Source organism: Peromyscus leucopus, chromosome 12 (assembly GCF_004664715.2).
Source record: "Peromyscus leucopus breed LL Stock chromosome 12, UCI_PerLeu_2.1, whole genome shotgun sequence".
Classification (NCBI taxonomy): Eukaryota; Metazoa; Chordata; class Mammalia; order Rodentia; family Cricetidae; genus Peromyscus; species Peromyscus leucopus.
In genome coordinates this window covers 41,376,510-41,448,598 of record NC_051073.1, presented here as the reverse complement: position 1 = coordinate 41,448,598, position 72,089 = coordinate 41,376,510, and the positions used below count along the sequence as shown (strand labels likewise).

General features: G+C 43.7%; 1 protein-coding gene across 2 annotated transcripts; it reads right to left on the bottom strand.

Annotated features, from left to right (window-relative positions):
• Nucleotides 1–41,522: 41,522 nt before the first annotated feature.
• On the bottom strand, nucleotides 41,523–71,063 carry Nfkbiz (NFKB inhibitor zeta). 2 transcript variants are annotated; one of them, XM_037209711.1, is made up of 13 exons: nucleotides 70,078–71,063; nucleotides 68,157–68,231; nucleotides 49,569–49,708; nucleotides 49,013–49,043; nucleotides 48,793–48,896; nucleotides 47,774–48,597; nucleotides 47,022–47,127; nucleotides 46,500–46,646; nucleotides 46,248–46,311; nucleotides 45,803–45,972; nucleotides 44,631–44,741; nucleotides 44,339–44,506; nucleotides 41,523–42,911 (listed from the first exon to the last, which is right to left on the bottom strand). In XM_037209711.1, the coding sequence occupies exons 3-13, from the start codon at nucleotides 49,695–49,697 to the stop codon at nucleotides 42,858–42,860; spliced, it is 1,908 nt and encodes a 635-aa protein (XP_037065606.1). In that variant the 5' UTR covers nucleotides 49,698–49,708; nucleotides 68,157–68,231; nucleotides 70,078–71,063; the 3' UTR covers nucleotides 41,523–42,857. The 2 variants fall into 2 exon arrangements, with proteins under 2 accessions (XP_037065606.1, XP_028723323.1); XM_028867490.2 differs by lacking the exons at nucleotides 68,157–68,231; nucleotides 70,078–71,063 and adding an exon at nucleotides 51,819–52,208.
• Between the last annotated feature and the right edge of the window lie 1,026 nt (nucleotides 71,064–72,089).

Sequence of the window (72,089 nt, the reverse complement as noted above, 5' to 3'; positions counted from 1 at the left end):
CTAAAAGCAGGGGTGCTGGGACGATAGTATATTCGGGACTTTCCTGGGTAAGCTTAGAAGCAGCATTCCTGGGAGAAGGCAGAAATGATTCATAAGGAATTTTCCATCAATCCAGCATCCCCAAATTGTACAAATATTAAAAGTGCCCCAAGTATGTAACAGGTGGAGATGAAAACCAAAGGTGGCATGGCAGCCATCACGTGGCTCAGCTTTGCTGGATCTGTGCTGGCTTTATAACTTCTGCCATTCCTTTCAGATATGGCTGGACCAGCCACCAAACCCCTTTTTGAATCAGAAGATACTGTCACACGGGCTATTGTTATTAGACATGATCTCCACGAAATTGCTGCAGCCCTGCTTTGTAGCTACATTCCAACTCCAATAAGTGCACAGGGCTGAGAAAGCAAAGCCTTTATTCCCAGCACTTGGGAGAAAGAAGTAGGTAGATGTGTGTGAGTCTGAGGCCAACCTAGTCTACATAGTGAGTTCTGGGATAGACAGGGATACATTAGAGAGACTCTGTCTTTAAAAAAAAAAAAAAAAAAAAAAAAAAGATAACTGTTGCTTTGATGCATTCTCTTTCTGTTGCTTGTTTTTTAAGCTGGTCTCAGTTTTCCAAGTCAATAGACCACTGCAAACAATGCCTAAGTAGGAGAACACAATTGGTGAGCTTTATTATTGAGTGTGTTTTCAGTTCGGTAAACACCATTTCCTGGTAAGTCAACAGTGATGGCCGAAGAATATGCCATAGTATAATAAAATGCTGAAATGGAGCTGAGGAAACGGCTCTGTCTGTAGACCACTTACCACATGAGCATGAATATCTGACTTTGATCCCCAGAACCCATGTAAGAAGCCAGGCATGCTGGCACTCACTTGCTATCCTGGTGATAGGGAAACTGAGATGGGAGAATCCTAGAGGTCTGGCCAGCCAGTCTAACCCAATTGGCAAGTTCCAAGCCAGTGAGAGCCCTCCACAAAGAAAAAGACCAAACACAGCTACTCAAGGTGGTCCCAGACCTCCACCTGTGCACACACACACACATACACACACACACACACACACACACACACACACACACACACACACACTCATGCTTAAGTGTAGACTTCAGATTGACAAAGTTTTATGGACACATTAGTGTGCCCAAGATTCATCTGTCTTCTGTCTCCTGACTTGGCAGCTGTCACCTTCTCTGGCAGGCTGTCTGGGGGATCTCCATTCAGCTCTGTTTCAACAAAGCGCTGTGGCAGTGAGAGTCCAGGAAGCCACTGATTGTCTGGTAGGAGAGGATGTTATTCTAGGCGTGGAGACTAATCAGACCTTCAGCAGCTCTCTCATTAGAGAAAAGACGCTCTGTCAATTTTTCCAAAGATGGTGTTTATTTAAAACTTAATGTGCCTATAAATGACCCAGAAATCATTTTACAATGCAGTTTAGAATTCCCTAGGTCCGGGAAGGGGATAAAATCCCTTATCTCTAAGATGTTCTCAATGGATGCTGATAATACTGATTCCCAGATGGCACAGTGAGTAACAAGTTCCCATCTTACCAGAATTCAGGCAAACCAGACTGTAGGATTGAACCTTGGATTCCTCCAACATAACTCACCAACTCAGCAAATCAAAGCTGATTTAGTGATTCTTTAAGAATTGGGGGTTGCCCAAATCGTCTAGTTGCAAGTTAAACCGAGGCAAAAAGCTAGTGTTTTATATTATTGCCAAGGTGCTAATGATTTTTAGTGATATGAAGCCATTTCCGAGGATCTCATTTAAAACACTTGATTTACTAGCTGAGGTGAGTCTGGACATTGAGACTTCTGAGATAATCGTGACATCTCTCACATGCCTATGAACCTCATTCCAGTACAGCATGTTTTCCTTCATTGAGCTTGTCAATAAGAATGGACAGCAGGGATAACAGAGACGCTAACCAGGAATGAGCACAATGGAGGACTGCTCCACTCAGAATGAAGTCTAAAACTAGAAATGTCACTATATTTGGACCCTGGCCTCTCTCATAAGTTAATTTTTTAAACATTTCATGAAAATTTTTGTATTAAATTCTCTATGTATATGCCTTTTATTCTTCTTTGAAATGATCTGGAAAAGAGGGTAACAAGAGTGCATTCTCGTTACCATGTGAAACGTATGCAGGAATCTCACAAATAAAATACTGAGTGAAACAAGAAAAAAAAAGAATTGGGGATTGAAATACCCATACAAAAACTATGAATGTAGCTGGGGATGCAGGCCTGTAATCTTAGCTACTCAAGAGGCAGAGGCAGGAGGATGGCAAGTGAGGTATACCAAGGATGTTCAAGGCCAGGCTAGGCAAATTAGTGAGACCTTGCCTCAAAACAGAAAGTACAAAGAGGGATGGAGATACAACTCGTAGACAGAGCCCTTGTTTAGTTTGTACATCTTAGTTCAATCCCCAACAGTGGGAAAAAATGAAAGAAACTCTACTAGTATGTGCTTAGAAATGTTATACAAAAACTGAGAGGAAATACATCAAATGTTGATTTTTTTTCTCTATTACTTTTCTTATTTCTGCTCTCTATTTTTTCTAAAATAAACATCATTTAATATTGTGATATAAAATTAGAGTAGCTCCTAAAATATGTTCTTTAACAAATTATTCTAGGCTGGGCATGGCGGCACAAACCTTTAATCCCAGCACTCAGGAGGCAGAGGCAGGTGAATCTCTGAGTTCAAGGCCAGCCTGGCCTGTGTAGTGAGTTCCAGGACAGCCAGAGCTATACAGAGAGACCCTGTCTCAAAAAATAAACAAACAAAAATTGTAATCTTGTGCAATATACACTGAATACTGGATAAAAACATTCTGAGTTTTCCATAAATACATAGACAGGGTTTCCTGGCCTGTTTTCTATGCCTTCCCACTGGGAGGTGTCACAGAGTCGGCTCTGGGGGCTGCAGAAAGTCAAGTTTTAATGACATCAGTTGTTTTCTAAAGTAAAAAACTGCTTGTTAGTTTCTAATTTTGCCATCTCAATGATGAAAACGTAGTAGCATTCTTCATTAATAGTACGTGCCTGCCACTCTGAAAGAGTCCATTACAAACTTCCTCATCAAGAAGACCAGAGTATCCCAGAAGCATTTGGTAAACACTTCCTTTGACTGATAAATTCATGGCTATCTTAAAGCAACTCATAGAGAAAGATGATTCATTTTTAAACTAGGAGAATTATTAATGATTGGGTCCTACAATCAAGTAGAAAAAAAAAAAAGCCATGAGATATCCAGGGCAATTTCAATACTCTGGCTGCTTGGTCTCTTGACTACCTTATGCTACAACTAACAATTTTAACATTTCTTAAGGACTTGTGCAACATGGTCTGTAGTAAATATGATGTGAGATGGATTATACTATTTACATAACAACCTGTGTTCCCTGTGTCATCAATGAGAATATAACATAGAGAAGTTAACTTGATGTGCAGTAAGAGCCAAGGCAGGGTGACAGTCCTGTCCATATGTGTCCCAGTGGTGATTCTGGAAATGAGGGACCTAGAGAAATTGCAATACTCATCAATTCAACTCCAGATCATTTTCTTAGTACCTGAACTCAACTAGTCATTGGCTGGTATCAGTCTGCCGATCCACGTATTGTTGTACAGTCACTAAATAACCATAGCTGTCCCCCTTAAAGGCCTGTGAGCAAGACTCACCTGCTTTCTGAAGGTGACTCTCTATATAAATGCTCATCATTTTAAAATAAAATAGGATAATCAGAATTCTATTATCGTCATCATTCCATATGTTGTCTATTTTTTTTTTCAATATTCTTTTGTCTTCGTTTTCACATTTGTGTTGACCTTAATGTTGTAAATTCCTTTTTGGCAAGGTCTATGGTTGGGTTTTCTTCTTGAAAACAATATCGTTTTAGAATAAAAGAGTGAAAAACAGAGGAGGGTAGGGAATGGGGCGGGGAGCAAGCTTATTCTAGGTTGGTGGGGTGGTGGGTTTTTGTCTTCTAAATTTTTCACAGAATACTCATTGAAAAAAATTATTTTTTTAATTACTTTTTCTCCCTTGTCTTTGACAGCATCTGCTGATTTATATAAAACATCTCATCAACTGGTAAGTGTCTAGGGGTGACAGTAATCATACATATAAGGAACAAGTTACACTTGGAAGCTAAAAAGACAGGCATTTTAACAGAGGGTGGTTTTTTTTTTTTTTTTTTTTTTTGCTGGTGATGTTTTGAGGTAGAAGCCATTGCTGTCTGCTTCCTGGTATTCTTGTTATTGTGCCTTGTGACATCATCATCTCACAACAGATGACACAATAGTGTATTATTTGAGTGGTATTCATAGCTCAATACTGCAGAGAACAGGTGGTTGAGAAAATGCTGGAATTTCCTCTGACACATGAGTCAAACAGGAAACCACTCTGTCTTCAAGCTCTACTGAGGAAGTGCTAGAAGCACCATGGGAGAGCCCCAGAAGTCCCTGACTGAGCAGCCCTGAGCCAGGATCAGCCTGGCTACTTGGCTCCAGGAATATGTAGCTTGCCACAAAGCAGAATGACTGGTAGCAGACACAGAGGAAATAGGCAGCAGCTGGCTTTGAGCTGAAACCCTGAACACGGCAATGAAATGTCCTACGGTGCCTCTGGAAGGTAGAATGCAGACAAAATATGGAATGCAGACAAGCTTTTTCTTGACTCCTTTGGAAATAGAGACTTGGGGCAGAATCCTAGCAAGATAGCTCAGTGCATCCTTAAAGGATAACTGTGGCATGTTCTGAGACTGACTGACTGGGTTGTATCACACTTCTGACCTGTACGAGTTGTGTGGTTTATAGTGCTTACTCAACCTCTCTGAGCCTCAGCTTCCTCATTTATGAAATAAATAATTGTGCCTAACACCAAGATGCTATAAAGATTAGCTGAGGCAATGTTTTATAAAGTGCATTATGTGCAAAGCATACAGTGCGTGGCATGGATCAGGTCCGAAAAAATATATAGCTATTATTAATTATGTGTCTGTGTATATGCATTTTCTGTGTATTAAATTAGGTGGTTAAGTTTGGGGTACCTAGGACATCCCTTGACAAGGAAAGATGGGAAGCAGTGGTTTTAGACTTGTTAAATGTAATTAAAGTATGTGAAATATTTTATATGACAGGAGCCCCGTAATGACTCCAAATAACAGTGTACCATGACAAAGTCATCCTGTGTTCTGGGTTATTGGTTTTTTTCAGACTCACTGGGGAATCAGTTAAGTAAAATAATATTCAAGTTACCATATGTCAAAGAAGGACACCCCCAGGTAGAGTTAAACAAACAAGAAACGCCCCCGCCCCTAGCTGAGGAGTGATTGACAGGTGATGGCTTCTGGAGGAGGGGCAGTCAGTTCTTTTAAGGGCTTGAGCCTGAAAGGACAAGGGTAGGTCAACCGTGCAATGACCTCACACCCATGAGGATATGGGCAGCTCAAATATGACTTCATGAGTCATAAAAAAAAAGAAAGGAAAAGAAAAGGAAGGAAGAAAAAAGGAAGGAAGGGAAGAAAGAACTATAAAATAAGAGGACACGAAGTTGAAATGGGAAAAGGCACAGAGTCCGAAGGGAGTGGATTTGGAAGGAGTTAGGAAGAGGAGTGGAGTGACTATGATGGAAATACTTTGAATGCATTGATGAAATTCTTTAAAAAATTAATAAGATGATTAATTATATTGGGGGGAGACTACTACACTAGGAGTCAAGACTAGTGTGATAAAGGAGACCAAATTCAATTTCCTCTAAACAAAAGGCAAAAGTGTGTGTGTTTAAAATATTTTTTATTATTATTATTTTATTTTATTTTATTTTACAATACTATTCAGTTCTACATAACAGCCACAGATTCCCTTGTTCTCCCCCTTCCTGCCCCCTCCCCTTCCCCCCAGCCCACCCATATTTCTTTTATTTTTAAGATCACAATATAATTCCATAATTGCCTCTTCCCTTTCCTCCTTCTAAACTCTCCCATCTATTTTTCCATGCTTTTCCTTCAATTCCTTCAAATTCCTTCCAATCCATGACCTCCTTTTTCATTATTGTTATATGTATATATACAAGCATACTCCTAAATACAGCCTGCTCCATCCATATGTTACTTGCACGCATGTCTTCAGGGCTGACCATTTGGTACTGGATAACCACGTGGTGTGCTCTTCCCTGGGTAAGACTGTTTCTCCCACTCTTGGCATTCCTGGTTACTTACAGTTCTTTGTGTAGGTTGGAGGCCTCGTGGGCTTTCCCCCATCCATGTCAGCATGTCTACTGTTGCCCTTGTTCAGCTCATATTCAGGCAAGAATGGTGAAGGTTTGTGGGTGTAGCTTCTGAGGTTGCTAGGAGACACAATCTCACAGCAAACTCCCTGGTCCTCTCACAAACCATCTGCCCCTCTCCTGCCATGTTCCCTGAGCCTTATGTATGGGAATTGTTTTGTAGCTGCATCCACTGGGACTGGGCTCCTCAACTTTGCATTTTAATTGGTGTTAGTTTTCAGTAATGGCCTCCCTCTGTTGCAAAGAAAAGTGTTGCTGGAGGGCTTCTCTCCAGGTTCCCCAAGCCCCGCAGTCCCACAATCCACATATAAAATAATCACTCAGACACTTATATTACTTATAAACTGTATGGCCGTGGCAGGCTTCTTGTTAACTGTTCTTATATCTTAAATTAACCCATTTCTATAAATCTATACCTTGCCACGTGGCTAGTGGCTTACCGGCATCTTTACATGATGCTTGTCCTGGCAGTGGCTGCAGTGTCTCTCCCCCTTCTTCCTGTTTCCCCAATTCTCCTCTCTCCTTGTCCCGCCTACACTTCCTGTCTGGTCACTGGCCATCAGTGTTTTATTTATATAGAACGATATCCACAGCAGAAAAGTTTCCTCAATGAGGGGTGAGGGCTATAGTTGACTGTGAGTAGAAGGACAAATACTTAGAAAGTAGTTAGGGACTATGCTGATTTAGTGAAAACAACAAGGGACATTTCGTGAATTTTCATGTCATCCATGCTAAATCTTCTCTGGGTTGTCCCAATTTTAGTATACATGCTGTCGAAGCCAACACTGTAAGGGAGTTTTTTTTAACACAAAGGGTGAACTCCTGAGCTTCTATGAAGGACACTGGAGAGAGAGGTTTGTCAAAGTAAAATGTTTGCCAGTTGGCACTCTCTGAAATTGGTCCTCACACAGATACCAAGAGACAGAGGCCCCATCTTTTTTCTTGATGATCACATTTCTAATGGAAGTCCCTCTGACCCTGAAGAAAGACATTCCTGGCTTATAATTGGTGTAAGGCCAGGAGAAGATTTATGTGTAAGGAGAAATTTTCTGAAATACGTGCTCTAAAAAGGGAGGTCAGGAGCCAGCAGTCAAAAAAGAAACCAAAATTTTAGATAAGCTAACGGACTCCAATATCACTGTAGAGCCGTGTCCGGACTGTCAAATACACCAGCCAGCTTTTCACTGGGTAACAAAATACCCAAGATAATCAAGGAGAAAGGTTTATTTGACTCAGGGTTTCAATCTGCAATAGTTTAACCCTGTTGCTTTGGGTCTGTAGTGACATAGTATGTGAGGGAGAATCACATGACGCAGGAAGCCTGTGGACCTAACGGTGGTCAGGAAAAGGCGGGAAGGGCCTTGGTCCCAGCAGCTCTCAAAGGGCACGCGCTAGTTGGTGTTAATTATCATCTGGACAGAGTCTCGATTCACCCGGGAGTCAAGTCCCTGGGTGTGCCTGTGAGGGACTGTCTGAATTTTTGATGACAATTCTTACTTGATTTAGACCCTTCATAACTGCAGCTGGCACTATTCCCTGGGCAGGTGGTCCTAAACTGTATAAAAATGGAGAGGTGCGCAGCAGCAAGCATGCATTCGGTGCTCTCCGCTTTCTGTGGATACAAGCGAGCAGCCCTTTCAATCCCCAGCCGCCAGACCTCCCTGCCATGATGCTTTGGATTGTAAGCTCAAACAGACCCTTTCTCCCTTCAGGTGCTTTGTCAGGAGAAAAGAAGCCGAGACAGCACACAACCCAGGTGACCTCACTTCCTCCTCTTAAAGGCCAGAGCACCTCCCAGTCACCCCACCGGCTGGAGACCAACCACACCTTTAACACACCCGTGGGCCCATGGGGGAGGACATTTAGGCTTTGAACTACAGGTCTGTGCTAACGCATCAGTGAAGAGTCACTCACCTATGAAAAAAAGTCTCCTGCTCCACCGGGCATCACCTGTCCAAAACAAGCTTCTCACTCCTATTTCCTGTGGGACCATTATTTTGGGTGTTCACTTTAAAATCTCATTTTCAAATAAAAAAAAAAAACATGCTAAACCAAAGCAAGAAGATAGAGAGAAGTGTTTGCTTCCACTTACTTCTTTGCCTCAGCTGAATCCTAAAAGTTTAAAGAAAATGCAGGGCTGAGAAAGGGACTTAGCTACTGTGTCCCTCAAGGATCTTCCTAGGTGATTTTTCTGGCTCAAAGCTCTTACAGGAGGAGGAGTCTCTCTGTCTCCAGATACCACCTCAGTTGCTTCTGCATTTCATTTCCTCCCCAAATAACGCAGTTATGCACCTAAGGCACAGTTAAATAAATTAAAATGGGGAACACAGCACAGTGGTGTGTAGGTAAAGGATAGATACATGTGAGCTGTTACTTCGCAGGGTGGTGGCCGGGGCGGTAGGATGGCACAACCCTAATCATAGGGGAACTTTGGCACCGGCGGAGTACAAGAGCACCCTAGTTATAGCCACTCCATCGGCTGCTACGAAAGAGCCCAGCAGATTCCTGGGCAGGAAGACGTAATCACTATGTTCTTTATAAAGAATAATATTTTTCTAGTGACAGACTTCCCCAAGAATATGGGTCTCTCCCTCTACTCTATCAAGCCCACCATAGACACATGTAAGATCTGAATATGGAAAGTTCCTGGCTCCACAGATCCTCTTCAGATGTTTCTTTTAGGAAACATATCAATTTAAAAAGGGGGGGGGGGGGAGAAAGGAAGGAAGGAAGATGGAAAGAAAGAAAGAAAGAAAGAAAGAAAGAAAGAAAGAAAGAAAGAAAGAAAGAAAGAAAGAAAGAAAGAAAGAAAGAAAGAAAGAAGAGAGAGAAAGGAGGGAGGGAGGGAGGGAGGGAGGGAGGGAGGGAGGGAGGAGGAGGGAGGGAGGGAGGGAGAAAAGGACAGTCCTCTGGCCCTTGAAGGATGATCTCTCTCAGCTCTTGTCATCATCCTTGAAAGGGGCAAGCTTTTTAATTTCACAGCACTCAGACACAGCAGCCTCAACTGTTCTTCCTGGGAAAAGCCAACTTGTAAAACTCACTTTAGAACTGCTCATAACAGTATATACTTCGGTGCTTAGTTGACCCAGCAGGGTCAGGGGTAGGGGCTTTTAAAAGGGAAGAATGCCTTAAAGATGGTTTGTTTTTATGCCTGACCTAAATCTTTCACTTCCTCTCACAAGAGAAAAGCAGATGTTCAGTGCAGGGGAGGGGAGAGAACGGGGGAGATGAAGGAAACAAAATATGTGTGGTCCAAGTTGGTCTTTAAAACATCAGCCGAATGCTCAGTCTCCTTCATGTTAGTGTTCAGAATTTCAGCACAGAACATTTTCTACCTCACCTGTGTATGAACTCCTCACACCCTCCCTACTCTGCTTGTACTCTAGAGGGCCAAATAAAATAAAAAATTTAAAGCATGGTCAGTAATACAGAAGCCATTCTCTCAACAAATGATCTTGACTCCACTGGACACATACAAGGAATAAAGATTCAGCTAAATCCTTACCTTACACCATACACAAAAGTGAACTCAAAATGAATCAGTGCTTTCACTTACATATAAGAAGGGGGAAAAAAACTATAAAATTTTTTGGAGAAAATCTTTATGCTCTTTGGTTGAGCTAGAATTTTCAGTTAAAACACAATTCATAAACAAAAAATGATGAGTTAGACTATCAAAATGTTAGTTTTACATTTTAAACAATACTGTTAAAAGAGAAAAAGAAAGAAAGAAAGAAAGAAAGAAAGAAAGAAAGAAAGAAAGAAAGAAAGAAAGAAAGAGAGGAAGGAAGGGAGGGAGGGAGGGAGGGAGGGAGGGAGGGAGAGAGAGAGAGAGAGAGAGAGAGAGAGAGAGAGAGAGAGAAAGAAAGAAAGAAAGAAAGAAAGAAAGAAAGAAAGAAAGAAAGAAAGAAAGAAAGTCACAGACCTGGAGAAAGTACTCGCAAACCTGCTAATTCTCATCGGCTAAGAGAATTACATTTGGATTACACAAGGAACTCTTACGACAAAAGTAAAGAAGAGCCCGATTTTTATGATGTGCAAAGAATTTGGAAAAAAAAAAAAAAACAACACTAAGGGAGCTAAGTGAAGGGCCAGTAAATGCATGGAAAGATGCTTAGTAACACTTGTAACTACAGAAATTCAAACTTAAGCAAAAAAAAGAGACCCACTGAAGGACTATAATCCCCAGGACAGACGATGGCAAGTTTTAGCAAGGACATAAACAACCAGGACTTTCACACAGTATTGATGGGAATGTGAAACAGCACAGTTCTTTGGGGAAAATGGGTGGGTTTGTTTCTAATTATATAGAAATTAACAGTAAGATTCGGCAGTTCTAGTCCTATCTACTGAATAGAAATAGGGAGCTGGGGATATAGCCTGGTTAGTAGAGTGCTCGCCCAGCATCCTCAAGGCCCTGGATTCAATCCCAATCACCAGGTAAATCAGGTGTAGCGGCACATTCTTAAAATCTGAGAACTCCAGAGATGGAGGCAAGACCATCAGACTCTCAAGATCATTCTCAGGAGTTAGGGATTTAGCTTGGTGGTAGAATGCTTGCACTAGGTTTGGTCCTCAGCTCCAAGGAGGAAGCAAATTTATTTAAAAAAAAAAAAAAAAAAAAAAAAGGCACAAGGCAACATGGTCATCCTCATAGCAAATTCAAAGCCAGCCTGGGTTGCATGACCCTGTATCAAAAAGACAAAAAACAGTGTTGAGGAAATGGCCCAGTGGTTAAAAACCAGAACCACATAAATATGTCAGGTGTGTGTGTGGTGGCCTGCCTGCATTTCAGCCTCAGAAAGCGAGACAAGGGGTTCTCAGAGCAAGCTGGCAAGCTGGCTACAGCCAGTCAGTGGTGGTGCCTTTAATCCCAGCACTTGGGAAGAAGAGACAGAAATCTCTGAGTTCAAGGCCAGCCTGGTCTACAGAGCAAGTTCCAGGGCAGCTGGGGACTATACAGGGAAACCCTGTCTTGAGAAACCAAAATTAATTCATTAATTAATTTTAAAAATTAATTTTTTAAATTAATTAAATTAAAATTAATTTTTTAAAAAAGTAAAATAGGCCGGGCGGTGGTGGCGCACGCTTTTAATCCCAGCACTTGGGAGGCAGAGGCAGGCGGATCTCTGTGAGTTCGAGGCCAGCCTGGTCTCCAAAGCGAGTTCCAGGAAAGGCGCAAAGCTACACAGAGAAACCCTGTCTTGAAAAACCAAAAAAAAAAAAAAAGTAAAATAAAAATAAACAAGCAAGCTGGCTATAAAACTAGCTACACTAACTAGCTCTGGGAGACCATGCCTCAATGAATAATGTCAAAGAATGGTGGAGGATGATTACTAACATCAATATCAGGCCTGCACACAGGTGTATGTACACCCACGTACAAACATGCACGAACACACAAGCAAATATAGTTGTACACACATGAGTGTACACCACAGCCACTCAAAACTGGAAGAAGGATAAAGGGAGAGGTAAGATATATATCAACAGGAAGACTTGCATTCATAGAAACAATTGCTGATCATGTCTGAAACCTGAAACTCTCCAGCTGCCTGTCAAAGATGAACTGTAACCTAGTTATCCATGTGACAGAGTACTAAATGGTTCTTGTCAGACATTGGGCTCAAAGAAATACACCAATCAAAAAAGGCTCCATACTAGATAAAATATCCCAAACTGGCAGATCTAGAGACAGAGCAGCCTGAGAATGACTGAGACCAAGAGAAGGGTTCTTTGGGGCACGGTGAAAATAAGTTGAGAGGGAATTGTAATGATGGCAACCAAACTCTGTGAATTTACTAAAAATCATAGAATTGGACAGCATGTGTGGCTGCGTGTGTGGTACATAAATCATCCTTCAATAGCCTGAGATCCTAAAACGTGAATATGCTTCTGTGTCCAGTAGAGGTGTGTAGCTCTCAATGAATGCCACACTGGACACTCAGCTATTACTCCTGATGGAAACCAGTCTTCCATGCAGGACCACATCTCTACCAAGAAGAACAGCAGGTACCTTCCTGTAGGTCGAGATTCACAGCAGCTAACCCGGCCTGAAAAGACAGGCCTGTTATCTCAGCCCCTCGGGAAGATGAGGCAGGAGAATGGCAAAGTCAAAGCCTGCCTAGACATCTTAGCAAGACCCTGGCTCCGAACACAAAGTTAAAGTTGGGGAGGGGCTAGGATACAGTTCAGTCTAGAGTGCTTGCCCTGGCTGCAATCCCTAGTACTGAAAGGGAAAACAGAGAGTGGGGGAGAAGGAAGGGAGTAGGGAGAGAGGAAGGAAGAAAGAAAAGAGGGGGAACGGAAGAAGGGAGAGAGGGAGAGAGGGAGGTACCTAAAACTGCTAGAGCACATATCATACGTTAAAATTAAGGAAGTACCTGGACAATACTCGCTGGCATTTAAAGTTGGGATCAACCCCTAAGGAGCCCACTGTTTCACACACACCCAAAAAAAAGCCTTTATAAGACCTGGCAATGCTTGTCAAAATCTATATTGCAAAAATTGTATTCTTTCTCTTTCTCTTGACAATAACAAAACCTGATTCAAAATGGGTAAAAAAAAAAAAAAACTTGTATAAACATTCTAATGGCCTATAAGCATGTGAAAAAAATGCTCAGTGTCACTAAATATTAAATAAATGCAAATCATAGCCACAGTGAGATTCTGCTTTATGCCTACAAGGATGACTATAATAATTAAAAAAAAAAAACAGAGAAAGTAACAAGTAATGGTGTGGAGGAAGAGAAATTGGAATTTCTTGTGCATTGCCAAGAGGGATAAGAAGTGACGCAGCTGGAGAAGAACAGAATTCTGCAGTTCCTTAAAATTTTTCTACAGCAGATATTCTGCATCCATATTTGTAGACACATAATTCATAACAGACAGAAGATGGGAAGTACCCACACCTGCCCAACAGCAGGATACAGGGTAAGCAAAGCATGGCATGCGTGTACACGCAGGTTAGTATTATTCAGCACTTTACAAGAAGGGAACTCCAGCATGTGCTACAACATAAAAGACTTTCAGGACATTATGCCAAGGGAAATAAGCTAATCATAAGAAGGCAAATACCGGATAATTCCACTTCCAAGTGGTGCCGAGAGTCATCAAATTAATACACACAAAAACGTAGAATGGTAGTTTCCAGAATCTAGGAGTGAGGCAAGGAGAGCTAGTTAACCTTGGAGCTTAAGTTTTACAGGATGAGAAGAGATCTGGAGATAATTACACACAAAAAAAGTGAATCTTCTTAACACTAATAAATTGTGCATTTGAAAATGGGTAGGTAACAAATTTTGTATCTATCTTACCATACATATTTTTTTAATTTTTAAAATTTTCGTATCATGCCATAATTCTGCATTTTACATTACTCTTAATTTCTCCGTAAGAAAATCATCCTGGGGCTAGAGAGATGGTTCAGGGATTGAGAGTACTCACTGGCTGCTCTTCTGGTGAACCCCAGGTTCAATTCCCAGCACCTACATGGTGGCCCACAACCATCTGTAATTCCAGTTACAGGGGATAGGATGTTCTCTTCTGGCCTCCGTGACTGTAAGACATATACACGGCATACAGACTCAAGTGCAGGTGAAACACCCGTACACATAAAATTAAATAAATAACTTTAGAAGGAAAAAGAAATCAACTAGTCAGATTATTGTAATCCAAGCTCCTCTGGAAACCGAGACAGGAGAATGGCAAATTCAAGGCCTAACCTGAGCTAAAAAGAAAGTTCAAAACCATCCTGGACAAACGAACCAGACCCTACCTCAAAATGAAAAGCTAAAAGGGTGCAGGGGAAAGGGTGGACTGGGGATGGGGCTCCTGGGTGGAATGTGAGTTCGGGACTGCCTGATTCTAACAGGATGTTGAACCAAGTGACCCAGGCCTGTGGCTAACTTTAGAGGCCCATACATTATTGAACTCTTCTCTCAGGGCCTTCACCAAAATTTCTCAGGCTTGAGCTTTGAGAAATAAATATAGGAACAGTAATATGAAGATCTAAGGTCACTTGCCCAGAAACCTGGCCCTTCATAATCCCAGTGGGACCTCATTGTTGGGAAGACAGTAAATGCTTCAGCATTAATATTTTCCAACACCCACAGTGAAGCAGCCAGCGTCACAGAGGTAAAGGACCCTCTGGTTAAGTAGCAGTGCTGGCTGGCTATCAGACTTCAGTGTTTGCAATATAAAATTTAAAAAAACAAAAAAACATACTTACGGTCAGTAACGGCCATGCTCTGACATGAGAGGAAGAAAAGAGTTCGAGTCCTCATCCACGCCTGCTTCCTTCTTGCCTCAGCTAACCCAAGTCCAGCTGCAAATGATCTCACCACTGCCCCCAGTAACCATTTCATCGTCAGTAGAGACCCGTTTTAGAATCTGATTGTTTTGCACTGCTCTGCAATACAGACCCCGTTTTCCAGGGCCCTTGACACAGTAGTCACACACACACACACACACACACACACACACACACACACACACACACACACACACACACCGTCTGTTTTCGATTGGTTTTTCCCTTCCCTCACACTGAGTCCTCCTCAGACTTGGATGACCACTCTCAATCCCTCTCCCTGGGGGCCGTGGGGGTGCACATCACCTCTTTTTCTCTGGACTCCAGATGCAACAACACCATGGTGATGCTTATTAAATGCCTAGATATGCTGGTTGGCAGACTCAGGCACTCCAACCTAGCCTCTCATTAAACTCACTGGGGAGTTTTAAACTCATCAGAAACAGTTCTGATTTCACTGGTCTTGGGTGGAACTCAGAGGTCAGTATTTCCTAAAAGTGCCCCTCTTCAGTTGAAGGGCTCACAGATAACCTTGTTACTTCATGCCAGGACTCTAGAGACAGGAAGTTGAAAAAAGTGTGATTATCGTTCTCAACTTTAATGCTTTAGATAGATTTTTAAGTAGAGCTTTGGGGTTCTGAGACAGCCACTTTCAAAGTCCCCTTGGAAGTTTGCATGAGGGGAAAAATAATTGTTTAAAATGGACTCGTTCACATTCAGAGATGCAGTGCCAAGAGACTCTTCCAGCTCTCTTTCAGCCAGGAGCCCAAACATGAACCAAGTCATAAATTGTGTTGAATGAATAAATGGCCCCGATGGCTGTGGAGGTGAGACTGTTCTTCCTCTCCCTTCTAAGTTTGCCAGAGTTCTTGGGAGTGCCTCCGCCCCACCCTCCTCCAGCTTCCAAGAACCTACAGGCCCCTGCCCGGACTCGCGGGCTTTCCTTTCCCAGTCCCTCACAACCCTGCCTCACTAGAGAATTCTGCCTCTTGCTGTTGGCGGGGGTGGCGTCTCTCATGGGGATAGCGTGACCAGAGAGACAGATTCACACCCCGGCAGTTTTATTTGTTTCGTGCGCTCAATTATTTAACTGTGGTTGTGGTTTGGGGGGGTGGGGGGATGAGGGTAAAGAGGTGGGAAGGGGTTAGTTAGAAGAAGACTTCAGGAGTAGAAACAAAACAGAAGAGGCTGTGAGGCTCAACCACACGAAAACGACTCCAGGCCCCAGCCCACCTCTTCTTCCTCCTGCAAGGCTAGACAACCACCCAACGCTCAAGCTGGGTGAGGAAGAGGAAGAAGGGAGGTCAGAGAGAGGGGCCATGCTTCCAAACTGCATCTCGGGTCATGACTCATCTGAGTTGTTTCGAGATAGAATTTGAATAGTCACCTTAATAGAAAGGAAAATAAGTCCTAAAGATCCAACAGAGGTTATGGGGAAGTCTAGGAATCTCTTTGCTGGGAGACGGGAAGTCTGGATATTCTCTCTCTACTACATCCTCTCAGCAAAGCCGCCGTGTTTCCCTGAGGATCTGGAAGGAGTACATCTTCAAAAGTGAATTAGTAGAAACTCAGCCGTTCATGTGAAGCTCCGAGTGTCAGTAGCACATGCTGATACGTACTGGGAACGGCTTCAGAACCAAACACACTGGATAAATCTCTTGTCGTGCAAACAAGAGGACTCGAGTTCGGATCCCCAGAACCCACAGAAAGCTGGACATAATGATGCTCCTAGACAAGAGGGGAGTTGGAGACAGGAGAATCCCCAGGAGCTCATGGCCCAGCTGGCCTGGTGTACAAAGTACCGAACAAGAGACTCGGTCTCAGACAAGGTGGAAGACAAGGGCTGACGCCCAAGGTTGTCCTGTGACCCTCATGTGTGCACCATGGGCGACGTGTAACCACACTCACACACATGAACGCACACATGCACAGACGTAACGATTTGAAAAGCCATCAAATGAAATAAGTACGTAGCCAAATTCACGTTAATGTTGGTAAAGATGGGTTCTGTATATTTTATGTTCTGGACAAACGGACTCAAAGGAAGGACGGGTCAGGAGAGAGCGGGCACAGAGGAAGAGCAGCCCACCTGCCAAGGGAAGAAAGTCAGAGTGACCGTACAAAACATGGTGGTAGCCCCCATTGAGCACCAGATGATGATGGCTGTAATTGTGGTTTCTGCCCCGGTGTTTGCCTCCCCTCTCTACTAAAAGTCAAGGTCGTTTTGTATAAGAAAATGGAATTATGGGTAGGGAGCGAGCACCAGGGGAAGCAGCTCTGACTGCCGGTGGGTCACATTCACAAGCAGGCTAAGGTTACAGGGGAGGATGAAGGCAGAGACGTTGGGTCCAGGGACTCGGTGATTGCAACGACTCAGATTTTTTAAGGTTGTCGTTCGATCCCCAGTGATCAATACAGCTGCAGCTAACTCCCGCTTCCTCGTTTCTACACAGCCTTTAAATAAGTTTATTGGCAAGTGTTTCAGAGGTATAGGTTTTTCTGAAGAAGAAGAAAATGTGAGGATAATTTTATTAGAGAGAAAAGTAAAGAACAGGAGAGAACATAGAAAGCTCAGAAGTCCCAGGACCCCTGGAAATCTTTCTTTCTCCCTAATAATGGCTATGGGGTCCTCCTCCTCTGTAGAGAGCCCAGCCGCTCCAGAGTTCTGCCTGGATGCTCCCGGGATTGACTCATTTTCGCCGAAGGGCTGGGTGGCAAAATCAGAGTTATTTGCTGGGTCTCAGCCACACTTATAAATCTAGCCTAGCCCAGGCTCCATGTAGGTTTTATTGCCAATTGCCTCTCCTTGATGATTAATGCTGTTCCACAGGAACTTTCTGTTCTCCCTCCTCCTCCTACCCGGGGCAAGGAGCAAGGATTCCCAGGCTAGCTTAGAGAAATGGTAAAATATGGCAAAATAATTAAGTCTGGTGCCTTCATTACAGTGAGAACCCTGAGTTAAGGACTCTCACACCCAGACAGTATTATGTGGAAATGCCCATAGCAGATCTGTGTGTTCTTGCTAAAGTAACAGTGGCTTGAAATCATGCCTTTCCCATGCTTGCTGTGGACCACAGACTACCTTTCTACACAGCTTCGGGACATCATAAATTGCAACCAAACCCTGAGTCTTATATGACTGAGTTATTTCTGGAGACCCTCTTCTGTATTCTAACTCAAACAACAATAAACCTTTTCAGTAGGTAGTCCTGAAGCCAGGAGTGGTCACGGACACCTGCAGTCCTATTGCAAGGAAGAGGCAGGAGGATTGGAAATGCCCAAGTCATCTTCAGCTACACACGTTGAAGGTCAGCTTGGGCTATATGAGACTACATATTTAAAAAAAATAAAAATAAAATAATTCTCCAGCCCTGGCATCTCCCTCCAGACTCATGTCCTAACATTCCAGCTCTCAAATTCTTGCAAAAGAGTTAAAGCAAAATTCTGTTTTCTATGCACACTCTTGTACATGTCTTTCCCTCTTTCTGCTGTTGGACTGACTGCTCCATGAACTCAAAATTATCTGAAGATGTAGTCAATCCTCTGACTTCCCTGAGTTAGAGCAAAGAAAGGCCATTTCCTGGGGCATAATGTAACTGAAGCCATGAGAAACCAACAAGGTTTCTTGTTCAATATGACTTGCCATATGTCAGTCAACTTAACTAGACTCCTCCAGATCTCACTATTTGTGAAAAATGAACAAGTGGCAACCTCTTTTGGGTCAGCCTTCCATACCAAAAAGGAAGATGATAGAGGAAGACAAGATGGTGTTTTTCCCTAATGTTTGTCTTCTGAGAAGGTCCCATGAAGCAAAGGTCCATACCCTAAAGGCAGAACTAAGGACTTGGATCTGAGTGTCCTACCTAGTGTTGCCCCTTTCCTATTGTATGATACTCTGTTTGTGTCTGACAAATAAAGTTTGCCTGGAGATCAGAGGACAGAGCTAGTCACTAGTTAACCATACAGGCCAGGCAGCAGTGGCTCACACCTTTAATCCCAGCACTTGGGAGGCTCATGCCTTTGACCCTAGCACTTGGGAGACTCACACCTTCGATCCTAGTACTTAGGAGGTTCATGCCTTTGATCCCAGCACAATGGGGAGGTGGAGACAGGAATATAAGGTGGGTGGAGACAGTATCTCGGCACCTCCTTTGGGTCTGAGTGTTTGGAGAGGTAAGAAGTGACTGTGGCTGCTCCTTTGCTTCTCTGACCTTTCAGTTTTTTACCCTAATATCTGATTGCTGGTTTTATTGATAAGACTAATTAGGATCATGCTTTACCTTCATCTCAGCCTTTCTCCACACTTCTTTCCAATTCCACTAAGTTTAGTGTATTCTGGTCACTGGACATGCATTCATGATTTAGCAGCTATTATGGGAAAGTGATTTCCTCTGGGCATTACATGGCCATCAGCCATCATGAACAGAAGTTGTTGGAGTGACCTATAGACTGCTTGGTCCCAGAGTCCAGGCAATAAATCAGAACACAACAGCAATATCTAAGTCTATGATAGTAGTGATGAAGCTGTGAAGACTCCCTAGTAAGAGAAGGGGAGGGAGGATCACAGGGTCCTCAGGACAAGTCCAGCCATTACTCCCTCCTAACCACCAGATGCACACAGTCTTAGGGGAGTTCTGGAGTACAGGAGGCAGAAAGTTGAATGAAGCTGGGATATGAGTAGTGCAGCTTTGGAAAGAATGTCATCCATGTTAGGGGGGACCCATGATTCTACAAGTACTGGCTAACCCATACTTCTGTAAGCATGTCTACTAAACCCATACTTCTGTAAGCATGTCCACCAAACCCATACTTCTATAAGCATGTCCACCAAACTCATACTTCTGTAAGCATGTCCACCAAACCCATACTTCTGTAAGCATGTCCACTAAACCCACACTTCTGTAAGCATGTCCACTAAACTCATTCATTCACCAAGTTACTCTTGGATAGAATCATTACTTTGGTCTTCCACTGAAGCCTTACCCAGGGTGACCAGACATTAGTTTACATCTCTTCAGGAAAAATAATTCAGCAAGCAGTAAGTAATCAATTAAAATGATTATTTCTTCAAATAGTTCCCTTAAAAAAAAAAAGTCATGTTAGAATTTGGATATGTAATGTTTCCCAAAGGCCTTTATAATGATGGCTTTGTCTCTAAGTAGCAATGATGAGAGGCGGGGCCTTTGGAAGGGAGATGAGTCATAGGGATTCCTAATGATGAGCTATTGAGGGGTGATAGAAACCTGGGAGGTAAGGTGTAGCTGACAAGAGTGGGTCTTTGTTCCATGGCTATTGTGAGGCAAGCACTTTGCTCCCTCCCACCCCCCACCATGACTTTCTGCCTTGCCTGTGGTATTCCACCTTGCCACAGGCCTACAGTGATGAGGCCAAGCAACTATGGACTGAACCTCTGAAAGCCTGAGCCAAAATAAATGTTTTCGCCTTCTAAGTGGATTTTCTTGGGCATTTTGTCCTAAGTGACAGAAACCTGACTAACATAAGTCCCACACAGATTTTTGAAAGTGCATTTTATATGCTTTCTTTGGGGGTTGTATATAAGATACTTTGTGATACAAATCTCAGAGTTAAATATTTGCAGAGTGGGTGTTTTATCATTGAGCATAGAGGATTGCACTAGATCTTTGCACCTGTTCAAAGGCCTGGTTTGAAATTCTATCTTTTCTGTCCCTTAAATATGTCTGACACAAACAGCTCTCCCTTTACCCCTTGCTCCTACCCTGGCTCAGACCTCCATCAACCCTCTAGTGAGCTTTTGAAGGTGCCTGCGGCACAGATTGCAAGCATCCTGCTTTGCATTCCCCTTCTGCTCTCCCTGTTCTCTGTTGTTCAGGTGCTTTCTAAATTTCAACTCAAGCCTGTTCCTGGCACAATCTAATTCCATTGGTGGTTCCCTTTACCAGTACGTACAACATCCAACCTCCTCTACATAGTGCACGAAGCTCTCCAAAGATGCCCTTGGGCTGACTTTAAGCTTGTTTGTCACTCTCTAGATTCCAAGTTCTTACAGTTAGCTACAGACACTTGCTTTCTTGTGTGCTTATAACTCTGTGTAGCTCTCCAGTCTGAAACACCTTGTTGACCTTTTTCCACCTGCTGATGTCTACTCACCTTTTGAGACACAGATCTGATGTTTCTCACTCTGTGAGCTATCCCCATTACCCAAAGGCAGAGCTGACAGATGTCTCCTCTTGTCACAATGCAACCCTGTACTAATTCATAAGATGATATTTATTGAACTGTTTTGCAATGTATTCATTATACATTAATTCCATTAATTTCAAAGTAAACTATGAAAACTCCATGAAGAGAAGAAAACAGGTATCATATCTTTATTTTCTGACTGCTTACACAGTTTGATACAGTTTATCTACAAATCATTGGTAAATAAGTGAAAACTTGATGCAAGAATGAATGAATGAATGAATGAATGAGGAGAAAAGAAAGGTTAACATAGGCTTATTAATTCTAGTCAGACTTAAAAGGGAAATGAGCCAGATTTAGGGAAGCTAAGCCTTTTGCTAAGATTCACCTACTAGTAAGTTACAGAAATAGACTTCCAACCAGTGTATTCTCATGTCAGACCCAGAGATCTCTCTTCCAGCTCTCCTTTTCTAGCCAAATGCACACAGTAGCTGTACATCTGAGATCAACCTAAACTCTATATTCTCATCTCTGAAGCAAAGATGATAACATAGTATGTATGACTTGTAAATTAAAACTTTGTTATCTGAACTTCATGTGCAACACAGGCTGCTTATTTATGACCATCTAAACTAAAATGAGCAACTGAAAAGAAGCATCATGTAGTGTGCTCGAATGTGTGTCGTTTAGGAGAAACAGTCATCACTGCCCCGTGGTACATCAAGGTGACTCATCTGAAGATCCACTTTCACAATGGTACACTCAAGGTCCTAGATGGCAATTAGGAATTCAGCCAGGACTGCGGATTAGGTGCCTGGACTCCTCTTCATATGCTTCTTTGAGTCAGTTGAGCTTCTGAACAGAAGCAGTCAATGTTCCCAGGTATCTCAAGAAAACTGGAAAGGATCATCACATAGAGTCACTTCTGCATCTAGATTCCAAAGGAGAAATAGAGATCCAAGCTCTTAATAGAAGTTTTTCCAAAATCATATTGTAAGAAGGGCTAGTGAACAATTGATATGCCAGTAGACAGTGTCTAAAAGTATGGCACATTTTTGAATTTTATTTATTTTTATATGTATGGTTGTTTTGCCTGCATGTATGTCTGCATACCACATGTGTGCCTGGTACCTGCCAATGCCAGAAGAGAGTGTTCAAAGACCTGAGACTGGAGTTACCTAAGTTTGTGAACCACTGTGCGATTACTGGGAGTGGAACCCAGACCCAGGTCCTCTAGAAGAACAGCCAGTTCTCTTACCACTGAGCCAATTCTCCAGGACCCTTAAAATTTTATTAAAGAAAAAAATTGAATATATAATGTATACATGCAGTGAATACTGTCTTTGAAGTACATTGAAAACTCTTTCCGTGTCACAAAATTATCTTTGTAAGTCCCTTAAAATCATCTTCTCGGTCAACAAAACAATACTAAAACCAATCTATGAAACCAAACAATCTATGAAACCAAAGGCACTTATAATAAAAACGTAGAATCCAGTATCAATACAACAAGCCAAAGGGAATCACAGAATGCTATGGAAGTTAATAGCTATTAACTCACCACCAGGAAGACATTGGAACTCTCTGTGTGAGTGCTTAAAAGTTAGTAGGCATTCATCAGGGATGAATAAAACTTTTCTAGAAAAAAAAAGAGGAATAATAAACACAGATCGTTGAGAATACGGCAAATCTGCACCATAAAGAATGGCATGGGCAACGGCACACAGCCGGGAAACGGTAACAGTAAAGTTGTTTGGGAGAGGTAACCGAAGATCATGGTAGCGTCACAACGTCTGTGATGTGAGCCTGAGCTTTGCAAAGAGGAAGCTCGAGAATCAGAAAGCGTCCCAGACTCAGTTTTTGAATGTCTGCTCTGGAAGTTCCTTATAAAAGAGACAAGAGAGAAAAAAAAAAAAAGAAAACCAGAGCCTCCCCTGTCAGTATTATGCAGGTTTTACCACAACTTCAGTTACTCAATCACCTACTCATTTGGCATCAAGTGGTGTTCAGTCCAAAAGTCAAATCCACTCAAAGAAACAAACATGAAAAAAAAATTCCCAAAAACTGAAATCCCAGAAGCTTCCAAATCAGAGACTAGAAATTCGGCATTTTACAGGACACACAAGCTGTATTTGGAGATATGGAAGTTCAGATGTGTTTGTCAAAAGGAAAATCACATTACTGAAAGTTGGCAACAGGGAGGTTTAAAATGTGTGTGAAAAGGCATACACGTCTAATACAGATAAAAGAATGGACTGTGTTGTAGCAGGAATCTTAAAAAGTTCTTATTAATAAAATCAAACCTGAGGCCAGTTATTGGGGTGAAATGCTGGAAGGTCAGAGAGACAGAACAAGCCACAGCTAACCTCACCTGGCCAACTTCTCAGCTGGTCTTGTTTCCTCAGACTGGAAGCTTCTGTGTCCTCATCCCAATGGCTCTCAGTTGAACTGTGCTGCTCGAAAGCCTGAAGCTTAACCAGCTAAAAGCTTCTAGTTTCTGGTTCTCACGCCTTATATACCTTTCTGCTTTCTACCACCACTCCCTGGGATTAAAGGCTCGCTTTCTGGGATTAAAGGCGTGAGTCACCATGCTTGGCTGTATCCTTGAACACATGGATTTCTGCCTCTGGAATGCTAGGATTAAAGGTGTGTGCTACCACTTCCTAACTTATATGTTTAATATTGTGGCTGTTCTGTCTCTGACCCCAGATAAATTTATTAGGGTACACAATATTTTGGGGAACACAATACCACCACATTGTGTTGAGTGCTAAGGTTTTCATAGTTATCCTTTGGCTACCTTAGCTTCTCGTATTTCAGATAAGAGTGTCTGCCACTCAAGGCTTCCAGCGGTGGGACTAAGACACCAATCCAGCCACAAAACCTTCATCCTACAACCTTCCTGCCTCCAAGATGTGCTGGGGCAATGGAGGCACAGAATGTGGGAGCGGCCAACCAATGACTGGTCTACACCATTTGAGGCCCACACCATTGAGGGAGCCTATGCTGGACACTGCCTGAATGACCAGGAACCAGAGACTGGACAGTCCAGAGACCCAGAATAGAGCTAAACAAGACTGGGGAAAATAATTCAAGGAGATGATTACTAACAATACACAGCTACACTCATAGATCGGTGCCTAGCCCAACCAGCACGAGAGATGTCCCAACAGGCCGCAGATGCAGAGACCCACAGCCAAACATTGGTGGAGAGAGAACCCAAATTGGAAATCTCCATCTGGTCCCTCCCATTCGAGCTTGGGGAAACCCACAGAAGAGAGGAAGGAAGCATAATGAAAGCCAGAGGGATGGAGAACACTAGGAGAATACCGCCCACAGAATCAACTAAGCAGGGCTCATAGGAGCTCACAGAGACTGAAGCAGTAATCATGGAGCCTGCATGAGTCTGTGCTAGGCCCTCTGCATACGTATGTTATAGTTGTTAACACAGTGTTTTTGTGGGACTCCTAACAGTGGAAACGGGGGTGTCTCTGGCTCTTTTGCCTGCTCAAGGGGAGACCCTTTTCTCCCCTTAGGGTTGCCTCAGCCCTGATATGAGGGTTTGTGCCTGCTCCTGTTATATGTAACTTGATACGTGATGTTTGGCTGATATCCCCAGGAGGCCTGATCTTTTCTGAAAGGAAACAAAGGAGTGGAGGTGGGGAGGGAGCTGAGAGGAGGGGAGGAGAGGGATGGAATGTAATGAAAAAAATAAGGAAATAAAATTAAAAAAAAAAAAGGAGTGTCTGCCATTAAGACACCAACCAATACCAAGGCAAACTAATCCTGAAGCCCTTTTAGAGTTTCCCATGTCCCTCCCTGCTTCTTTAGCTCAATTCGTTTAATATAAAGCATGAATTTCTGGGATAGATAGCTCAGCGACTCAGATTGTATACTGTACCTCGGTTAAGAAGCTCAAAACTGTCTATAATTCCAACTCCAGGGGATCCAATGCCCTCTTCTGGCCACCATGGGCTCCTGCACCCATGTGCACATACCTACACACACACACACACACACACACACACACACATAAATAAAAATAAAATGAAGTGGTTTTATTTTATCTATTTATTATTCTCTCATACGATACATCCCAACCACAGCCTCCCCTCCCTCCCCTTCCTCCAATCCCTGCAACCTCCCCTCTCCCCAGATCCACTATAGCTCTGTTTCCCTTCTGAAAAGAACAGACATCCCACTGATCGCAATGGAACATAACTTGGCATAAAAAGATGAATAAGACTAGGCAATGGTTTAAACTGTAAAAACTGCTACAAAGGAGATGCAAGGATTTTACAGAGTACAATTAACATTGTTAGTATCATTATTTATATCTTGGCTTCAGTGACATAAAAGAAGAATATTTACCAACTTCTAGAGGACATTGTAAAATTTAAATAAATTCAAAGCTAAAGCTACAGCCCCATAGATGTGTCCTGAGTGTCTGTGTTCTTCCTTTAGAATTGTGTACAGTCAGCTGTATAAAACTGCCCCTCGGACTTTAAATAGCACTTTCTTGCATAAAACTCAACTCACAACCACAGCAGGGAACTGGCAGAAGAGTCTGGTTTTTTTCCAGCCATTTTTATCCCACTGATTGCTGAATAAGGTTCTAAAATAGCATTCAGGAAATCTCTCTCTGAGTAGCAAGAAGGCAGATGCATGGAGGTTACCGACTCACGACTATTCACATTATGTTTTATGTTAACAATGCAAATGTTCTCTCCTTTCATGTTAAACAGTAGGTTTCCTGCTTCTTTTATTATTAATATTTTGGGAATTGTTTTATTTTTGGTGTATTAGAGGATCAAATACACTCCAAAAATCCATATTCTTTTTTTTTAACTTTTATTGATTCCTATGGATTTCACATGCTGCATCCCAATCCCACTTATACCTCTCCGTCCCCTTACATCTGCCCTCGGGCCTTGCAACCTCCCCCAACCCCCACCCCCACCCCCGGCGCCGCAAAAAAACAAAAAACAAAACTTAAAGAAAATCCAAAACAAAACAAAAAACAGAAAGAGGGGAGAAAGAGAGAGAGAGAAAGGGAGAAGAATCTTGTGGAAACTGTAGTATGGCCTATTGAGTCACACTGGAAATTAATGTGAAGGGTACTTCAGTCCATTCACATTAATTTCCAGTGTCCATTCCCTCGAGCCCATAATGGGCTCTCACTGGGGTTCCTGGATATCCTGTTGTTGTCCTGAGTCGTAGACAGTCTACTGTTTTGGACCTGTAGGTTCGTTCCCTTCACACACTCCAGCAGTTCATAGATGAGGTGTATGTTGGGGTGGGCCAACCCATAGCCCTGGTTCTGGGCCTGGGTGATAGCTGCGTTGGTGAGCTCGCCAGCTTTCCCTCATCCTCATTACCCAGGCGAGCTCTCCAGCACTGCCTTGGCTAGCTCACCTAAAGGAGCCCGCAGCAAGGAGCAGGGCCAGTTCTCCTGGTCTTAGGTCCTCAGATCTGGCTCACCCACACTCACACCACCACGGCCAGCACTACTGCTTTGTCCAGGCGCGGGGCAGAGCCCCCTCCAGACTGCTGTAGGGGGCACACGAGTGGGAAGTGAGGTTAGCCCTCCCGCTCTCGTGCCCTCAGGGCTGGTTTACCTGCACCCCTGAAAGCAGGGTCAGCTCTAGTGTGCTCCCCAGGCAGGGTGCGGGGGCCAGTTCTCCTGCGTGCTGCAGCTGGTGAGGGGGCAGGGCTAGTTCCCTAACTCTTGTGACCCCAGGGCCAACTCTCTTGCCTGCTACAGGTGGTTAGGGGTGAGGAGGGAGGGCATCTTTCCCTCACCCATGCCAGCACATAGCAGATGAAAAGGGTGGGTCAGCTCTGTTGTTCTCATGCCCTCAGGGTCGGCTCACCTGAGCCCCTGCAGCAGGTCCATGGATCCAGTCATGGATCCGGAAGTCACCATGGCCTCAGTGGCATCACAGGCCACCCAGATCAGTACGGCCTCGGCAGCAGCATGGCCCTCAGGTCTCAAGTGGCTGACCAGACCCTGGGTATTTACAGAGCCCTTGGTGGTAACAGGAGCCATGGACATCACCCTGACCCCAGCTGCTGCAGGACCACGGACCCAGACATGGCCCTAGGCAGCAGCCTGGGCCCAGACCGTGTGGCCCCAGGGGGCAACACCGGCCACCCAGATTCTGCTTCTTTTTTTTTAATCATCAGCAGTTTAGCAACCATGACAACTTCCCTTTCAACCCTCCTAACATAGAAGTCCATAAATACAGGAATTTCCATAAAGTACTACCCGAATAGAGAGTGCCAAGACTCCCAATGTTTTTGAATTAGGAATAGAGGAACAACTAGTCAATACCAGATTCTTCTCTGCAAATGAGACAGTGTTGTAAGAGAGGTGGAGCAGATAATTAAGTACAGGATGAGCTGTGCCACGATCTGGTATTGTTTGCGTTGACACTTCTTTCAGCATCAATTTCTTCACTCCTTAAAGTGAGATGGGCTACCACCGAAGGTTGTTAGAGCGAACCATTGAGATCAGCTACCACCGAAGGTTGTTAGAAAGAACGAACCAAATCAGTCCTCAGAAATCAAAGGACAAAGGGGACTTTCCTAAGAGCTACTCTTGGCATTACGGTAGCAAGTTGAAAATTCTGGATACCCTACCCAAGAAAATGAGAAAGGGATGGGAGCCTGGAAGTGGGGGAGAGCCAGGGAAGCAAGTTGTGGAAAAGAGTGGCAGGGCACTCAAGGAAGGGAGAAAGCTAGGCTGGGCAAAGTGGCAGAGGAGGCGGTAAGATAAGACGAGCACAAAACTTGAGGAGGAAATGAAAGAAGTAAGATGTAACACTAAAAACTCGTTTGCACAAGGCACAACAATTTTCAGTAACATGCTTTAAAGGACTTTCCTTTTGAGAGTGTTTGCCACGGATGCAAATGTTGTTAGAGCCTGTTCTTCCTAGGGCAACATCAAAGATTTGTGTGCTGGTGGTGTGTGCTTTCGCCAGGGTGCAAACAGGATAAACAGGTTGCTTAGAATCGCCTCAGACTGTTGTCCTTTAGCAATCTTGGCCTGCTCTTCCAAACTCCCTGTCTCTCCCCACTCCCATGTGTGTGTGTGTGTGTGTGTGTGTGTGTGTGTGTGTGTGTGTGTGTACTTTCCTTCTTTAGGTCTAGTCTTGACCAATCTACTTTGGAAGAATGCAATCAGCAAGGGACAATAATTTTAATATTATCATAAAATGTTATTTGTTCCTAGAAAGGGCGTATAAGTTGTGTGTCTATCTTATACCAAGCATTTGACAACACTTAAGTCATTGTTCGGTCTATGTAAGTTATAGGCAGTAAAATCGTCCAGATGAGAACACAAGGGCTTGACAGATGGAATGACATGGCCCAAGTTATGCAAACATGCAATGCTCACTCTGGCTTTCAGGTCGAAGAAAGGTTGCCAGCCAGAGAAATTGCATCAGGACTTGATGTTCTACCCACATGAGTCCTTGTCCAACAGTTTGAATTGAACTTTCTGTGTTTGGGAACAGCAGGTGCTATTGGAGCACGCCACTCCAGAGCGGCACAGGCAGATCGCTGATCCCTGCCAGCCCCTGTGACCGTCAGTGATGTCGAGGAGGGACAACCTTGGCTAATACTGTTTTGTCATTAGGAAGACGGACAACTGCCTGACTGAGAAGGAAGAAAGTAATTCCAAGGAGCTGACCCCAATGTCTCTAAAGTCCCTTCCCTCCTCCATTCCATACTCAGTCTGTTAGCACCATTTTCTAGTTTTCTAACTCTGGAGGTAAGTGTGTCTAATTATCTTAAATGGGTCGGTCAGTTAGCTTTCCTTTGCTCTGACAAAACATCTGAGAAAATTAAATTAAAGAAGAAAAGCCCATCTGGGCTCACACCTGACTCCAAGTTCGTTGGGTGTTTTTGACATTGAGCCTCTGGCAAGGATGAACATCAAAGCCAGACATCTGTGGTGGAGCCAAGTTGCTAGACTTGGTGGTCTGAAGAGGAGGTGGGGAGACTGAGAAAGACCCCCACATACACTCCTCAAGGACACCACAGAGACACACCTCCTCCACCTAGGCCCTCCCTCCCAAAGCAGTGATTCTCAATCTTCCTAAAGCTGCCAGGTTCTCCTGCTGTGGTGACTCTCAACCATAAAATTATTTTTGTTGCTACTTCATAACTGTAACTTTGCCACTGTTATGAAATGTAATGTAAATACCTGATATGCAGGATATCTGATATGGGACCCCTATGAAAGGGTCACTTGACCCTCAGGAAGTCATAATCCACAGGTTGAGAACTGCTGTCCCAAAGACTGAAGCACCTCTCAAAAGGCCACAATTCATTGACCAAGTCTTCATCCAACACTTACACCTTCAGGAGACATTTAAGATCCAGATTCCAACAGTAAGAACGTACAACTTCTAATTCCCTCAGACCTAAAACAGGACAGTATAGATAAGAAACTGTTCATTACGGTCTCATGAACACTTTTCTTTAAGAAGACACCAAAAAAAAAGACCTGTCCTTGGGCACACATAGCATTTATATCACTGAAACACACAGAAGAAGTGTTTCTGGAGTCTGCTGTGACATTTTGGTTTGCCCCCCTCACCTCAAATTCCTCAACATCAAAGCAACATTTGAGAAACAGTTGCTTTAAGGCTCTCTCTGAAAATGTCTTGTGTCTCAGGGATGTTACATAACTTATAGTTCTATGAACCTCATGAAGAATTCCCCTCTGCCCCTCAACTAATCACCTCTAATTCCAGGGTCTACTAGCAGAACAATGCTACAGTGAGACCAAGCCTATATTCTGCAGACCTGTACTAAACCTGGAGACCGGAAGCAGCTTTTCAAGTCCTAGCTGAAAGCGAGTTAAGAGACGGCACATCTGTTGCATCCTGATGGCACATCTGTTGCATCCTACAGCAGCCGTGCATCCTGTCTCCCTCCTCCCCGTTCCCACCTGCACCACCAGGTCAACTCTTCCCAAACTCCAATGACACCGTCCTCCAAACATCTATATGGCAGGAGCATCGAGTAAAGCAAATTCAGCTGACTCTGCAATGCTGTCAAAGAGAACCATCAGGAGTGAACTGGAAACCTCTACATTTATGTACTGCTGATTTAAGTGTGCCACTGACCAAGACTACAGCCCTTTACTTTCAGCTGGGTGTGGTGATCCATGCCTGTAATCCCTTGCCTCCAGAAGCAAAAGCAGAAAGATGACAAGTTTGAGGCTGGATTATGCTCACTTTGAACTTCTGGGTGTTTTCCACAAAGTCATTTTAAATTCCGGACACTGAAGGGAGATAAGATTTGAAGAAGAAAGTCCCAGTTATGGTTAGCGTATTTTTGTTTTGTTTTATATAATGACACGACATTAGCTATGACACTGTGAGGAGACTCAATGCTTTTCCTTTCATTAAAAAAAAAAAAAAAAGACTAAATCTTCGCTTCCACACCAAATATCTTAATACCTTTGCTCTGAGACCCCATAAAGTAAGCAGATCTCTGAGCACCACACAGGAGATAAAAGCACGAAGAGCTGTGTGAGTCAAGCCAATCCAAGCCAGATCACAATTGTAGATCTTACCCTGAGCTCCAGTGTAGAGGAAGTTCAAAGCCAGTTAGACACCAGAGGGAAATTCATGTTCACTTTCGACATCCCCTGCTTTTCCCTTTTTCATTTCCATAGTTGCAAACTGAGTTTCTTTACGCAAGCAGACAGCTACGGGTAAGCCTAGCTGAACTAATGCCAAGTGGTCAAGCCACACATAGATGCACACTGTCTGACAGAAGTCTAGAGAAAATATCAAAACAGAATGGCTAGTGGCTGGGAAAACAGCTCAGTTCATTAACTTGGTATGCAAGCATGAGGAGCTGAGTCCAATCCTCCAGAACACAAGTAAAATGCCAGGAGCAACGGACAAGCATTTGTCGTCTTTGCTGGGGAAGTGGAGACACGAAGATCACTGGGGCTTTCTGGTCAACCCAAGTAGCCAAATCAGCAAGATCCAGAATCAGTGAGAGATCCGTCTCAAAAAAACATAAATGGAGAGTGACTGAGGAAGACACCTGATACCAGCTTCTGGCCTCCACATATGTGAATACACATCTGCGCAGGCACACACACATGCAAGGAGAGGGAGAGAGAGAGAGAGAGAGAGAGAGAGAGAGAGAGAGAGAGAGAGAGAACCGTTAGTGTCTAAATGGGAATCTAAAATATCAAAAACTAGATACGTTTCAAGCACATTTACAAAATATATTGAAGTGCTCAATGAGCAGTAAAAACTTCATTCGCGGGTACATTCATCAAATGTTTCTTGAACACACAGTACGGCTGCCTAAACAAGACCCAAACAATTGTAACACCAGTTGAACAGCCCAACATAGATGGGAAAAATCTCACAGACCCCACCCGTAGATGAAGAGCTACAAGAAATTAACAACTGTTGAGGAGGGAGAATTAATTTTCCCCACTGATGAAGCCCTGGATTGGTTACCCAATACCAAGTGGTCAGTCCGATGCATGCAAGCAACACTGAATGGCTTCGGCAAGTTGTATGTATATGATTATTCATTTATATTTGTATGTATCTGTAGCAACAATGGTTAAAAAATAGGATACCATGAATTTGAGAGGGAGCTGGGAGATGGCAGACATGGGAGGGGAAGGACGGGGAGGGGGGAGAGGGAAATGTGGTGGTTGTATTTTAATCAAATTTGTAAGAATATTTATTGAGCACTTATATAAGGGAGTGATGTTCTAGACACTGGCATTCAAAGAAACAAGAGACAGACTTAGCTCAAAGAGAATTTCTGGGCCAGGCAGTGGTGGCACATGCCTTTAATCCCAGCACTCAGGAGGCAGAGCCAGGTGGATCTCTGTGAGTTTGAGGCTAGCCTGATCTACAGAGTGAGATCCAGGACAGGCACCAAAACTACACAGAGAAACCCTGTCTCAAAAAAATAAAAAAAAAAAAAGAGAGAGAGAGTTAGAGAGTTTCTGCTGGGCATGTGAGCATAAGATGCTATTAGAAACAGGTTTTATGACAGGTAGACATTTAACTGTGGAGACAAAAGAAGGAATAGTCCTGTGCTGTTTAGAAAGCAAGCAAGAGGCATCTCATGTGTTGTCTTTAATAATAGATGATCATTGGCAGATAAAATGAGAAAAGGCCTTCAAGACAGCTGAACAAACACAGAACACCTTTGGAAATGTCAACTAGTTTGGGAACACTGGAGCATCATACAGTGTAGTAAACAAGACTCGGTAAGGATGATTCAGAGGTAAGCAAGGGCCTTGTGAAGAAGTGAGAAGGTTGTACTAGTGCCATGGCTCAGTAGTGTGCCCATGAGTGGATTTTGGAGGTCTTACGGTCCTAGAAGTTTCACTGGAAGTGAAATGAGAGAGTGCAGAGGAGGAAAGTATCAGAAACGTGGAAACCAATATGGAGGCCATTGCAATGGCCTACTCAAGACCCTGGCACATGAGTCCAGGCAGAGAGGGAAAGAGGCGTGTCCAGCGGCTGGAGCTCACAGGAGAGTAGAAGCAATAGGCTGCTAACAAAACCCAACTGATCTCACACCCCTCTTCTTCTTAGTGGTCAAGTCATTGGCTCAAATGATTCCATGTGAAGCATAATTGGTAATTAATTAATTAATTTAAACATATACATCATTTAATAAAGTGGGAATGCAACTGAGCATTAAGACAGCTACAGTACAGATAAACCAAAACGAAAAATGAGGAAAGATCCCAGGCTAATGTAAAATGAATAGTTCTCAGTGGTTGCTATTGAGTAAAGGCTGGGTATGTAGACTTTAACCACAAATGGTTAACAAAAGGGAATTTTTGGTGGGAAGATAAAACTATTGGGTCTCATGATTGTGGTAGCAGCTACATCATTTATATATTTTCGTCTAAATAAATTTTACTGTCTATGATTTTTAATAGAAGAAAAAGGAAATCACCAGTGATGCATTAAGTTTATAGGGATTGGGAAGGATGAGAGTCTACTCACACTTGAGTAATTATTCATCCATTTAGCAAATACTAAGTACTCCACCTCAGAAAGTGTGCTGCCTGCTGGGTCCAGTGCAGTTTAGGGTCTGCAAAGACAGCCATCTAGTAAGTAAATATTTACATTAATTAGATTACAAGTGTGATTGAAAAGAATAAAGAGCAGCCTATTAGGAAAGCATGTAACAAGCTTCCCTGAAGCAGGTATTGAAGCAAAACTCCAAAGTATCTGTTAAATCAATTAAGGTTAAGTGGTTATGACTAAGATAAAATAACATTTTTAAATACTCTGAGGTAGGAACTCCCACATGCCCACAGGATCTCACATACTAACAAGCCTTCGGGGATCTACCTACCATCTACACATTCACATGTGTTATTTCTAAAACCTTTTAAGCCTGCACAACACTTTTAGAATGGACACTGGCAAAAGCTTTCCACAGACTTCCTTTATCTCCCACCCACCAAATACGCCACCATAAGAAAAGTATTTCATCTATTTGGACTTCAAGTTCATAGGTAAGTAGATTAGTAATTATTAACAAATGTTTGGGTATTGATTAGTAGTTAATTAGTAATTAATTGGTAATAAATTAGATAATAGTATGAAGAATATGTCATTACAGTTAACACAAATAAAATTTAAAGACACAGTATTCTAAAACAGCAAGCTATTCTTATGACTACTATAATAGACCCTTTCTTTTAGCTTCTTAGAGAAGCTGGCTGCACAGTTTGAAGAACTACAATGAAACTCCATTCTACCATACTAATGTCCTATGAATAGAGCCAGTGTTGTGGGACACTGGATGGAACTTATGACATTTCTTTTTCATTCAAACAGAGGTTTGGAATCCATCCTTGTTAAATCCATTCCTATTTATGAGATCTCGTATCTGTTTATGAAATCTGATATGCATAGGATTGAACCCAGGCTTTTCTTGTGCTAAGCTCACAACAACCCTACCTCAAGCCCCTGTGGTTTAACCTTTCAAAGCATGTCTTTCAAACTTTCAGACTTTAACTTCCAGGTGTGATGTAGTATTGGACTAGCCCTCCACCTCTAAATAAAGTTAGATACCCAGCACAGCTTTTAAGCATTGGATAACAGAAAATTGAACACAGATTCAGAGAGCAGAAATTCACTAGGTAAGCCCAGGGGTTGCCCTGAATCTCCTGCTAGGTACAATTTTCCAAATATGCCACAGGAAGGTAAGATCCAAACCAAACATCATGGTCCAACTGAGCTGAGTTAACAAATCAATGGAGGTCAATGGTAAGAACCAAAGCAGTCCAAGTCTGCAGGACATAACACTAAGAATTGAGGATAGTATATAGAAGTGGGAAAAGAGAGTGTCCCAAAAGTGGTATGGAAGCTTCCTTACAAATTCTCTGCTCAGGTCTAAGATAAGCATGCCTCTGGCAAGACTTCCTGAGGCTTGTCATAACTACGAAGAACAGAAAGAAAGAAGGCAAGAACATTAAACATTGTTGATGGAGATGAGTGATCAGACCTTTTCACCAATTCATTAATACACTAAGCCCCTAGCTGAGATACCAGGAAAGATTAGATCCTCCCTGCAGAGCAAGGGCCACTCTAGTCCACCATAACAAAAACCGCCAACCAAGCCTTTAAGAAGTCAAAAAAAGAAAAAAGAATTTGAAGATAGAACTGTCGTCAAACAGGGGGACTTGGGAAACATTGAGCTTTCCAAAGATGCACCCTCCCAAAGCAAGAAGACAAACCTAGGAACTGCCAGGGAACCAGACACCAAGTAGAGGAAGGCGGTGCTTTTCAAAGGAAGATTACTGATTTCTAAAGCCTAGAGTCTACACAATATATAAATGATTAAAGCCTACATGCACACAGTTGAAACCTTTGCTGGGCATGGAACAACAACAAAACTCAACCAAATGTGCTCCCCCCAAAAGAGAGGAAAGCACAAGGCTAGGTATTACTGAGATTCTGAATTTAGAAATCAAAGACCGGAAGTAGCTACTACAAATATGACAGGAGCGATGGCATGTATTGAGAGAACTAAGGAAATCTCAGCAGAGAAATTGAAACTACATTCTAGGAACTATGGAATTTCTGGAGCTGAAAAGTTCAATGACAATAATAATAAATAAGTCAGAGTAAACCAAAGACAGTTAGTAGAATAGCAATGAACTTGAATGGGGAAAATGGGTCAGTTAAAAAACTTGAATGGGGAAAATGGGTCAGTTAAAAAAAAAAAGTGAGAATGGATCAAAGTACCTTTCTAACAAATGATGAAAAGGCAACCCACAAACTGGAAGACATTTTTATAATAAATTGTCAGTAGAAATATCCACACTTAAAACTGAGTGATAGTAATAGTAATTATACAGTTTTGAAGCAAAGTCTCATTATATAGTATATAGCCCAGGCTGGCCTCAAACTCACCATCTAGGCAACCTTGGTTAGCTGCTAACTTGTGATCCTCCCCTATCAAACTCTGGGTGCTAAGATCAGAGGTAAGCACCACCTCCATCTAGATGATGGTCTATTTTTTAATGGTAAGAAGGCTTAAAACGAGTTTTCATGAAAGAAGGCATATGGGAGGTCTAGGGAAGTTGTTTATTTGGTAGATTCTTGCCTAGCATGCATACAGCCTTGGGTTCAAGCCCCACCATCACACAAACTAGGCTTGGTGGTGCAGGTCTACAATCCCAGTACTGAGGACATAAAGGATGATCAGAAGTTCAAGATCATCCTTACTACATAATAAGCTTGAGGTCAGCCTAGGATACATGAGACCCTGTCTTTTTTTTTAAGATATATGATTGATCAATAAACATAAATGATAATCAACTACCTTAGCCATTCAGGGGAAAAACTGAAAAATAAAATAACACAGTGGTACTGCAAATCCTGTTAGATGGGCTAAGACTGAAAAGACTGGCAATACTAACTTTTCGGGAGGATGAAGTAAGTTAGATGTTACTAGGAGTGACAGGTGGTAAATGAAGTTAGTAAAACAGTTCGGTGGTTTCTGGTAAGATTAAACATCCAGGGATATAAACCCTACAGCTGGGTATTACCAAAATGAACTGAGAACATGCAGCCACACAAAGGCTACCTGTAGTAACAACTTTATTCATGAAAGCCAAAACTGAGAGGCAAAAGAAAACCAAATGGCCACCGAAAGATGAATGACTAACAGATCGCTATTTACACACTAGCCAACAATCAAAATATACCACCCATAAACGCATCAATGCCAATGACTCTCCAAAACACCATAGTAAGTGAGAGATGCTGAACAGAAAGAGTGTATACACTGCGTGATGCCATTTCCATGAAGGACCAGAAGAGGCAAAGCCAACTTGTAGACACAGATTAATAATCACCTTGAATAGGGTGTGGAGAGGCTGACTACAAAGGGGGGGTGAGGTGACTTTCTGGGGAGATGGAAATGCTTTCTATCTTGACTTGAGTAGTGATTACATGGGTGTACACATTATTCAACTGTACACTTAAGATGTATCCATTTTATTGCATATGAATTATTCCCCACAAAAATTATTTTGTTTAATTTTAAGGCCATTTTTTGATAAAACATCTATACACATATGTATATGCCAAAACAATATTGTCATATATTCATTTCTGAATAATAATTATAGATGACAAGGTCATGGATTTGAGAGGGGGGACATGGAAGGAGTTGGAGGATAGAGAAAGGGATGAAAAATGTAACGACATCATTTATGTACTTATTATGTACTACATCATTAAGTGCTTATGTATGAAATTACTCCCCAAAATCTTTAATTCAAAAAAAATTGATTTTTAAAGGACATTATTCTCTTTACATTGGGAGCCTTATCTTCATCATCAACATATGAGGACTCATTCAGAAAAAAAAATTTATAAGATATACATTCTTTATAAATTACACCCAGGCACCCCTCGTGAATGTCTATCCATTTACATTACATATTCATAACTAGAAAAAGAGATGCCCATCATTTCTGATTTTAGGCTACAGAAAGCTATCACTACAGTTCTCACCTTTCTAAGAACTCTGAGTAACCGTCTTTTTTTAAGACCAGTTCCTGAAGTGAGTATCTGTATTTATTTTATAAACAAGTCACACCATCTGCTATCTCAGCTGCGGGAGAGGTTAGGGTCCCCTCTCTACCTGTCCCATCCTGGCAATACCAGTCCATTGTCAGTAGGACCAGTGAGCTGATGGTACTGACGGTCACTATGCTATCCTATCACTTTTGCCTGCTCAAGGAAGTTCTTACTCTGTTTTTAAAACACTGGCAATAGCTAGATTTCCCTTTCCTTTGGGTTATTTCTATCTGCCGTGGGGAAACTGATGGGCAACAGTGAAATATCATAACAAATCTGCTAGCCTGTGCGACGAGCCCACTTTCTGGAAAATCTTTCTTGCTGGTTTGGGGTCTTAGGAATAGCAGGAATGTACAAACTCGAACTGCCTGCTTCTTGTGACTGTTTTTCTTTTCCTGAGTACCATTCTTCCAAACTTAACAGCTTAAAATGTCTGTTGTGTTTAACTTGAAGTTCAGCAGATCCGAGGTCTGGATGGTCTTGACATGATCTGCCTGGAATGCTAAAGTGAAAGTCCACGTTTTACTTGGGCTGCTGAGGAGCAATTTGCTTCCAAGCTTATTCAGTTACTGACAGAATGTGGTCCTTTGTGTGTGGAAGACTGAGATCCCATTTCCCTTCTGGATCTAGAGGAACTATCTATGTTCCGAGGCACAGGGCCTCTTCCTCCATCCTCCAAGGCAATAATTGAGGACTGACTCCTTCTCGGTCTTAAAATCACTCTGGCGTCCTCTTCTACCACAACCAGAGAAAACTCTTGACTGCATGGATAAAGTGAAGAAGCAATCAATGAAAACTTCCAAAGTCAACCTCATGCACATGCATGTGTACATATATATATATATATATATATATATATATATATATATATATATATAAAACAAAAAATTTATTGTCATCATAGAGCCTTTGTCCAGTGACTAATGGAGGCAGATCCAGAGATCCAGAGGCCAGGCACCAGGCTGAGCTCTGGGAATCCAATTGATGAGAGAGAAGAGGGAGGAGGGGGTATCTGTGGATAGTATGTGGAGTTGAGTAGAAAATTTCTTAATAAAGAAATATATATATATATATATAAAATAAGATGAAAGAAAAAAGATTTATTAAAAATTAAAATAAATTAAAAAATTACTTTGTGGGGCCCTTAAAGAGGTCTCTCTTTCCCTTTAAACCAAGTCATATATCATATATTGTATTTTATTTCAAGTTGTCTGTAAGTCAAGTTCAAGATTTTATCTTTTCAAAAACTTTTCCAGCTAGAAAGATTTTTATTAAAAAATAAAAAATAAAACCCCAGTTGTGAAAGTCTGCTCTTCATGAACAGGATCCTCGGTAATGAGTAAGTACTAAAGGAGAAAAGGTCATGGCCACTGATGCAGGCAATCCCTGGAAGCCACACTAATTCGAGCACTTGAAACTAAAGCTCTTCAAGAGAGACACTGGCAGCCAACAGAGGCCAGGCTATGAGGACTGGTTAACGGCTGATTAGGAACAATGCCGTCAAACTTGAGCTAAGGAGTCCAGTATTGTTTCTCAATCAGCATCTGTCCCAACTGTCAAGCCTACTTATGGCTAATCTGCTGTTCCAACAGGAAACCCATGCTAGCTCCATCTACACAGCTCCCAAAGCTGCCGAAGTCTTTATTTGCAGAACAATAGCCAGAAGCCTGTCACTTAATGAAAACAGCATATATCAACTGGAGTTTGGGCCACATCAAGTCCATACCAACTGCCTAGCCTTCACATCCAAACATTTGAAACTGCCACTGAGTACTCACTGTACTGTGTGACCTTTACAAAGTCAAGTGATCCAAGCAGAGAATGGGAGCTTAAATTATGATCGTATTGCTTGCCCCATGGGCAACTTTAGCTACTGTGATCCAAGGTGAAAAACAGCAGGTTTATTCATATGTGAACCATAAAACGAAATAACTAATGATAGTAAACTGAGTTTGTATAGTTAAAAAGTAAACCTCTTTTCATCAGTATAAACACTGGGCTATTCTCATGTGCCAACTCTGTTGGGATAATACACAATGGAAATATACAGACACACAAGATAGGTTTTGAGAGGAATCCGCTATCTCACTGACCCTAGAAACGCACAGGCCCATGCAATGCTGCAGACTCAACTGTGGAATGTGAGCTCTAAGAAGGACCCTGTGAGTGGGTTTGTGCCATGATGAAGGTGAAGCAGTTCTGAATCAAAGCAAGAGCTCCATCTCCAAGATAAAATACACTTTGAAGTATACAATGTGTTGGGTGGTGGGGGGGAATACATTGAAAAGCCACAGGTTCAATTAAAAACCAGTTGCTGAACAGCTCTGTGTGCCCGACAGTGTGCAAGGCACCGGGCCTGTAGTGATGAGATGGCCACGCCTTCCCTTCTCTCACCAACCGAGCCAGGGCTCTCGCATGAAAACCCAGACCCCCAGCAGCACAGTTCTCACGAAGTTCAAACCTTGTTCACTGACTCAGAACTTTGCCTGAAGTTAATGTCTCCCTGGGGTCACTTTCAATATAAAGAACCTTATAGAACTCCATTCAATAACAGGGTGACTGATGCGATTGGAAATTTTCCACTAACCACTGATGTTACGTTTAAGAATCTAGATGAATTTGAGAAAATTCTCCACTCCCTCCTGGCATGAAATGCTACTGATGTGACTAACAAAGCTGGAAAAGTTGGTGTCTGACTTGTGGGGATTCTATAGTCTACCCAAACTGCTGTTGTTTGCAAAGAGGGACATACCGGTGCACAACATGATTTTTAAGAGTCCAGGTAGGCCCCTCTCCTTTACCTATGATTGGTGCAGAATCGCATAGCTAAAGACACTAGACACTGATTCATTAAGAGTGAACCCTTGTTCCCAATACTACCTCCCTCCTCACCAGTGGTTCTAACCACCACCAGCATGCACCAAGCTACATTGAAATCACCTACGGCTTCTATAAAATACTGTGCCTGGTTTCTGCACTGTCTTCTATTCCTTCACTTTCCTCCTCTCCTTCTGAGCAACGGGATCACCTCTTTCCTATCCAACCCATACATCCTACCTTGAATCCTGCCAAATGTCAAGTTCTCTTTGGAATCTCTCATACTTTTCCCTTTTTTGTTTTAAGGGGTACTTCAACTACTCTACCCAATAATGTGCATGCCATGCCTCTTTCTTTTGTTTTTGGGGTTGGAGAGAGGGGGGCGGTTTCAAGATGGGAATCTCATTAGGTAGCTCTGATTGTCCTGGAACTATGTAGACCAGGCTGGCCTCAAACACAGAGATCCAGCTGCCTCTGCTTCCCAAGTGCTGGGATTAAAGGTGTGTGCCACTACCACCAGTGGAATATCACACCTCTTACATCTTTGCCTATTATCCCCTGTGTGCATATACATACAATGTATACAACACACACACACACACACACACACACACACACACACACACACACACAACTTGTTAAACACTAGTTAAATTGACTGTCAAAAGAATTGGGAGCTGAGAACACTTTAGCTCATCTAGGGAACACTCACTGTATAGGTATGTTCAGTGAGGTGTATTGTTTCTAATGTTCTGGTTATCCATCCAGGTGCACTTAAAATCTATGCTAAAGAATTTATCTAGAAGAAAAATTGTAGAAGAAAAAAAAGAGACCTGGCCTGTGAGCCATAGTCTTCTGGGGCTTTGAAGGTCCTGATACTGTATACACAGTTGTGTATATATCCTGTCTTGAGAATTTGCACTCTATAAAGGGACTAAGCAACGTCCACCCAAGTTCTCCCAGGGGATGCAACAAGTTTAGTGGGCATTCTTAAAGAGTAAGGGGTTCCTGACAAGAGCATTGATGAACCCATATTAGTCACACCAAAAAAATGTATCCCCAGCATGGACTGCCCATACTGTACTGATGAGATCAATTTCCCTGGTCTTCCCTTACCTAATACACTAGCCCCTTCCCAAGCCCCCAAGGCCACATGCAATTAGGGCAGAAATACAACTGGTTGGGAGGAATGGTTGGATATTCAGGAGAGGGTCCACTATTACTTCCTGTGTGAGGGAAGGTCAACAGTGCTCAGCTGTGATCTTTTATCACAAACAGGCATAGCTGGACTCATAAAGATGGTGGCAGTTTGGATTGGAGGGCAGTCCTGTGCAACCAACGCTTATGTATGTTTCCCAGGGGGGGGGGGGAAACTCATGGCTTTATCAGATGGTCCCACCTGGTACTGTTCTGAGACTGACACCTGTCTCAGGAAGACCCTGGCAATGCCCACAGTCTCCTGTGTTCTCTGATCTCTCAGCCTTTTTATCATATAAACTTCTGAGTAGTCAACATCTATTATTAAATTCTGTATTTTCAGAACTTAAACTTTTACTCATGAATATAGCAAGCCATTTTTTATGTTAAAAGGCATATTAACTTCAGGAAACATGTTCTCAAAAAAAAGTAATTCAAAGATATGAAAGATAATGTAGTGTTTGCCATTAATAATACTTTCTCTGGGCTGGGAATACAGCTCAGTGGTTAAAGAGCTTGCCTAGCATGCACAAGGCTCTAGAGTCAATCTTAGGAGTGGAAAAAATAGTACTTTTCAATTGGCACACACAAATAAGGCACTAAGGAAATGCATATTATAAGACAACATGAGTTTATTAATGTTCAATTAATATTAAAACTATGCATGAGTTTTGTCAGTGAGTGACTTGAGTTCATTCCACCTTAGAGGTGCCAAGTAACTGTATCAAACTTCTATCTATAAGATATGCTGAATCAAACAATATGAACAATCCAATTCAAAGGGCATCTTTTTAAAAAAGAACATGAGTACTCAGCTACAAAGATAAGTTAGTCAATTAAAAGACATCATTTTAATGGGTCCTATTTATCATAAAGAATCAGTGTACAATCAAAGCTAAATATATTCTTCCCAGGTATATCAAACATAAGCAAAATAATGTTGAAAGAATTAACATTACTAAAAAGTAAAACGCTTTTATGAATAGTATAAACATCACAGCACATTATTACTATTTGGCAACAGGAAACAAGAAGTTATGCTTCAATGTTGAATTTTTATAATTTCTATTAAAGGACAAACAAAACTTCAACAACTTATGTAAATCACAAATTCTAAGCGGTGACTCATAAGAGGGGTCTCTTCAAGCACACGCAATAATGTACAAATGCGTCTCCTTCCAATGCATGAGAAGCCCACTCGCGAACCAAACATAGCAACTTTGGGACCCACTCTCCACGCGCTTTATCTGTGAAAACTGTAGCTGGAGGATCACACAGTGAAAGTTGCTTTGAGTGTGCCTAATTTTAAAAGTGGCAACAACTCACTAGCTCTTTTCTACTTTATTGATTTACACATTTCAAACGGCCAGGTTAACCATCAAATATGTACATTTTAAAGGTAAAAATAACAATTATATACAGCTTCAGAGATCACATCCTAACCACAGAGGCCTCTCTCATCTAGTGCAAGAGTGAGAGTATTTAACCACCAGATCCTGCATCGGATCAAAGAAGCATCAACAGTACATCCAAATTATTTGTCCCCTCTCAAACGCTTTCATTTTTCTTTTCATGTTTCCAGTCCGCCTAATTTGAAACTGGCAACAGCCACAAGAGCAATGCTTTATGCCACAAATCAAGTCTTTTCCCATGAGTCTTTTCCTATCCCAAGCCTCCTGTTTATTGAAGGCAATTTTACCATTCAGATCAAATTCAGATGTATAAATCCCAGATACCTGGGTATGAAATACGCAAATCTGCCAAGAAAATTAAATATTTGTCTTCTTTTCTTTTAATATAATAATCCACTATATAATAGTGAACTAAATGTGTTTGTTTCATAGAAACAACTTACATTTGCCAATACAGGGCAAATGGTCTATGTACAGATACATCAGGACTGCCTAACTGACAGTGAGTGTTGCTGGCCAGGCTCCGTGCCAAGGGAACTAGTACGGTGGTGCGCGCTGCTGAATGGACTTCCCCTTCAGGATACGTCGGATCTGAAAGAGAAGTGAATTGTGAACTTTATTTCTAGTGGATCCGCCAGACTTCCACTCCTCTCGTAAACCCTCTACAAGGTCCCTAACTTGTAAGCATAGTTGACTCAACTCGTCCAGCCCCAAGACAACTTCTACAGCTATTTCAAGTTTCCTGTAATGACTGCTGAGTGCAGGACAGTAGCGCATTTCCATTAACCCTGAGAGTCAGCAACGGAACTAGGACTGTATTCCTCTAACCTTCACCACTAGTACCTGTGAGAAGACCTACGACATGGCAGTAATTGTGGCGTATTAGACTATCTCCCTTATCGGGAAGCAAGCCTCCAGTCACAAGAATGCAAAGTCCCTGTTAGGCACACCCAAGCACATCTCGATGACTTCCAAGTCAAAACAGTGGCCAGAATCCCCAAATGTTAAAGCAACTGTGGGTAACTCTACGGGTCCCAGGACAGCCCCCACACTCATCTACGGTGACTACTTTTGTATCCTAGTTGGATACACTGTGGTGTCTACCTGTCAGCCCACAACAGACGACAAGCGGTGACTTAGAAGAAAAGACTGTGGTGGCTGCTGATGGCTGCTAAAAAAGGAAACCTGTCCAATGTCCAGAGCCTACCAATGAAGGGGAAGAGAAGCCCTCTCCACGACACCACACAATACAGAAGGACAATGACAGCACCGAGGAACATGAAGAGCCTCACATTCCAGTCATGGCTGGAAGCTCTGCCATGGGAGAGGCCATCACAGGGAAGCAGCAGACGCTGGGCTGGAGATCTGCCGTTTACTAACTAATCCTGGTTCCTGTCCTCTCTAAGCGCTCATTTTTTTCCCGTTACACCTTACTGAAAAGTGTTTATATTTTTAAATGCTAAACATGAAAACTGCCACAAACTATCAAATGTCTAAGTTCCAAAGAGCTCCACAGACCAGAGGTACTAGAACATTCTGGTTCTGAGGACAGCTAGGCATCAAAAAGAAGGCTGGCTAGCCTGCATAAATTCATTTACAATTAATAATGAATGTAATCATCTCTCCACAGCTACCAATCGCCCTGATTCCCTCTGGGAAAAGATGACCATCAAAAATAATTTCTTAAAAAAACGAAGTTCTTAAGGAGAAAAGTTTACTCATGTGAAATTATTCAACCCCTAATGATAAGATATAACCATACTTAATAAGCAGAGCATAATTTTAACACGGTATAGGTTCCTTTCCATTTCTTACGGAGGACCAGTTAGTAGACAGAACTATAAAAACTGATATTCACTAAGCATTTATAACACGGGCCTGAACTACTTCAAACACTCCACACTAGACCAGCCTACTTGTGGGGCATCAGCTGGCCTTTGTCCTGCACAACCTCCTCCCTCTTTGTATTTCAGACCAAAGGGCCTCCAGGAATCTCCACTCCCTCCCGGGGCCCTCACCTGTTCTCCCACGGGGCCATCAGGGACCAAATGCACCGGCTGCTCATTCTCCAAGTTCCGAGTACTCGGGTCCGCTCCCTTCCTCATCAACAGGCGGACGGCATCCAACTGTGTCACCCGATACTGCAGGCTGGCAGCAACGTGGAGGGCGGTGTTTCCATTGTAAGCCTGAAAACCAAGACGCGAAATGACGCACACATCGGGAAGGGGGCAACTCCACGAGAGCAGCCCGGCAGCTTGCAGGTGGGAGGGTCGGGCCAACGCTGGCCGCGCCGAGGCTTTCAAAAATTACCTTTGCATTCACAAAAGACAGGCAACTGGGCAACTCCAGAAAGAGGCGAATGAGCTCCAGGTTCGCTTCTTCTGCCGCCAGATGCAGGGCTGTGCGGCCACTTTTACGATCCTTGGGAAGGCAAGAAGGGGAAGAGTGAAAATCCAGACGCCTGGCCTTAGACAGCACACTCTTCGTCCTCTCGAATGTCCAAAGCAACGTTCAAGACTACTTCAGATAGAAGATAGATAGTAGACTCTTCTCCGCAGAGTCTACCCGAAACCCCAGTTCAGTGGAATCTCCTATTCTCTTGTATTCCCAATTAGTTTATCTACTTGATTCTTATCACATTCTACTCATACACAGAGCAGCCATTAAAATGCAGAGATATAAAATGCTGCTTTCATATATGTTGTATCAAAGTCCACTTATTATGTATTCCCAAGTTTCCAGACTTGGTGGCCACCATGTAAAGCGACAGGGGGGACAGCAAGCTCCATAGGGACCCACGTGGCCATCTGTATCCCCAACGTACTTAGCACGGCGTTTTAGGACACAGGAGATAATAAATAATCCCCAGAATTAAAAAGAGTATTTCCAGTTGAAAACACTTATTTCCAGGTGAACACGGGGCCAGTGAGATGACTCGGGGGTAAGGTGCCCGCTGTCAATCCTGAAGAGCCAAGCTGAGTCCCAGGACTCTGAGTAGAAGGAGACAACCAACCCTATAGGCTATAGGCTGTCCTCTGACCTCCACATGGACCCATACACAGGCACACACAAAACAAAAATCTAACAAAAGCATTTAAATTAAAAAAAGGCAAATTCCAGGAAAAAAAAAAAAATCATCCCCAAAAGCACCGTCTTTATTGCCTGCCCATAAAAACAAGAAGCCAAAGAAACATCCATGTCCAGCTTCTTTGAACTTTTAAACAAGCACTGATTTATTTCACAGCTAAATGATTTTTTGTTTGTTCGTTTAGATAACCCACAGATTAAAAAGAAATCGAGAAAGCGGATTAAAGGATCTTTTCACGGCTAAGCTTCTTAACTACACATACAAAGCTATTCACTCCATCAACTTAAAAATAAGAGGGGGTGTGAGGAAGTAGTTTCAGGCTGCGCCTGCAAGCCAGGCCTTTGCCACACACACCCCTGCCCCCCCCCACCTCTAACCTCGACTGTGAAGTTACCTTCGCCTCCACGGCCGCTCCCATCTGAATCAGACACTTGATGGTGTCAACCAGACACTTATTCTTCAGTAAAAGATCCTGCACCTCAGGAGAATGGGGCTGTTGGTTCCTCTGCAGCTCATGCACCACAGCGTTGTGAGCCACGACCGCACAGTGGAGGGGAGTCAGGCCTAGGAAAAGGGTACACGAGAAGTCAAGCCCTCCATCAAGTCTTCCGGTCACCACAGTTATCCTGAGGATGGTTCCTCGTTTCACTTAAGACGGCCTCTATAAAACCTAGTGAGGTAATCCGCATACAGCTAGGCAGTTTAAATGCCCATTTTACCCATAAAACAGGCAGCTTTATTTACCTCCTCTCTTTCTTAGTATGATACTGAATGTTCCCAGAATTCATGGGCCCTACTTTCCACATGGTTCTCTATTTAATATAATATTAGTTGCTCACCATCATAGTTAGTTGCCTCAAGATCCACAAACTGATTGCTCCTCAATGCTCCCTTCTGGATTGCCTGAAAAATTTTAAGATACACACCTGTTATCCAAAGGCAAGGTACACGAATGGCCATCAACTATCGCGCTAAGAAATGAATCCACTCCAAACAGCTGATTTGAGCCAGCAGCCTACATGCCGCTTCTCATATCCAAGCCCCATGTCTTTGGTGATGCAATGATGGAAGCCTGCTTTCTGGCCTCTTACCTGGAGCACCTGGGAGTGGCCCTTCTCCGCACAGACGTGCAAAGGTGTTCTTCCCCAGCAGTCTGTGGTGTTCACCTGGGCACCAAGGTTCACCAGATCTTGCACTATGAGGTGCTGATTGGCAGCGACGGCCACCTGAAAGGCACTCTGTAGACATTCGGAGAAGAGAGATTTTTGTTTTAAACCTATGACACTATCATCACAAGGAAAATGAAACTAAACTATGGCTGAGGGGAACGTCCACACCAAGAAAATAAATCCTATTAATAAACAACCAAATACAGCAAGAGGAGGAAACTAAAATAAGCTAAGGGTGAGGCTTAATTACACGCAATCTTTGGTCAAACAACTACAAAGAGAACATTAATAACTTCAAGGTTGACGGTGGCAAGATGTCAATATCTCCGAGTTAATATTAACTGAAGGCCCTCAATTCGGGGGCTCTTGAGCAATCTGCGCCTGAGACTGGCTAGCCCTCACTGTAGCACAAGCACACGGTTGCCATGCCAACCCCCTCCGCACCTGTCCGTTGTGTTCTTTAACATCCAGCATGTGAAGTGCGTTCATCTTTCTGGCAAGAACATAGGAGAGTGCTCGCCTTCCCTGGGCGACCGCGATGTGGAGAAACCTGGGGAAGAGGCAAGGAAAAGAGAGGAATGGCTTCTGACTTCCCTAAGTTGCTCGAAGAAAACAAAAACTTCCTTCACCCTGGTTCTGATACATTGATACACTCAAATGAAACATCACAGAGCAGAACTTGGCCTCTCTGACATATTGGCAGTCGTCTGAACTGCAACAGAGTAACGATAAGAAGAGGCAATGCTGAACGCCAAGCTGAACATTTAAAATCTATTTTTCTAATGTTCATATTATGAGTATAAACACTTATATACAACTGTATGACAGAAACGTCAGTATTTTATGTGTAAAGAAAATAGAGGCTTGTAAAATAAAAAATATATATCAAAAAAAAAAAAAAAAGAAAATAGAGGCATGGGGATTTTAAGTTACTTGCCCAAAGCTATAAAGCCATCAGGACAGAGTAGGATCCAGCCCACGGATCAACTCCTAATAGATGCCTAGTCATGACCTAATTGTTTCTGCTCTAAACACGTAATCTACATTAATCTTCAAAAGAGGTTACTCATAGGAAGCACAGCTATTTTTAATTTAAGAAAAGATAAAAGGAATATCCTTTCTAGGAATATGAATTATCACGTGTGCCAACCGATAAGGTTCAACTATGAAAATACATGAGCTAAAAGGATACTCACGTGTCACCATCTGAATCCTTAAAGAGGAACTGGTCTTGAGAAATATTCGCCAATTTGCTTTCTTCCTGCTCTACCTGCCACTGAAAAAACGACTTCCCTAGCTGGGTGGTGTTCATCTGGCTTCCCATGATATTCTGGAGAGACAGGGAACCACCTAACGAGGGCGAGGCAGCTTCATGCACCCCGATGGCCTCGCAGGCACTGTTGGGCACCAGGCTGAAGTTCTGCAGGTGAGTCTCATTTTGTTGTGGGACGCTGGGGGAAGGCTGAAGGGGAACAGCAATATTTTCTGATTCCCCGTGGCCGCTCAGAAGAGACACAAAACTCTGGCTCGTGCAGAACGGTGAGTCCTGATTATCAAAGAGGTTTGAGTCATACTTGGGAGACTGGGATGTTGTGGAATAAGAGCTGAACTGCAGGGCCGGGTTGTGTGGGTTGTGTGGATAGTTCTGTTGCGGCGGCGGCGGCTGCTGCTGTGGCGGCGCTGGTAGCGGCTGCGGCTGCATGTTCTGGGTTTGTGGCGAATACTGGTACATAGAAGCCTGGTCCATCATTTGTGGAGAGCCGCTGACTTGGAATGATTGGTATTTCTGAGGTGGAGAGAAGACCTGCCCTCCATGGAAATCCTGGCACTGGTCTCTCGGGGAGTTCTGGGGTATCACAGGGCTCATCCAGCTAACCTGGACAGTGTTTAGTGAAACGGGGCTGCACTCGTTCTTGATGTTTATAATGCTCTGAAGCAGATCAGTACCGCTATCCAGTTTGGATTCATTGCGACGAACATCTTCCATGCTCTCCCCAGGCGCCGGTGTTTGAGGTGATGTCTGGAGAGAAGGAAAAAACAACAACTTTCACAATCACTTCCTTTAAAAGAACTCCAAGAGCTGGGTGTAGACTCAGTGGTAGGGTACATGTCCAGGCTTCAGTCACACAGGCACCAAAAATAACTTTTTTAAATAGTGGCACTATCCCAGGAATGGTCCCACAGCGTGTCCAGAGGAAAACAGTGAGATGCTTACCACGAAGTGAGTAGACAACGGAGCTGGCCTTTTGCAAACTGGTCCATCAGACAGAGTATCAGTCTCCTTCCTTTTCCCCACAGTGGATACTGTGCTCTTCAATTCTGCTCCCAAAGAGAGAACAAGCAATCTGTGATCATTCCACTTTACAAATTCCACCTAGGTCATTTTTACTGCAAAAACACCAATAAAATTATGAACAACTCGAAGTGGCTCTTACCTGTGAGCTGCTCAATGTTCACACTCTGTGTCTACAAGGGAAAAGATTCCAATTTAGTACATATAAAATGGCTTCTCACTGAGTAAGGATTTCTCTCTACCACCTTCTACAACACACCATAAACCTGAGAAAATAAATACTGACAGAACAGCTATCTCCATGTTCATTCTTATTCTCTCTCTCTCTCTCTCTCTCTCTCTCTCTCTCTCTCTCTCTCTCTCTCATTTTCACTTCTAGCCTGGTCAATCCTAGGCAAGATGAAATAAATATGTCCACCCGATTCTTTTCCTCGCTAATCAAAATGTTCTATTTTCACGGAATCCTGTGAATTTCCTTGTCCCGAAACTGCTTTCATGTGTTTGCTCATTAAGTTTCTCTTACATGTCTGGCACTGAGCCAAGTGGAAGGACTACCACAAATAACAAAAAAAAAATATATCCTGTCCTACGATCTCGGGTCATTTATGAAGAACTGCAAGTGACTGACTGGACCTAGGTTAGCCAATAAGCCTGACAGACTAGTCTCCCGCTCGCTCAAAACAAAGAGCAGACCGCACCTTCAACTCATCCACGGACGGGCCAGCAGTCTTCTGTTTGTGGCTCCGGATATGCAGCAGGAGCTCCTTCACCGAGTTCTTCACACGAACGCCCTGAAAAGGTCCTCTCTGCTGCCTGCCAACCCCCATATGGGGCTCAACTGTTCAAAAGAAAAAGAAACGCCTCAATTACATCTCTTCGCAGCCATGAATCATGACAGACCCCCAAGAAGGCAGCTTGATGGAAAAAGTCCTCAAACAGCAGACTGCAAAGCCTTTCCAACGTCTGTCTCAGTCAACGGATTCTCATCTCGTACTTCTCAAGGGGTCGGTTGTTGCCTGATAAGATTTTCCTACCAGGCACCCTGAGGAATTAAGGCGCTATGAAATGTGGTCCAGGATCCTTGGAGCCAAAAGACAAATATACCCAAGTAAAGCCTCTCTGTCTCTCAGATCTATTTACTCGTGAAATAGGATCAGAGGTTTTGCCAAGACTGTCGACTTATAATTATTCTTGACTTTGAGAAATCCTTGGAGGAGCAGAGTATAAATGAGGCATTTGTAGTTTTTAAAACAAAGTCCTTTATGTTTATATAGAAAGTATAAAGTACCTTCCCTTTATTCACCTAAGAAGGAACAAAACTTTCTCTAAAGATCTCAAGGTACCAAAGCCTAACAATTAACACTGCCTTAGATTTCTTAGTATTTCCTTAATTCATCCGTGCCAAAAAAGCTGCCTAAGTTCACTGAGCACATTTCCACATACACACACAGGATTTCCCCCTCACTTACTGCTCTTAGAATTACGTACACGGGCATTCTAAGTAAAAAGGAAACAGGCGTACTCACTTCAAAATTTCAGAATGCAGTTTAAAATTTACTATGAGTACAGTATTCCACTCCTGGCCACGACTATGTAACAAGCACTTGCACATGAACTGAACACAACATTCAGAAAGTCAGGAAAAGAATAGCTAGTCCACTATTCAAAACAGGAAAAATAAAATGGAGAACAAAGCATAATTTGATCATCTATATCACAAGAATGTAAGACAAACATCTCAGTGATGGAGCAAATAAAATGATCAGATGGTCTTGGGGTTTAAGTTCAGGGATTTCAACCAACACCCAAAACATTCCTCTGGACTGACAAAGAGTTAAAAACTCCATGCCCACGTCACAGGGAGAAAAATGTAGTTTCAGGAATCCCCCGTGGCTTGTGTGGTAAACCAAGAACTAGCAAAAATTGGTTCATCCAATGTCGGCAAAGGGGCCAAGGACCTCAGAAAGGGCTGGAAATGCATATACATCCAACTTTTTAGATAGGCTGTATGAGCCACTGTGGCTTAAGGCACATCATTTTAAATTAAAAGTTAACTTTCTTAAAATAAAAGACAACTAAAGCTTGAGTGGCCAGCAGTAGGAAACAGCAAGGAGTCATTCTTTAAAATAATTCCGATTAGAAGCTGACAGCTGAGATAATCTAGGCGGTCTTCAAATCTACCCGCAGCGGCATCCTGTTTTCCCCCAAATTATGCAATTCGGTTTATGAAGAAAGGAAACCATGCTACTCGCCGCTAAAGAAAGGGCTTCACTAGATGTAACTTTTCCATTCTAAAGCACACGGAAAAACAAGGCGGCAGGATCCTGAGCAGGCCTCTGAAACTCCAAAACAAACTAAGCGCAGACCCTGAATCACTTTTCCGACCCCACTTTTTCCCTTACATCTTGATAAATGGTTTTTCTTTTTCTTTTATTCATTCCTATAAATATATTGAGAATAAGTCGTGGCTTTAAGCCCAGTTCCCAAAGCTTTATATCCTCGACCACTGTTTCTCGCTCAAAGAGTTACAGGAAGAAAACTAAATCTCCATCAGACCCAAAACCTCAACACAGTATAATTCTTTCTCAGAGGTTGTCGAGTTCGGGGGGTGCGGGGGAGAAGTGAAAAAGTAAAGGGTTATGAGATGAGAGAAAAAAAGAATCCGAGACTCTCAAGTTCTTTCCCTCAGATGCCAGAGCTCTAGCCAGCAGGGTGCTCGGAGCTGGAGCCCCAAGTTGCCGGACTCCGCAGACAATCAAGGACAGGGTGCCCGAGTCCCAACAGGGCATCTTAGCAGTCACTCATGACTACTCCGTGTCTGTCCCGCCGCTACGGAAGTCGCGGGAGCCGCTTGACGTCTAGGCGCCCCCTCCTCTGGGGAGTCCTGCCCCATCCTCCCAGGCGTGGGAACCCCGGGGAGAGGGGCGCGGGGTCCCGCGGGTGGGTACCTTGCGGGCGCTCGGCGCGGGCGCCGCCTCTCGGACGGGACTCCACGGCCCCGCAGGAGGACACGGAGGAGGTGGAGGAGAAGTCGGAAGAGTCGGAGCCGGGCGAGCCGGGCGCCGAGGGCACGGCGGACAGGTAGCCCGCGTCGCCGGCACCGGGGGCGGAGGGCGGCGAGGCGCCGTAGAAGTAAGCCAGGTTGAGCGGGCTGGTCATGAGGCCGCAGTCGCCGGCCGCGTCCAGCAGCCCCTCTCCGCCGCGGCTGTCGTCCAGCAGCTTGTCCACGATCATGCTCCCAGGCTAGGCGCTCGGGGTCCCCCAGACACCTGCGCCACCGGCGGGCTACGCGGCTGGCGGCGGCGGGGCGGCTTGTACGTGCGCGCCCCGGGGCCGCCGGGCTATTTAACGAGCGGCGCTCGCCGACCCCTCCCCTCCCCTCCTCCTCCAGCCCCACCCGGTGCTCCGCCCGGTCATTGGCCGCCTCCCGCCCCGCCTCCGGATGCGTCTAGTTTCCAGTAAAATGCCCGGGATGAGGCAATGCGCCCTCCGCCCTCGCCCCGCCCTGCCCGGGCCAACCGGTTGTTTTCCGGCGGCTCACCTGGAAACCCCGGTGAGCACCCCGCACCCGCGCCCCGGATCCTTAGCCCGTGCCAGCTGTTCCAAGCCTCCCCCGCCGGCCCGACGCACCCCCACAGGTCCGAACCCCGCAACAGGCCGTGTGTGCAGGGGCTTGAACCCGCGGATGCCTGCGGGGAGCGCCGGGCAGCTTCGGGAACGGGTCCGCCCGGTTCCGGGAGTGGGAAGACCGAGCCGTGCGTGCACGGCAGCCCTCCGCCCTCAGAGTTCAGTCTCCTCCCGTGCCTCCCAGCACTTACCCGCCTCCAAACCCAGAAGCGTTTGCCCGCGTTCTTTCGGTCTCCGTTTCAGAGCGCTTGAAGTTTTTCTAACTTCATATCTGGGCCATAACTAATAGTTTATTTTTAGGTGCCGTATTGGAATAAAAAACAATGTCCACCCTTTCGCCTCCAATACTAGAATAAAGTCTTCCTTGCCAGGAATATGAATGATGGATACACATACATGCATGTGTGTATATATATATGGATTTTCGAGACAGGGTTTCTCTGTGTAGCTTTGCGCCTTTCCTGGGACTCACTTGGTAGCCCAGGCTGGCCTCGAACTCACAGAGATCCACCTGGCTCTGCCTCCCGAGTGCTGGGATTAAAGGTGTGCGCCACCACCGCCTAGCTGCATGTATATATTTTTACTCTGCACAACTTTACCTTGTGCCTGATAAACACAGGGATTTTGATGTTTCTGTCTTGAATACCTTTTTCAATGTTTAAACAACTATTGCCGAAAATCCAACTAGCAAAACGAGAAGGAAAGTTTGTTTGTGGGGGAATGAATGATTAAGTACATTAAAATGTACCTAAGTACATTTTAACCCGTAGGAACAAGGTAAGTAAACACGTTATATTAGAAGTAACTGACTGTGATTAAGCATCATGAGCGGTAACAAAGTTCAGTGCACAGCCTAAAAAGAGAGAGGATGTTTCTTGGGGAGCGGGGAGGTCAAGAGGATAAAGTCTTTCCAAAGAATGAGGCTTTGAGATGAGTCCTAAGGGGTTTGCAGGAAAATCATCAGCCAAGAATTCCGGCCAGGAGTCAGGGAAGAAGTCACAGTGCCCTTGAGGACTGCCAACGGGAAGATAACCTTAGATGTAAAAGGTAACTTTAAGTGGGGCACCTTCCGGGGCTGGTGAAGATGCTGGGACTGAAGAAACGTGCAGGAAGTTTAAGCAGGCAGAATGAATCTGGAAACAGTTTTAGAGGAGAGGAGACTGTAGGAGTCAGTGGCCAGTAAGAATTAATCGACATAGCCCAAGAGGACGAAAACAGTGGCAAAGTAGCAGAAGGTAAAAATAAACAGGTAAACAAAGGAACTGCACTACAGAGGCGGAATCCACAAATCTGGCATGGCTGAAATGGTGAGACTGACCAGGGCAACCCCAGCTCCGAAAGTCATGAGGCAGGTTTGAGCATTAGTAAAAAGCACCGTTAAAATTAATATCAACGCGTTCTCCTGCTTGTTTTCTGGAAATAAAGACGGGGAAATGAGGTTATTTAACTCCCTAATTGACAGCTGTTAGGTCTTCTTGCGCTGTGCTCAGGCAGCCTTGAGGAAAGAACTGTCCAACCACTTTAAACCCTGGGCAGAGCCACATGCCTGCTGCAGCCCTTTGCTACTAATACACAACCCCAGCTTCTGAAGGTGCAGCCGGAGCCAGAACTGCCTCAACTTGCACCAGACTTTTCCTGGCTCTCAGATGGAGGGCCTGTCCCCTGGTGGTAGCAGCCTACGAGAGGGCCGGCTGTGCCTGTCCATACAGAAGGTACAAACATCTCAGTATGTCTCTCTCCTCTTTGGCCACACAGAAAATTAAAGCGATACATATTTCAGACATCAGTGTGAATAAAATTTAGACTCATTATGATTTTTGTTAGGACTTCCTTAAGTGAGACAAATTTTCCCCCAGCATTAAGTGTGGAGATTCAACAAGGTGAGTCTGCATTCCAGATGTCTTAGCATCTCGTGCATTTGTAGTCAGACATTCACTATGCTTAGCCGTTACCAGGTGGGTGCCGCGAAACAGCAGGTGCGGTCTGCAGAATGGTCCTTTCTCAGGCAGAAGCAGAACTCTTCAGACAAGGTCTGTTGACGTTGGATGAGCTGCTGTTCCAATTGAAAGTGCCAGTGCTGTAACTTCCCCCGTCAGTCAGCAAAATCACTGACCAGACATTACTGACTGCTTGCCTGTTCGCCTCTTCAGCCACCAGAGTCCAATAGCTCACCCTCTTAGATACTGGTGTCCCCATGTCAAATACGAAATGCTGTTCTAAATTGCGTATGGTATTAAGAAAGTTTGGGCTGGAGAGATGGCTCAGCCGTTAAAGGCTAGGCTCACAACCAAAACTATAAGAAAGTTCGTTGCATTTGCATTTAAAAATTCTGTTCCATTTGTAAAACTCTGAGTTATTGGCCCGATGAAGGTATTACAACTTAACTGGTACCATAAAACTGTTCAAACCGTTCTGTTGTATGAAATACATTAAAGTAAATTATTAACGTCTACAGAGCAAGTGAAAGGGTTTTTCAGGTCACTGTGGAATAGAATTCTCCTTTCCACAAGTCACACAGCTCTCTGATATATTATTTTCGCCTTTTCCGGTGTCCTTAAGATGCAGACTATGGTGATATTTTATTTGTACTGAAATGTGATTTTAATTTTATGTTAATAAATAAAGTTGCCCTGGGGTCAGAGCTATTAGAGCCATAGCAAGAGCGTGGTGGTTAGAAGAGCTAGGTAGATTTCTGTGTGTTCAGGGATACAGCCAGTATTGGAGACATACGCCTTTAAGACCTGGAGGGCGGTACTTACAGGCAGTGACAAGGCAGTCATGTGGTTGGGTTTACAACCAATGAGAAGGCAGAACAGAAAGACTATTTAAAGACAGACAAACAGGAAGAAGCTCTCTCTCTTGGGGAAGCTAGGAGCACTGCAGGAGGTAAAATTTTATCTCTGAGCTTTGACCTCTTGGCTTTCTCTTTTACATTGGCTCTGTGTTTCTTATTTTAATAAGACAATTGGTTACATCTACAGCAGACAGTGTATCTGAGCCTGGAGGGCACAGGTCTTCTAATCTCCCCTTTAAAACACAGCATCAGACCCATGTTAGACAGGTGAGGATTTTAATCACTGTGACAACTTCACATGTGCATGTATGTGTGTGCATGTGTGTGTGTCTGTGTATGTGTGTGTGTAATGGAGCTAGAAAAAGGGGTCATGAGATTTAAAGGTAGAGAGAGAGTAATGGAATCAGAAGGGAGTACGTTCTGGGAGAAGGTATCTAGTTAGTGGGGACAGGGGACACATAGTGTGTGCAGGGATGGGGTGGAGGGGTTAGAACACAATATAATGACAGATATGTATAAAAATGGCAGCAATATAACCCATTGCTTTTCGTATGCTAACTTTTTTTTTTTTTTTTCCGAGACAGGTTTCTCTGTGTAGCTTTGCGCCTTTCCTGGAGCTCACTTGGTAGCCCATGCTGGCCTCGAACTCGCAGAGATCCGCCTGGCTCTGCCTCCCGTGTGCTGGGATTAAAGACATGCACCACCACCGCCCGGCTCGTATGCTAACTTAAAAATCAATCATAAAAAGGCAATACCTTTTAAGAGCCTTAATTGGGCCTGTTGTAACGATGGGGAGAACCAAAGAGTGTCTGCCTGCAGGCCTACAGATTGAGCTGGGCAGTCCGCATATAAGCCAGAACCGGGGTGTTTATACTAGTCACCTACGGCCTTCCTGCAAAGGAAGGGTTGTACTTACACCAATCAGGACACTGTCCCTTCTGCACCAATGGGTTCCATAGCCTATAAGAAGAGTATTTGTCCATCAGGTGAACAGTACGGCTCGTCATTTGTTCTGACCAAACACCGGGCTGTGAGCTGAACCACTGTTTATCACAAAATATCAATTTCATGTAAGTGACAAGCTGGACATTCAGATCTCTTTTTAATTACAAAGTAAATCTGCTGTATCAAAAAGAACAGCTGTCAGTATTTGTTGGCAATGAGAGAATTCAAGTTTTTTAGTGAAAACTTAGATTTGAGGCAATCTCTGTCAGATCTCCCGAGTTGGAGAGCCTCCCAATACTTAAAGCCTTGTCATGAGGCCAGTGGTGATGTTATTCACAAATGTAATTTTTAATAATGAAACATACATACATATCGTTCCAACCATGATAAAGCATTAGAAAATCTGTATCACTCAATTAACTGTATGTTGCAGATGAACAATGCAAGATATTACAAAAATCACCTGTGGGTAAAAAAGCTATTAAAGTTTAAGACAGACAGATCAGAATATAAAGTTAGCTGGGGTCCTGTGTAGCTCAGTGGTACAGCACTTGCCTAGCATGAAAAAGCCCTTGGGTTCAGTCTCCAAAAATACACACACAAAAATTTCTGAGATCATGGTGTTGTATACACAGTGCCTAGGAAGATCTGGAATTCAAGATCAGCCTGGACTATATATTGAGATCTTGGCTAACCTCAGCTACATAGCAACGTCTCAAAAACAAAAATGTTAATATATCAGTTTATATTTTTCAAAAACTTTCACATTTGAGGGCTTGAAAGAAGACTCATGGGTTAAAAGTACTTGCTGCTCTTGCAAAGGACCCAGATTCAGTTCCCAGAACCCACATGTCAGCTCACCACCACCTGGAACTCCAGTTCCAAGGGATGTGGCATGCTCTTCTGTACTCCAAGGGCACCAGGCACACACATGTTGTACATACATACATACATACATACATACATACATACATACATACACACATACATACATACAAACATACAAGCAAAATACTCATACACATAAAAAAATAAATCTTAAAAAAACAAATTTCACACTCAGTCTCCTGTTGTGGAGCAGGGGTGGTGTACATGGTCTCACTCTGTACCCGAGGCTGCCCTGGAACTCACTATGTAGACTGAGATAGATTCAAACTTGCTACAGTCCCAGTATCTCTGCCTCTCAACTGCTGGGTTGAGAGGCATGCGCCACCTTTATTTTAAGTATTTTTTTTATTATAGATATTTTTTTATATTATATATTGTGCCATGTTCATTCCACAGCAAATGTGTGCAGAACAGAGAGGCAACTTGAAGTAATCAGGTCTCTCCTTTCGTTATGTGGGACTGGGGGATCGAACCCAGGTCATCAGGCTTGGCAGCAAGCACCTTTACCAGCTCAGCCGCTTCGCCAGCCCTAGCATGCGCCTTCTTTAACCTCCCTTCCTTTTAAATACAGATAATGCACATCTGTCGCTCATTTGTCATATAAAGACACGAATGCCTTATCTGCCAGAATTTTAATTCCAGAACTTTTTCTACGGATATTCTTTAATGTACAGCCCTTAATTCAGTATCTAAAACTTGAAGGTTTTGGTTAGGGGGAGGGATTTGTTTTAGTTGTTGCTTTTTTACAGAGACTTACTCTGAATTTCTACAAATAAGGAAGCAGTGTATGCCAGATAAAAACACCAATTAGAGAAATGTTTAAGAGCCGAAGAAGACACCAGCCTAGGTCAAAACAGGCACCACCAATGAAATAGTTAAAATGATAGCCACGAAATATTATCTATACTTTGGCACACCGATAATGTTAATGCTAGTAGCTACTGAAAGTCCACCACACACTAAATGCTGTGTTGGGTTATTTACGTTATCTCTAGGGTAAGTAATGACTGGAAGGATGGTCAAAGACTGAAGTAAAATCAATGAAGTCAATGGTCAAAAACTAAAGTGCCAGTTAACGAGATCTTGCCAACCACAGCGCATGTGAGCCAATAAAATACAAGCATGCCTAGCTATGGGTGGGAAGAATGTAACCCTGATATCAACAACAAAATCTGAACTTTCTGTTAGTAGGAGATACGTGGATTTAATAGAGTTAATCACAATCACCTCCCCTCCCCACCAAGCTGCTTTTGCTTACACTTTCAGTATACCTTAAGTCAGAAACTGGGGACCATAGGCTCCAAGCTAAACACAGCCCTTTGTGCAAACTGGTTTTTACATTTTTTAATCATTCATTTTAAGTGCCTAAGTACCTACATAGTATCCTCAATCTTCTCTTGTGACCCCCAAAGGCTCAAATATTTCTACTTGGTCCACAATGGGGAAAAAAAAAAATCCCACTCTCTGGTTCAAGCAAAGGTGCTTAGAGGTACTATGGTATGACTGTAAAACCTACAAACCCAGTTCTAGCAATTTCTGGCTGTGTGACCTCGGGCAACTTCCTTAATCTCTGAGTATCAGTTTATGCTCCTAAAAGTTGAGGAAAAACTAGAGTCTAAATCAAACTGTTAACATCACCTGAGATAATGTACAATGCATACACTGCACTGGACATACTCTAGAAACTGAGCAAATATTAATTCCCTTATCATTCCTTTACATTACTGTGAGCTGTGAGTAAACTCTCTACTTCTGTTATCTGAAGCTGCAGAAGGAGGACTAGATTACAAGACCGGTTAGTCATACCTGTGCCTGCATAGTGCACACACACCAACACCCTCGCCCCAAGCACTTTCACATCTGCCCCATTAAACTGGTTAGGAAGGAGCTGGATGCCATTTAAAATACTGCACTGTTAAATCAGTACATCAGAAAAGTTGGAACGAACCATTCCTGAAGATGAACCAACTAGCTATGAGAGTCAGCCAACTGGCTCTCCTCTCCACATCCTTCCATCTTTCCTGTTTCTGGCCATCATGTCAAATCCAGCTCCTAAATCTCATTCTAGATTGTACAGGCTTGCCCTGTTACCTACAGGATAACATCTCTGTCAGGCTACATCATCTGGGCTTCCAGAGAAGCCCAACAAACCCAAGGGGTGGACAGAAAAGGTTTGCAGAAAGAGAAAAGGACACAAACAAGGTTGAGGTTTGTTTTTTGTTTTGTTTTGTTTTGCTTTGCTTTGCTTTGTTTTTAGTTTTTTATGTCCAAAGTCTCAGAATCCTTGATCAGTGACTCTTGGCCATTTTTCCCCAGGTTTCCAGATGGGTTTGACTTATCAAACGGAGCTCTGTGCCTAGCATGATCTTCACACTTCCCCAGTGGTTTTAATCGTTCCTAAAAAGGAGGAATTCCCCATCTGTTGGAGCACCCTCAATTAAACTTCTTTATCCAGTAATTCTAGTGTCATTTATACCACTCAGACTGCTGAGAGAGAAGGTATGTTATGACAAGAGAACTCAACGTAGGCCTTGGATGGTTCCTTAACACAGTTGGTTTAAATGCCTAGCCAACCTAAGACTGTTTTTTCGGTTTTTTGTTTTTTTTGGGTTTTTTTTTGTTTGTTTGTTTCTTTCTTTCTTTTTGTTTTATGGCAACTCTATGGCAGGCTTCCACAGCAGCACTACTGAAGAAACTTTTGGACGAGGGTGGCAGACACACACACTTGTTGTATGTGAATGGGGTGCTGGCACCCACTAAGAGTCTAAGTACAAATAGAGCAAATAAAGGAGAAAAAGATCTATCTAGCAGAAACAAAAAAAAAAAAAAACTCAACAAATAACAACAAAAACACAGATGCAAACAGATAATCTAGGAGTAACCAGATTGCAGATGCTTTTCAGCCAGAGTCACATCTAGTTTCTTACAAGGAAACGCAGTAGCAGGGGAGGACACAAGGTGACCTTTGTCAGGGGAGGCTCAGATGGGGGGGGGGGGGGGCGGGGAGTCCAGGGGAAAACACAAGCAGAAACAAAACTAACTTCTCAGGTTGAGTCTTTGTGATTTGTGCCATCGGTGTTCACTTATCTAATAGCAATTGTTAAAGAAAAAACTTCAACAGAAAATAAAAGGCAGTATCTGGAATATAACCAACTTAAATCTAAATTCTATCAGTCACGCCAGGCGGCGGTGGCACACGCCTTTAATCCCAGCACTCGGGAGGCAGAGCCAGGCGGATCTCTGTGAGTTCGAGGCCAGCCTGGTCTACAAAGCAAGATCCAGGACAGGCACCAAAACTACACAAAGAAACCCTGTCTTGAGAAGCAAAAAAAGAAATCAGTCACAACAATCTCATCTATTCATAGATTCATTCAGTAAATACTTTTTTTTTTGGTTTTTCGAGACAGGGTTTCTCTGTGTAGCTTTGCGCCTTTCCTGGAACTCACTTTGGAGACCAGGCTGGCCTCAAACTCACAGAGATCCGCCTGGCTCTGCCTCCCGAGTGCTGGGATTAAAGGCGTTGCGCCACCACCGCCTGGCTCATTCAGTAAATACTTAAGCAGCACACACAGTGCTCTTGATACTCACTCTTCCAGGCCCTCACGGAGCTTATATTCACAGCAGACACAGATGACAATGGAATTGCTGTGTAATGCGGGGCAAGTGGTGTGATGTGCTAGGAATCGAGGTGAGGTACAGAAAGCCAGAAGTACCATCTCAGACAGACTGGAAGAAGGCCTTCCCACTGCCTGCCCCTCCTAAGTGACCACAAAGCACTTTGACACCTGGGATTTTTGTTTTGGCTTGGTTTTTTGTTTGACCTGAGGTAGAGTCTCACTATGTAACCTGGGCTGTCCTGGCACTCGCTATGTAGACCAAGCTGGCCTCGAACTCACAGAGATCCACCTGCTTCTGCCTCCCGAGTGCTGAGATTAAAGGTGTGGGTCAGACCCGAGACTTTTTGATCTCATTCTTTCTGAACTGTATAAACAACAGACCTCTGAGTAAGGTCTCCTTACCTCTAAGTTCTAATCCCATGCTGCCACAAGTATGATTGATAGCTCAAAAAATGAAACCTATGGAAGACAGCTCAGCCAGTAAGGACTTGAAGACCTGAGTGCAATCCCTAGAACATATGTAATGAAATGCCAAGTGCAGTAGCACACACGTGAACACACATGCATGCATGTGCACAACACACACACACACACACAAAAAAAAAAAAAAAAAAAACACATATTCACAGTATACAGAAAAACATCCCACAGCAGATGAACAGCACCTGAGATAGCCTACCCAAGGCTAGCCTCAAGTTTCCATATGCACACACATGCACACACAAACATGTACATACAGGCATTCACAAAAAGGAAGGAAGGGAGGGAGGGAGGGAGGAGAGGAAGGAGGAAATCAAACTTCTTTCCCTCTTTGCACCAGTATACCCATCAAACAACTCTCTTTGTGACCTGCAGAGATGGCCGGGTTTGCTGAGAGCACTTGTTTCGAAAGTACAAAGACCCGGGTCCAAATCCACAGCACTCATGTACAATGTCAGGTCCAGCTCCAGGTGCCTGCAGCCCTGGCTGGCATTGGGAGGTGAAGACAGGCACATCCTGATGGCATGCTGGCTAGCCAGCCTAGCAGAAATGGCAAGTTCTGATTCCCTGAGAAACCCTGGCAGAAGGCATTTTGGCCCACATTGAAAAGAAGATACCTTAAGTCATCCTCTGGCCTCTGGGCGTGCATACACCCACCTGCACATCCGAATGCATTCACCACACACACACACACACACACACACACACACACACCACCTTTCCAGCGATTTCTAGACAACTTAAATCTTTGATACTTTTGCTCCTTCATTTCACTATAAGAAAGTTCTAGTAGTTCTTTCTCAGTGGTCCCTACCCACCCCTTTGTGCTCATTCTGACTGCCATCTTATTTAAAGGCGGCTGGGGGACTCAGGAAATGACTCAGAGGGTAAAGAGGCACTGGCTGTCAAGCCTGAGGACATGAATTCCATCCCAGGACCACACGCTACAGGAAAGAACAGACTCTCAAAAGTTGTCTTCTGACCTTTATACACACACTGTGGCACACACATGCCCACACTCTCGCACACACAATAAAAAAGCAATTTTAGAAATACAATAATAATAATAATAATAGCAACTAGAGATGATTCAGTGGGTAAAGTGCTTCCCACACAAGCATAAGGTGCTGAGTTCAGATCCCCGACTATCATGTAAAAGAGAGGCACACAGCCCACAAGTCTATAGCCCCAGCAAAGGAGGCAAAGACTGGCCAGTCCTGGGGGGTCTCTGCTAGCCAGTCTAGCTGCAATGGTGTGCTCCAGGTCAAATGAGTGACCCCGTCCTGAACCCTCAGCATACAGAGAGAAGGGACTAAGGAAGACACCCCTACACACAAATAAATGATTAAACAAACAAAAATAACTGGAAGTTTTGGAGAAGGTTTCTCCTGCTCAGCTGCTGAACCCAGTGGCGGAGTTCAGATCAAACCAATCCCCTGAACCCGGTTTCACATCCTCCAAGGTGTGGCCCTCTCAAACCTACCAGTCCAGCTCTTCAGTTAGAGTCTGACCTGTGCCTCAGTCACCAGAGGATTCCAGAGACTGTGGATGCCCTAAGCACTGGGACTTCACGACGAGACTATATTTGGAGGTGGACCTTAAAAAACGTAAGTTAAAGGGAGGTCAAAAGGAGCCCTAAATCTCTATTTTTTAAGCAGCTAAATCGGGGAATACTTCGCTGTAACAGCTCTAACAAACTAATACTTGATTCCAGTATATTTATATCCTTATGGACCACATTAGAAAAGGCACATTAATTCTCACTACAAGCTTTATCCAAGCTAAAGTTCCTGCCTGTAATATTTTTCATCCTTTGTTTGAAATCACAGCGTTTCCAAGTGAAGCAAACTTTGGTCCAAATCCCATCCATTCACTTCATAACCACCTACCATTAACTATCTCTCCTAGGACTCTTTTTCTCATCCTTAAAATGGGTATTTAACTATTTTTGGTCAGTGGGTTGGTTAAATGAGTCAGTATAGATGATATGCTTAGCATACCAATAATGGTAGTTATCATTATTATTTTTTTTTCAAATCTGTGTTTAATACTTGATAGTTAAATGTTCTGACACCTTTGGCTCACCAAGCTAACTTGAAGAAAACATAAGGAAAGGGGACAATCTTGAAGTCAGGTTTGCGGCCCCCTTCCCACGGGGTTTCAGCTGCCTGGGAACAGTGAAGAGTTGGTGTGACAGGCCATGGGGAACTGCTCAGAGTTTCTAAGCAAAGGGAAACATCAGAGATGGCAGCTGTGTGCACGTAGGTAAGTGGGACACTGTGACAGTCAAGGTCATGAACAGCTGAATGGAGTGGTATCCACAGAATGAAAGGGGGGGATGCTAGTCAGTGAAATAATTCAGAAGTATAGCCCATAAGGCTGTCAATGGACCAAAAACCAGAGAATGGACAGAGTCAGACCACTGCAAGGCTGGTAGTGGAGGGTACATCATGAATAGAATTAAGGAAGCCAGGTGGAGAACAGGGGGAGTCTTTGTTTCCTCTTCTGCTGCTGGCCTGCATCTCCTCATCCCTGCAACTGATAGAGCAATCACTGCCCCATCATCTTCAAGAAGGCACCCACAATCCGTTCATAAATAGGAACCTTTATACAAGACTACTAACATTTTAAAGAGAGGCGCCCCCAAAGTAAAATACCATAAACTTTGGGGCTTACACTATGAATAAAGTATGAACGTATGAATACAGTATGAATGAAATCTAGACCATGGCCCCTGAATATTGCTGCCACATTGTACCTCCTGAGTGACAAGCCAACTGTGATCTGTCACCCTGCCCTAAATATTTAATTAGTGTTGCGTGTAAGAATCTCTCTTATCTTAAAGCTGGATGCTGTTCAACACCCCGAGTAAACAAACAAAACTGTTTTCCTTGATTGTTCAAGAGATAGAGAACTTTGGCCCAGGATGACAAGCTCAGAAGGATCAGCTCCACCCACCTCTGCCATCTGGGATTACGTTCATCTGACATGACACTCGCTATTTCAAGGGCAAATTCAGGAGCCTGGCCCAGAAAACTGGAATTTTAATTTCCTCTAACCCTTGCTTGTCATCTCAGTCTGAACCCACCTTCTTGCCCTTAGCAGAGGTAAGAAAGAGAAAGGCCTTACAGCTTTCCTGTTAGCTTTCCACAGATAGTCATTCCAACTAGAAAATGAATCCTTTGCACGTTTTTTACACTGTGGGGTGTTTGTTCAACAAAAACTCATGCAGCAACTGTGTTACAATGTGGAGATGAGAGGATGGAAGCAAAGAAAGGAGGAAGGTGAAGTCAGAGCCACCCAATTCCCATCCTCAAGGTTCTCTCCGTTCATCTTCAGCCACAGGCCAAGTCAGCGCATCTGTGCATCACCTTGTAGCTCTGGCCCTTTTAAACCTCAGGGAAACCTCCCAGGGTTTCTTTTGAATTTGGGAGTCCGTGGCAAGTGGTCCAGATGTTTAAAGGATCCAGTGTGTATGAAATCCAGCACATTACCGCAATGGTTTTCATAGGCACAATTTCCAGCCATCCACTTGTTTCTAAAGTACAGGGAAACTTGAAGGAAAGTTTCTGTTTCCATCATCATGGTGCTGAATTCGGAACCACCGGGCAGATTCTATACTCTCAACTCGGTTATCAACCCTTGGCTTTACACTCCTGGCACACACACTTATTCACTCTACTCAACCAAACACTGCATGAGAATAAATAGGCAGAGCTGGCAAGACAGGTCTGTGGGTAGAGGCACTTGTCACCAACCTTAATGATCTCAGTCTGAGCCCCAGAACCCACACGGTAAAAGGAGAGCACTGAATCCCACGGGGGGTGTCCTCAGGCCTTCACACACACACACACACACATACACACACACACACACTGGTCATGATATAGCCTCTGTGAAAACTGGTATGGCAGAGCTTCAAAGAGTGACACATAGGGCCAACAAGATGACTCAGTGGGTAAAATCACCTGCTTCCATAAGTTCAATCCCCAGAACCCACAGTGGAGGGGGAGAGAACTGACTTCGGAAAGTCTGGCTTCCACTGTGCCATGCACACGGACAGACAATAATAATAATTCAAGTTCAGCTTGAAAAGTTATATACAAAATTACCATATGATCTGGTAATCTGACTCCTGGGTATCCAGCCAAAAGTACTTAAAGACTTAAACAGATACTTGTCTACACAGTCTCACAGCACAAAGCTTGTGGTGGTATTCTAATTGTACTGAAATGTGATTTTAATTGTATGTTCATAAATAAAGTTGCCCAGGGGTCATAGCTATTAGAGCCATAGACAGAGTGTGGCGGTGGTGGTGGTGGCGGCGGCGGCGGCGCGGCGGCGGCGGCGGCGGCGGGCGGCGGCGGCGGCGGCGGCGGCGGCGGCGGCGGCGGCGGCGGCGGCGGCGGCGGCAGCAGCAGCAGCAGCAGCAGCGGCACACACCTTTAATCCCATAGATCTCTGTGTGTTCAGGGATACAGCCAACATTGGAGACATACGCCTTTAAGACCTAGGGGGCTGTACATACAGACAGTGACGAGGCAGTCACATGTTTGGGTTTACAACCAATGAGAAGGCAGAACAAAATACTATAAAGAGCCGGACAGACAGGAAATAGCTCTCTTTCGGGGAAGCTAGGACCACTGCAGGAGGAAGGGTGAGATTTTAGCTCTGAGCTCTGACCTCTCGGCTTTCTCTTTTACATTGGTTCTGTGTTTCTTATTTAATAAGATGGTTGGTTACATCTACATCGCTCATAACTTTGATGTCACGCATGATTTTGCCATAATTTTTTACAGTATTTTGAAATATTTAAAGATATGTTAGAAGAAAACTTCTCCTGTGGGGGGGGGGATAGAAATGGTTCCTTCTTTGACAGCCTGGACTTTTAAAATTCTTGGCAATAGTGGAGACAGAAAAGAAGACACCAAGAGACAGGCAACCAGAGAAAAGCTGTGAATGTCATTTGGATAAGTACACATAGCGCATTTACAGCAGGCCATTTCAATGTTTTTTGCCCCTCTGCATGGCCTATAGACATTTCTAACACATTTCTTTCCTAAACACTCCCTCATGGGCATTTAATACTGCAGAAATTCTGCACATTGATCTGCATGCCATGGCTCCCTGCAGGGCATGCAGATGGATGGGCACTGTAATAGCTTAAGATTTTCCGCCAAAGAACCAATATCTGCCCTGTTGGGGTGATGTTCCCCACTTTGAGAATGCACAATTTACAGCATGAGCCCCTCTCCATTGGGTGCTATTCAAGAAGCGAAACTTAACCAAAATAATCAGAGGGACTGAGAGTGGACGTGAATTACTCCATGCATTTTGTTCATAGCTATCCAAGCAGACTCACTTTTACTCCACCACTCAAGTTAGCTTATTAGCTCACTCTGAGGCATCAGGGATGGTACAGACTGGTCAGCGGGTTTACCCAAGACTCCCTTCTTCAGGGGCAGCGGCAGTGGGCCTGTGCCGCGGGGAGTGGAAAGGTTTACCAAAGTTTATCTTTCCAAAGTGGAGGGAAGGGTCCTGAGGGGGCAAAAGGGAATTTGTTTCAGGATATCCATTCCTATGATGTCTGCTAGTGTTTCCGAAAAGAACACAGAAAGTAAATGGCCAGCTCTTACGGAAACCTAAGACCAGCCACTCCTGTGGCTCCAATCTCTGAAGTCCAAAGCACTTTGCTGTGGTCTCCTTCAAATGGGTATTATCATGGCGGCCATCAAGCAAAACTGTATCAGTAAACTATGGACAGAGAGTAAGTGGAAGCCAAAACTCAGCCCAAGGAGCAGAAGGGTCCTTGGGAAGAAATTGGCTTCTCCCACTGGCACATCTGTATCACTGGCCTCTCCCACTGGCACATCTGTATCACTGGCCTCTCCCACTGGCACATCTGTATCACTGGCCTCTCCCACTGGCACATCTGTATCACTGGCCTCTCCCACTGGCACATCTGTATCACTGGCCTCTCCCACTGGCACATCTGTATCACTGGCCTCTCCCACTGGCACATCATCTGTATAACAGGCCTCTCCCACTGGCACATCTGTATCACTGGCCTCTCCCACTGGCACATCTGTATAACTAACTGGCCTCTCCCACTGGCACATCTGTATAACTAGCCTCTCCCACTGGCACATCTGTATAACTAGCCTCTCCCACTGGCACATCTGTATAACTGGCCTCTCCCACTGGCACATCTGTATAACTAACTGGCCTCTCCCACTGGCACATCTCTATCACTGGCCTCTCCCACTGGCACATCTCAATCACTGGCCTCTCCCACTGGCACATCTGTATCACTGGCCCAGTGGGAAATCTAGACTCTACTACTTATTAGATCTGGGGGACTTGGAGCCAACTGCTCAGTCCTCCTGAGTCTGTGAAATCAATGCACCTCAAATGCTAATATGAGGAAAAGCTGGGCTGTTGCCGGTTCACCTCCTCAAACAAGTGTTTATGAACGTTAATTTCAAGTCCAGTATTTTCCCCACAAAATACTTGGGGCCTCACAGTTCCAAACTGAAGAGACAGGAAGTGCTTTAACCAGAAGCCACAGACGAGAGCTCAAATGAGCTTCTTCAGCCACCCTGGGCAGACATGATGCTCTCTGAGCCCATGAAAGATTTCATAAAGCTGAAACTGTCCATCAGAAGAGGGCTGTATTCCCCTCTTAGATATATTCATGGTCTCCTTCCATAAAAAGCAATGGAAACTCAATATACTCTTTAAAACAAATGCCAAACCACCAAAAACTTTTGGTTCATAAATCAGTTACCTACTTGTAAGTAAACTTTAAACATTGGTTAAACTGAGAGCTATGCAAACCTTAGCTCCGAATAAAACTCCCCATTTCCCATCCTGACAACATCATCCAAAGGCGTGAGTAATGCTCAGACCCCACTTGGAAACATTCATCCTCTCACCCTCAGGAGTGCAGCATCAGGCCAAGGAGATCAAAAGGTGAAGTTCAGCATGGGCCTCAGAGTCTTCTTAGTAAGCTGAGGGGACAGAGGAAGAGGCCACCAGATCAGCGTCAATCATTAACCAAAAGGCAACAGTCTTTGGGAGTGATTTGTGGTTGCCCTCTGAACAATCAACAAGCCTTCCTGGAGATCACGCTCCCAGGAGTCTGCAGCATTTGGGAAGATTGGTTTCTGTGTTCTCTGAGAACAGGATCTTTTTTCGGGACAAAGTAAAGGACGGTTTGTCCCCTTTTCCTTCATAAGCCATCTTAATAACTGTTATGCTGACCCGAGCCCTACCTGTGCACAAGGCGGAATACCATCAAGTGCGCAACCACAGTGTGTGTTGTGCACTGACCTCCTGCCCGGACTCATCCTTGAACGGCTTCTGTCCCTTCAGGGCTTGTTACCTGTACCCTGCCCAGCTGTGTCCTGAACCCACAAAATGTTAGAGAGATGGTAGAGAGAGTGGAAGGCACACTGTGTTCTCGGGCCAAATAAAAACACGTTTACATGGCATGTGGTTTAAGCTTTTCTGTATCAGGGATCACTAAGGGTAGTGACTGGGACTGGAAACTTTTCTATGTTGTTATCCAAACAACCTAGTGTCTAACAGTGGTTCCCAACGTTCCTGATGCTGCGACCCTTTATTACAGCTCCTCATGTTGTGATGACCCCCAACCATAAAATTATTTTTGTTGCTGCTTTATACCTGTAATTTTGCTGCTGTTATGAGTCATAATATAAATATCTCATATGCGGATTATCTAATATGCCACCCCTGTTGAAAGGGTTGCTTTACTGCCCTCCCAAATGGGTTTTGACCCACATGTTGAGAACCCCTGGACTAAGAGAAGCAAAAAAAAAAACATTCCACCCAACCAGATACTGTATCTCTTTAGATACTAGATTCAAACTGAAAGTGTATGTATTGCAAATGCTTAAGATTTACATAATAAATGTCACATCCTCTTTGGGCCAGCCCCTCTGCCCATTATAGCCAGTTCACTAAGGCCGGTGAAGAGAATCTCTAATCCCTTCCATCTAGAAACATGCTTTCACTTGGACAAAACCTTCCAAACACTTCAAATAGGTTGTTATGAACCTGCAGGTTCTGCCAAGCCATCACATCAAAGGTTTCTCTCATTCATAAAATGGTCATTCATAAATTTTAGTTTTATAGAGGCAATATGAGAATTACCTAGGGTGCGCTATAAAATATTTCAATCTACTCAGATACATTTTTCCATAAAGGATGCAGTTTCATATTTACCCTTGGTGAGAAAATATACCTTTAGACCCACCCATCAAACTTCCTGGGAAATTTCCACCTTAGGGTACCACCATTCTCCATCACTGGCTAAAGATAAATTCATACATTAGATTTACAATGTCTTCATCACCCAACATATGCACCCTCCACCAGTATCCTTAGTTCTTCATGGGCCTTCAAGGCAAACAGACACTATTTACGCTATTACCAAAATATTAAAACACACTTCAAAAACAAACAAACAAAACCTGCCTTAAAATACTTTGCCACAAAGCAAATGTTATTATTTAAACAGCAGACAACTCCTAAAGAAAGAATATGGGAAACGAACCAGTTGAGGGCAGTTTAGCACTCAAGAAACCTTTTCATGGGCTGGAGAAATGGCTCAGCAATTAAGAACACTAGTTGCTCTTCCAGAGGTCCTGAGTTCAAGTCCCAGCAACCACATGGTGGCTCACAGCCATCCATAGTAGGATCTGATGCCCTCTTCTGGCACAGAGGCATACATTTAGACAGAGCACTCATAAACATCGAATAAATAAATCTAAAAAAAATAAAATAAAAAAACAGAGACCTTTTCATATTAAATATCAAATAATGAAAGTATACCTTTGTGTCTGAAGAGTCAAGTCACACAACTACATAAAAGCCAACCAGCCGTTTCCAGCTGTAAGCAGCGATGATGCCCCAGTACGTGAGAGCCTCGGAAGAAGCTGATCGGCTTCCTTTTGAGGTTACATGATAAGGCGCAGTTAGAGCTCGTGGCAGGAGGAGCCAGCCCTCGGCCGCGGCCGCCTTTATAGCGCTGCCGGCTCTCTCCTCGCCAGCTAAGTGGGCAGAGGGGGCGGGGAAGCCCAGCACGCCTAAAATACACGCTATGCTCATGCTCGGGTTCGATCGGGGGCTGCGTGGGCACCGAGAAGGGCCTGAGGAGGCGAAGGGGACAGCGAGGACTAAGTTTGTGGACTTTTTCCGCACTCTGGAAATTCCCAGGGCCAAAAAGGTACCGACCCGAGCCCCGGACATTCCCCGCGAGGGCCGGCTCCAAGACCCGGACTGGAGCCGCGCGGAGGAAGGCGAGGCGGCGCCAAGCTGTCTTTCCGCCGCCCCGGTCCCGGTGCCCCTCCCCGGGATCTAGGGGATTCGGCCTCTCTCGTTAGGGTCGCCTCTCTACGAATTTCACTTGGTCACTGTGGCTCCCTAGGCGTGCAGATGGAACTGTCTGGAGGATCACTTCCCCCCCGGTTCAGCTTTGCGAGCACGGCCATCAGAACAGTGGCCTCTCTGTTCGTAACCCGCGTCACCAATGAAAGAGGGGTGGGAGATCTTCACAGGGTGCAGTGCTGGCCCAGGTGACGGGGGAAGCGGGCTTGACTGCGGACCAGCCATTGCACAACACTCAAGGGGTTTCTCCTGACATCCAGTTTCACTGTTCGGTTTTGGAACACTCGCTACGGTGGTTTCGGTACTGTTTTTCATCATCTCCAGGCATTCGCTCTTACAGTCTAGTTTGTGATTGCATAGGAAACACCCAGGGTCCTTATTGGGGCCGTAAGAATGTTCATCTGCGTCCCAACTTCGGATCCTTAAAGCTCAAGAGGCCTGACGAGCTCTCGTTTGATTTAAAAAAAACTAATAAAAAGAAAGGAAATTTTGTATGTGTGTAATGCATCTCGGTTAGCATTTTTTTTTTTTTTAGAAAAGATAAATATCCTAAAATGAGTTTCTGGCAGTTCTATCTCAGAGAAGCCCACACCAAAAAGTGTGGGGTTTGTTTGTTTGTTTGTTTCTGAGCGCTTCTTTTTCTTTTAATCCCCATGCTTAAAATCTATATTTAAAATGCCATTTCATACAAAAAAAATCATCTTAAAGATTTAAAAGTAAGTGCATTTTAAAAGGATGGTTAAACTGAACTGATGAAGCACATTTTTGCTACCCTAGTTTCTGTGTCGTAAATTTCTGCTTCAACAGAACTGCTCCAGCATTCCCAGGTGCCCCTAGCACTCAGGTACTGCGGACCCACTTTGAAAGAGGAAACAGCAATTCCAAAATCATACCACCCATGTAGCAGCTATTCTGAGTGCACTGACCCTACACTGTAGAGTAATCCTAAATACAACTTTGTAGGAGAATTAAGACGTCTTGTTACTTCCCAGGATGTATTTCCCTGCTCCACTCAGTGATTGTCATTTTCTTCATCTGGGTCCAGAAACAGGAAACTCACTTCTACATGTATCATGTGAATATGTAAAGGTTCCCATATTTGTTCTTCCCAAGGACTCTGATTTATCAATCTGAAACTTACTATCTCTAGCTAGGAAAGTCTGTCAATGGTATTACTATACTGAATGATAAAATGGTTCACATATATTGGAATACCTAATACCTGTTCTGTATTTGCTGAATTATTTTTAATTGCATGGCATACATGTGGAGGGATATGTGCAAGTGAGTGCTAGTGCCCACAGATACTTGCTAGAGGCTAGAGCCACACGCAGCTGTGAGCCTCCTGAGAGGAATGCTGGGAACCAAACCTCAGTCCTGCTGCAAGAGCCCTGCAAACTCTAAAGTATGGAGACCTTTCTCCAGCTCCAAGAGAGGTTATTCTTAATAGGATAACT

What these genes read in the sequence shown, in the direction of transcription:
- Nfkbiz (XM_028867490.2), bottom strand. Translation starts at nt 52,104, where the DNA reads ATGATCGTGGACAAGCTGCTGGACGACAGCCGCGGCGGAGAGGGGCTG. An exon ending in GAACATTGAGCAGCTCACAG is followed by an intron (nt 48,897 to 49,012) that starts GTAAGAGCCACT and finishes CTTTGGGAGCAG; the next exon opens with AATTGAAGAGCACAGTATCC. An exon ending in GAGCGGCCGTGGAGGCGAAG is followed by an intron (nt 44,742 to 45,802) that starts GTAACTTCACAG and finishes TGCCTTCCCAAG; the next exon opens with GATCGTAAAAGTGGCCGCAC.